Genomic DNA, 68,546 nt, shown 5'->3' with positions numbered 1-68,546 from the left:
ATGAGGCCAAACGAACAAACGAAGACAGGGGCTGCATGCGAGGACAGACGACGGTAGAGGCTTTGCAGCCGGGCATACGAACTGAACACGGGCTTGGCAGCCGGGCAAGCCAATGGCCAGGGCACGGTGTTGTCGCTTTGTCCAAGGCAGTAGGGCCTCCAGAGCTCCGCCACTCCAGCAGTTGTGCCCCCGTGGGGCGTGGGCGAGCATGCAGAAGCAGGCCAGAGCGAAATCAAATCTGAGCGTAAGGTGAGCTAATTAGTTATAAATTCGATCTTTGTTTTGAAAATTATCATTGTAATTTATGAAATTTGGGCTATCAAAAAGGTTTTACACCTTTTGAAATTTTGAATACCCAACTCCCAAATCCTGGGCCCACCCCTCATTCACATAGGCAAATCTTCACTTATTTAACATCAACTAGTAGGACAAAGTACTCCGTTCAAGAAGAATTGTGAGTGTACTCCCAAAAGAATTGGGATGAAACTCCTGTCACATACTCATGTAGGCCTGCTAAGTGGGTTGGGTTCAAATGGATTTTATATGGTGGATTTTGATGTGGAGCGGAATGTGTTTGGATGGGTCAAAATAAGTTGTATTAGGTAATAGGGAGGGATGCAGCTAATTCTATGTAAATATAGGTTGGAGCGGGCTAGGGTGGATTGAAATGGATATTTTGTGCAAAACAATATACTATATATAAATATGAGAATTTTTACAATAATTGAAAAAAATGAGAGTCGTCCATCTGATAGAATCGTAAGGTGGTTAAGATAGAAAGTATCTGAAAGTACCTAGACTGATAGAATCGTAGGGTTGTATTAGCTAATGGGTTGGGGCGGAGCGGGTTATATGTAAATGCGGGTTGAGATGAGTTGGAGTGGGTTGAAATGGATACTTTGTGCAAAACATTATGGACCCTAAAACTAAAAATCACGTATTCACACCATAAAATATTTGAATTTGACTGAAATTTATTGAAGATGACTCAATATAAATAGTAGTTATTCTGCAGTGTGGTTATATCTATATGAGGGCCCTATGAAAAGAGCCGGACCCTAGAAATAAAATTTCATGTTCACACTATAAAATTTTATTGAAATTGACTGAAACTTATTGGAGATGACTCAGTATAACTGGCAGCTACTCTGTGCAAAGCAGTGTAGCTAGAACTGGCCCCATGTCAAGAGTCGTACCTTAGAAATAAAACATCACGTTCACACTATAATATTTTATCGAAGTTGACTAAAATTTGTTGGAGATGACTCCGTATGACTGACAACTACTCTGTACAAAGCAGTGTGGCTAGAACTAAACATGGGCCCACGTCAAGAGCCGAACCCTAGAAATAAAACCACGCGTTCACACTATAAAATTTTATCGAAATTGACTGAGATTTTTTGGACTGGCAGCTACTATGTGTAAAGTAGTGTATAGCTTGAACTTCATATGTACCCCACGTCAAGAGCGGAGCCACTAAACTAGTTGGAGAGAATTTGACGTAGTAGTTCGAAACCGGTTTGTTAAGAAGAGAGCAAGAAGTTTGGGTTGGTTTGGGTGGAATAGTAAGTTGATTGTTGGTTTGGTTTCTAAACTGTATTTAATAATGAAATAGGTTGGTGCAATGGTGTGGTTTTGGTTTGATATCCAAACCATTAGGAGGGTGACCGTGGGCCCGGTGGCCAACCGTACGTACGTACGTATACCAGACCGGCCGTATACGTTCACATGAACGATACGATACTTACTATACCTAACTTATATATAGAACGAATCGAATGGCCGGCCTATCATCAACGGGCCGGGGGCAGTTAATTGGCTCGGGATGATCCGACCGCGCGTGCGCGCTATACGTGACGACGACCAATTAATGCAAGCAGCCGAAATCGAATCCAACTCGAACTCGCGTGTCCGAAGTCGGAAACGAAGCAAGCCAACGGTAACATGCATATCCCACACGAGTAGCTCTATCGTATAAGCAACTAGTCCCCGGCCGTATATATCGATCGAGTTGATTTGCATTGCGCGAGTACTAGTCTAGCAGCGCCGGCGGCGGAGGAGGAGAGACCTAGCTAGAGCTAGCTAGGGTTTCGTGTTTTCGTTTTGTGCAGGTACGTTCTCGATTCGATCGGCTTCCGGCGGCACCACACGCCTACACGTCGTACGTCGTCATGGTGGAGAAAAGCGAGCGGTTGGAGCGGCGAGGCTCTCATCGACGGCGGGCATGCGCGTGCGGCGGCGACGTCTGGCTTCGGCGCCAACGAACGCACTCCGACGGCTACGTGCACGCGGCGAGGCTATCTTCGTTGTTCTATCTTGGTAATTTTCTTTCTAGTTTCTTGGTTCCTCACAACACACTACACGACTAAACTAACAATCTAATTCAATGAATTGATCTAGACCTAGACACACAAGAACTTTGGCACCAGGCATGGCAAGGAGATGCGCCATCAAAGACAGCATCTATTATGATGTTTCTAAAGGGTCTAGGCACCCAGGATAATGAGGGTGTTGATCCCCTTCCTGTGATCCTTTTTCACTCCCCCGAACAACCTTATGCTCAAAGAAAGAGGAAAAATCAGGTTTATACTACTCGGCCAAGTTTCTAAGGCAAGCATCACGCTAGGTTTGGCTCGTAGCTTAACTAGAGCCAATTCATCCACGAAAGCAACCTTCCATCTTGAAAGGGCAAGATGAGCATGATAAAAAATAATGCTGTTGCGGTGACACTAAATGCACCAAGTGGCCACCATCACCACTTCTCTGAAAATTGATCTGCTGAAGTCATGCCAAGCCTGTATGATCATGTCCAATGGCAGCAGAGGTGGGTTCCAGGCTTCCAGAAAATGCCCAACACAGCCCAGCAACTGATACTAAATCACTAAAGAATAGGTGCATCATGTCTTCTTCAACACTCATCGTACATAGGACTAGGGGTGGTAATGAGCCATGGCCCTAGTGACCTTTTCACAGCCCAACATGGCTTTTAAATTTTTTAACTCAAAATTATATATGATTAGAGCCCGACCCTTTTAAGACCCAGCCCTTGAATTCTCTAGGCTAAATTTCAGGGCCCTTTACCACCCCTACATAGGACACATGAGTAATCTTCCATGTGCATGTGCTTTCACCTCAAAAGTTTTCTGGTATTTAGTTAGTCTCTTAACAGTAGCCAAAAGAAAATTTTGTGCTTGCTACAGGCATAGGATCCACATCCACTTAAAAAAGGGAGAGCAGGGTTGATGACCAATCAACTGAAGGTGAGCTTTCTTAGATGTGAAAGTACCTGAACCCCAAGTATAAGTCCAGTCATCATGCATTGCTGGATTTAGGCTCAAGGGACCGAGAAGGAGGTTAAGGGCCACCAACCGATCAGAAGGCGAGAGGGGCAGCCAGAAATTTGTGCTGTTGTTGCCTTGGAGGAAATTCTGCACTGAACAACTCGGCTTCTTAGCATAAAACTATGGTATCTGCTTAAACACTTGAAGCTCCAACTATCAGACCAGAAAACTATGGTATCTGCTTTATGAGCAATACCACTGGCCAACTATCTGCTTTATGAGTGCTGGCAATTATCACTTTAAACTGTTTGTGTTTACTGTGGTCGTGTGGGTATTTTGGACCACACGAAACAAAATAACCATAGAGGGGTGATTCCCTGGCGCCTCAACTGAAATGCTCTTCAAAATCTCTTCTTGCTTGCAGCGATGGGTGTGTTGCTGAAGGAGGTGGATAGGCGACTGCTCGACAAACAGATGGATGGAACAGATGCAATCATGCAATGGATGGAGCCCTTCTTGGAAAAACAAGGACAGAACACCTCAAGATGACTTCATGTATAGTTGGTCCCTTTTTTACAGGCTTCTCCCCGAGCCTTGCGCAATGTACTCAGGTCTTTCTGTTTCGCTTTTGTAAATGCTGTGCTACTGTGGAAGAACTTGTAAAAACCTTATGCTTTGTAATCCTGTGCGATATGGGCTAACTGGAAACCCGAAACCCGAAACTCCAGTGCTACTGTGGGAAACTTGTAAAAACCTTTTATGCTTTCTTAAAAGCTGGGGAAAAACCCTTTATCAAAAAAATGTGTAGTAAATTGCTCTTTGAGCAAAGTGGAGCCTTTCCTACGAGTGTGTTGACGTGACCTTGCATTACAAACTCTGTAAAATAGTGGATCATTTTTCAATTTTTGCGGAACAGTTCCTGTAATGCATTCAAAAAGTGTAGTTATCGTGTTTGACGCAAAAGAGCCCAATAGTATTGTTTCCTTTTGTTCTTACGGGGTTTTGATGTTCACTGTCCACAAACATGTATCCGTGTGTAGCTCTTTCTTTTTTCCGAGCAACCGACGGTGAGGAGCTCCCACCTCAAACTTTATTCATTTTTTCAGTCCATGAAGGTTTTCTTGTGCATGTATTGTGAGTCCTTGCTTTTAATTCTGTATTTGTTATAGGATGAATTAATTATGTGTATTTGTATAATTGTTAAGCCTCGAAGTGTTGGTTGGGGGGGGGGGGGCTTGATTAGGCCACCGTGGGTTTCGTAATTCCAGACTAATAAAAAAACTGAAATTGTAATATTGTTTGATATGACTTGTTAACCTAAGCAAAAAATAATAAAAAATAACGCGGCCTCCCTCGATGCCTCAATTTTACCATTGACATCTTATATACTTGGATTGTTTATCACCATAAAATTGGTATTATATAAATGTACTTTATGAATCCATTGATATCAAATTTGTATCGTACAAATGAAAAATCTAAGTATCGGTTAAGGAGTGCATAAATCAACGGAATTGACCTCAACTTTATATTAATATGTAAGATTGGGCATACAAGATTGTGAATGTAGGTGAAAGAGAGCATTGAAAGTCTTTGTCCGATCCAACGGGGAGCAGAGGCGATGGGTCCAAAGAAGCAGGTCCCATGTAATGGTGTTGACTAGGTGCATTGTACAAGGCCAGTAGAATACTGGCTAAGCGGGCTGGAGGAAAGTTGCCTGGCCGATCTGGCCCAACGGCCACACGTGGTCGTACGTGTTCCCGTGCTCGGCGAGCTCAAGGCCGCCACCAGGCAAGCGGCTCACGTCCACTAGCGTGAAGGAGGTGCCATTCTCCCTGTTGGAGGAGTAGACTTCTCCTCGCGCGATGAAGGACCGGGAGATGCAGAACCTGCCATTGCCAAGGTGCGCCAGGCCGGCAGTTTCGTACGGCACGACGCCCTGCACGTGCTCCTCCGGCGGGATCTCCCACACGCGCCGCACCACCGGCGGCCGGGCCTCGACGTCGAGCGCGCACACCTGGCAGCACCGCTCCGTGTCTGGCTCCAAGTGTCTGGCGCTGGTGATGCCGACGACCACGCCGAGCTCCGGGACGAAGAGCCCCCGCCGGTTCAGCGGCAGCTCCCATGTCCCTTCCATCTGCCACGTCCCGCGCTCCGTGTCCAACGACAAGGTGCCCTCATCCGGCAGCGAGATCCCGGCGCGCGAGCCCATGGCGAAGTAGGCCGAGACGCACAGGCGATGCAAGTTGCTCGGGAGCTCGGCGGGCAGGTCCGGGAACTCGACGGGCGGGTCCGGGAGCGCGTCGGCGCGCCAGCCGCCTCCGCCGGGGGCGCGGCGGAGCGCCTCGAAGCAGCAGCGGCCGGGCCGCACCTCCGTGTCCATCACGAGCACCGTATCGTCGCCCACGGGGAGCATGGCGGGGTTGCGCTTGGAGCGCCGCAGCCGCGGGCCCGGGGAGACGGCGGCGACGGCGCTGTATTTGTGCTCCTCCTCGCTCCAGCGGACAAGTGGCTCCGCGGAGGGGCGGAGCTCCATCATCGCCGACGGCGGGGCAGACGACTCGAGGCGGACTCTGTAGACGAGGCAACCTTGGTTCCAGTCTCGGGTGGAGATAAATAGCGATCGGTCGCCGGCGGCCGGCGCCGCAGCCATGTGCGCAACGCGACGCGTGCGCTTGCAGTTGGAGGGACGGGCTCGCAGCCTCGACGTCTTGCCGTTGATGGGACGGCGGCACTGCCGGGCTTGCAGCTGGAGATCGATGAGTGTCGGTACCCTGCAACAGGGATACCCACTCTTACGGCAGCAAAGCAGGACCCGCGTAGTTATCCGTAGCTGCGCGGGAGAGACGGAGTAGCCAGGCCCCACAGGCCAGGCTTTTCCCTCACCAGGCCAACGGCCCCGGACCGTTCCCCGCCTGAGGATGGGTCCGGTGGCGCCACGTGTCTCCATGGAAGGGAAGCTCCAAGCTGACCGCCGAAGCCTCGGACCCCCAGAGGGGTCCGGGACCTCCTACGCCCGTCCGGACTCCCCTCACCGTGTAGGGGTCCGAAGCCGCCACGTGTCCCGGAGGCGTGGGATCGTGCGCGAGCCTTCCGGAGGAAGACTCGCCCACCTACCGCATTTAATGCGATAGACAAGGCGTGCTCTGTCGCCGTGGTACACAAGACAGCCTTTTGTCAGGCCCCGCTGCGCGCCGCGTATTACCAAGGAGCACAGTGCAGCCGCCTGAGCCGCGCCCGCGCAGAGCCCGCCTGTAGCATTAAACGGATACGACAGCACGGCACTTTTCCATCATGCCGCCTACGCCGCAAGCTACACCGCCCGCTTAAGCAATGTGACGGGCGGTGTCACTAGCTGCGACGGGCCTGACCTGACAAGACGACGCTAGGACATGATGGACGAAGGGCTCCGGGAGCAGGCGAGGGAATCCAAGAGAAAGATCTCCTTTGCCTGCGACGCCATAATGCATGGACAGTGCGTTAGGTTATACTACATCGTTGGACCCACCTGTCGGGGATCCAACGACTGTGTACGCGCCCCCTTGAGATATAAAAGGGAGGCGCTCGCTGTGCACAGGGACATCCATACAGACTCAAGCTCTCGCACCTCCTCACGCTTGTGGGAAGGCAATACAACACACAGTGGATGTAGGGTATTACGCTCCGGCGGCCCGAACCACTCTAAATCCTGCTGTGTTTCTTGTGTTCTGAAGGGAGATCGATCTAAGACGAGCTACCCCCTGAGTACACACCCTCTGGGCTAGGGCGGGTGCCTTCCGCCACCCGGCCGTGGTTTGCAGCACCACGACATTTGGCGCGCCAGGTAGGGGGAGCTAGCTCGTCGCATTTTCATCATCCGCTTTGTCCCCATGGTTCGTGTGGACGACGTGGAGATGACGGAGGGGGTGGCGTCCTCCACGCCACACGCCCCTCGCGTTACTGCTCCAGGGGCAACCGTGCCTGTGGAGCAGCCACCGTTGGCGGCGGCGCGAGCCGCCCGCCGGCAAGAGTCAGGGCGCCCATCAAGGGCCCCCTCACAGACTGCGAGCGGCGGAGCTCTAGCCGCGGCTAGGGAGTTGCTTCGCAACCCTCCGGCTGAGGCAGCCTCGCCAGACGCCCTGAGGCAGTGGCGAGACGACGTCGACCGTCTCCTCCACCTGGCTCAGGCCTCCCCCAGTTCTGCAAAGACTGGGCAACGACCTCCGCCTGGCAACGCGGTGGTACCTTACCACCAGCGTCAGGGCGGTGCGTCGGCATCTGTGCGCTCCCCCACCGTGAGGGGTGCACGAACAGAAGACTTGCGGGCGGAGCTCAACCGCCGGCGCGCGGGGGAGGATGCCCGCATCGCTGTCGAGAGGGCGCGAGAGCGCCGTCTCAACATTGAGGGACGCAACCTCAATGTCGATCTGGACGCGGCGGCACCCAGGCCTCCGGTGAACGCCCGGATTCAGCCAGGGGCACCGGTGGCCGGGGTGGGCTGTGCTGCGCTTGCGGAGCACCTCCGCGCCGTGGCGTGGCCACCCAAGTTCCGCCCCCACTTGCCGGAAAAGTACGACGGTACTACTAACCCGTCGGAATTCCTGCAGGTGTACGTTACTGCCATCACAGCAGCTGGTGGCAACGGCGCCGTCATGGCAAGCTACTTTCATGTAGCCTTGTCCGGGCCAGCCCGGACCTGGCTCATGAACCTCACACCTGGGACGATCCAGTCCTGGGAAGAGCTCTGTGCAAGGTTCACAGCGAACTTCGCCAGCGCCTACCAGCAGCATGGTGTGGAGGCACACCTTCACGCCGTGAGGCAAAAACCCGGGGAAACGCTTCGGGCTTTCATCTCGCGCTTCACTAAGGTACGGGGTACCATTCCTCGTATCTCAGATGCATCTATTATTACTGCTTTCCGTCAGGGGGTGCGTGATGAGAAGATGCTCGAGAAGCTGGCGACGCACGAGGTGGAAAGCGTCACTACGCTTTTCTCCCTGGCAGACAAGTGTGCCAGGGCCGCCGAGGGCCGTGCATGGCACTCAGCCCCCCAAGACGGAGACACCAAGGCTGGTGGCTCCAGCGCTACCGCTCAGGGCGGTGGCAAGAAGAAGAAGAAGAACCGGGGTCGTGGGGAGCCGCATTCTGGCGGACCAGTCGTTGCAGCAGCAGCGCCACCAGCGGCGCCGGCTGCGGCGGCAGCGGCTGGGGGCCAGAATACACACGGCAAACGCCCTCGCCCGCAAGGTGGAAGCGGAGGTTCATGCCCAGTGCATCCCACCGCTCGCCACAGCGCTGCTGACTGCCGCGAGATCCAAAAGCTCGCGAAACGGGTCAGTGGGCGGCGGGAGCAGTCCTCTAAGGATGACTCACCCCCTCCTCGCCAGCGGGCCGGCAAGGAGAAGGCCTCTGACAGCAGGGCCGCAGCCGGGGAGAAGGAGCTGGGGTATCAATCCCCCGCTCGAGAGCTGAAGGGCGTCTATCACAACGACGACTCCGATTCCGACAACGGCGACCGCCGCAAGAAGCTGTACGTGATGTATGGCGGGAGCTGGGAGCTTGTCTCCCGGCGGGACGTGAAGACCCTTCGCCGGGAGGTCCTTTCGGTGAAGCCGGGGGTCCCCAGGGCGGCGCCGCACCAGAGGTGGATGAACACCACCATCTCTTTCGGGCCGTCTGACTGCCCGGAGAATATGGCTGGAGCTGGTGTCCTACCTTTAGTCACTGCTCCTGTCATATCCAACGTGAGGCTCTACCACGTGCTGATTGACGGTGGGGCTGGCCTCAACGTCATCAGTTATGCAGCATTTAAGCAGCTGCAGATCCCAGAGTCCAAGCTGACTCCCTCTCGCCCATTCTCCGGAGTGGGCCCACATCCGGTGTTCCCCCTGGGGAGCATCACATTGCCGGTCACGTTCGGGACCGAGGAAAACTTCCGCACAGAAAGCGTCATGTTTGATGTTGCGGAGGTGAACCTCCCGTTCAACGCTATCATTGGCCGACCGGCACTCTACCGCTTCATGGCCATTGCCCACTATGGGTATTTGGTCTTGAAGATGCCTTCCCCTGCCGGAGTCCTCACCGTGCAGGGCGACCGCACCGCTGCCGTTGCTGCAGTTGAGAGACTGCACACTCTGGCGGCAGAGGCTGCACGCTCCGAGGAGGATCCGTCCACCTCGCAACCCAGGGCGCCTGCAAAGGCTCCCAAGGTCCAACCATCTGATCCGGACCAAGTTCCCGTGAAGTCGGTACAGATTGGGGCAGACGCCACCAGGACCACCCGCATCGCGGGGAACCTGGAGGAGAAATAGGAAGACGCGCTCATCGCTTTCCTCCGGGCAAATGTCGACGTGTTCGCCTGGGAACCGTCGCAGATGCCCGGGATCCCCAGGGAAGTGATCGAGCACAATCTGAGGATCTACCCCGACGCCACGCCGGTGCGCCAAAAACCTCGGAAGCAGTCTGTGGAGCGGCAGAACTTCATCCGCGAAGAAGTCCACAAGCTCCTACACGCTGGCTTCATCGAGGAGGTCCACCATCCCGAGTGGTTGGCCAATCCGGTCGTCGTCCCAAAAGCCAACGGGAAGCTCCGGATGTGCATCGACTACACCAGCCTCAACAAGGCATGTCCAAGAGACCCCTACCCTCTTCCGCGTATCGATCAGATCGTGGACTCCACCTCCGGGTGTGATCTTTTGTCTTTCCTAGATGCATACTCTGGTTTCCACCAGATTCAGATGTCTAGAGAGGATAGGAAGCATACTGCCTTTGTAACAGTAGATGGGCTTTATTGCTACATTGTCATGCCGTATGGTCTAAGGAATGCCTTACCCACGTTTGTGCGAGCCATGAACAAAACCTTCTGTAATCTAATTAGAGATATTGTTGAGGTTTATGTCGATGACATTGTGGTCAAGACTAGGGTAGGATCAACACTAGTGGAGGACCTGTCCCTCGTCTTCGACCGTCTTCGCGCCACCCGCACGAAGCTGAACCCAGAGAAGTGCATCTTCGGCGTCTCAGCAGGGAAGCTGCTGGGTTTCCTGGTCTCGCATCGAGGCATCGAGGCAAACCCAGCCAAGATCAAGGCGATCGAAGCAATGAGGCCTCCTGGCCGCATCAAGGACGTCCAGAAGCTTACTGGATCTCTCGCTGCTCTTAGCCGCTTCATATCGAGGCTGGCTGAGAGGGCCCTTCCCTTCTTCAAGCTGTTGAGGAGGTCCGGTCCATTTTCATGGACCGAAGAGGCTGAACAGGCCTTCCAGGAGCTGAAGCAGCACCTCACCTCGCTGCCAGTATTGGTGGCACCAGAACCCGGTGAGCCGTTGTTTCTGTATCTTGCTGCATCTGCGGAGGCGGTCAGCATGGTCCTGGTCGCCGAAAGGATGGAGCAAACCCGCCAGGGGAGCACTAAGGTCCTCTTGGCCAAGGATGGTGAGCCGGACCCCGGACACGGGGGCCCGTCAGCCTCACCCCAGCTTGAAGGTCCGGGCCCCGCACAGGCAGGCCCGGAGGAGCCTCATCCCATTGGGAGCCCAGAACCACTGGGGGCCCAAGGGACAGATGCGGTGGACAAGGGCGAACCGGACCCAGGAACTAGGATCCGGACCGTCCAAAAGCCAGTCTACTACGTCAGTGAAGTCCTCCACGAGGCAAAGGCCAGGTATCTTGAGACGCATAAGCTTATCTATGCAATACTTATTGCGTCCAGGAAACTGCGCCACTACTTTCAAGCACACCGAGTTGTTGTAGTGACCTCTTACCCATTAAGAGCGATCCTACACAATTCCAACGCCACAGGCAATATCGCCAAGTGGGCAGCAGAGCTGGCAGAGTTCCAACTGGAATTCCAGCCACGCCATGCGGTCAAAAGCCAGATCCTGGCTGATTTCATAGCGGAGTGGACTCCTTCCCCAAGCAACCCTGGAGGTCCGGCCATAAATGTTGGACCCCCGGAGCCGGAAATCAGGACACCAGCCTTCACCGAGCCTCACTGGACACTCTTCTTTGATGGGTCCGCCCGCGAGAAGTGGGCCGGAGCTGGTGTGGTCCTCATCGACCCAAACGAAGATCAGCTGAAGTACATGGTGCACCTTGAGTTCAAGGCCACCAACAACATGGCGGAATACGAGGCTCTGATCTTCGGCCTGACCCAAGCCCTCTCATTGGGGGTCCGGCAGCTTCTGGTGAAGGGGGACTCCCAGCTAATCATTAAGCAGGTCCGAGGGGATTGCAACTGCAATAATCCCCAGCTCGCGGCATACCTCATACACGTGAGGAAGCTCGAGAAGGACTTCGACGCTTTGGAACTACAACACGTTCCCCGCGAGCACAACTCAGCAGCAGATGATCTCTCTGCGAGAGCATCTACCTGGGCTTCTGTGCCTGAGGGTGTCTTTGAAAGACGGCTGCTGAAACCTACCGCCCAGCCTCCCGAGCCGGGTGACGGGAATCAAGCTGGCACCTCGAAGCTAGCGGTCCCGGCAGTATTCCACCTATGGTGCCCAACTAGGGCTGTGTGTTCTGTTGAGGAGCCTGTTGTCCTCACAGAACCACCCCTATCTGCTTTGGGAGCTCCCGATGCATGGATCTCCGAGATCCGGGACTACCTGAAGGATAACATCCTCCCTGATGACGATGTGTCCGCTGAGCGCATAGTCCGATTGGCTAAACGCTACGCGGTGGTAGAAGGGGATCTCTACCGCCGTGGCGCCAACGGAGTCCTCATGCGATGCATTTCCCAGGGAGAGGGCCGCGAACTGCTTGCGGAGATCCATGGAGGCGAGTGCGGAAGTCATTCCTCCTCTCGCACGCTTGTTGGCAAGGCCTTTCGGCACGGCTTCTACTGGCCAACAGCACTCCAGGATGCGGCTGAGCTGGTAAGGTCCTGCAAAGCATGCCAGTTCCATGCAAAGCAAATACACACCCCAGCTCAAGCTCTACAGATGATTCCGCCCTCATGGCCATTTGCTGTGTGGGGTGTGGATATCCTGGGGCCTTTCCCCCGGGCTGTCGGCGGGTACCGGTTCCTCTATGTTGCCATCGACAAGTTCACTAAGTGGCCGGAGGTTACTCCTGTGGTGAATATTACTAAGAAATCAGCAGTCGCATTCCTCAGGTCCATTGTGTGCAGATTTGGCGTCCCAAACCGCATCATCGCGGACAACGGGACCCAATTCAAAAGCAGACTTTTCCAAGAGTACTATGAGGACATTGGCATCCAGCTATGCTTTGCGTCCGTGGCACATCCCCGTAGCAATGGACAGGTTGAGAGAGCGAATGCAGAGATCCTCAGGGGACTCAAGACCCGCACCTACAACTGCTTGAAAAAGCATGGTGCCAAATGGGTTGACGAGCTTCCATGTGTACTATGGGGCAACCGGACCACACCCAGCCGAGCCACCGGGGAGACTCCGTTCTTCCTGGTCTACGGGGCTGAAGCATGCCTTCCCCCAGAAATTCACCTGGGCTCACCACGGGTCCAGGCCTTTGACGAATCCATGCAGGAGCAGCTGCGGTGCGACGACGTGGACTTCGTTGACGAGCGAAGGTGGCGAGCAGCGATCCGAAATGCACGCTACAACCAGGCGCTCCGGCGCTACCGTCAACGGTTCGTGCACAGTAGGGAGCTCCGGGCTGGCGACCTCGTCCTCAGACGGATCCTGAACCGGGCGGGGCTCCACAAACTCTCCCCCAGCTGGGAGGGGCCTTTCAAGGTTACAGAGGTATGCCGGCCCGGATGCGTTCGCCTCGCCACAGAAGACGGAGTACCGCTGCCCAACCCGTGGAACATAGAGCATCTGCGTAAGTTTTACACCTAGGCAGAGCAGGGAGATAACCTTTCCTTTGTAATAAGATAGAGTTAGCGTGCGGCCCGGAGCGGTTGAGGGCCACCCTCGTAAACCCGACCTCTGGCATCCATCGCACTAGCGGCTAACGCGCGGCTCAGAGCGGTAGAGGTCCGACCTCATAAACCCGGCCTCTGACATCCATCGCGCAAGCCATGTACATCGAGATTGCAAAGGAAAGATTTTTTCCTAATTCTGTCTTTGTGTCAAAGTTAAATTACGCATTTCGATTCTCGTAATTTTCGCTTTTTTCTAACCCCCGCGGGACCTCTACTCTTGTTGCTGCAACTAAGATCTGCATTGAGCTGCTGGACTACCGTACAGGTCCGGACCCTCTTGCTGCAGGAGCGGGGTCCGGACCCCTAAGGACCTACTCTGGGGAGCGGGTACTTGTTTCCTGGGGTGGTTCGGAGCCCAGTGTAGCCGCTTAGCTGGTTCCGTACCCAAAAGCCTGCACTCTCCACCACCCTGTAACGAGTACTCTAGTACCTGGAGCCGGGTAATTGGGGGCCCGGACCTCGTCCCAGATCAAGAGCTGGCTTCCTAAGTCCAACACGGCGTGTCCAGCACCATATCTCAAAGGATCGAGCACAGCAAAGTGACCTCACCCACTGCTGCGAAGGGTCTAGGACGAAGAAGCCAGGTCCGGAAAGATCGTACTGTTTCCTGGAGTGGTCCGGAGCCCTGCGTAGCGCCTTAGCCTGGTTCCGACCCTAAGCCTACGCACTCCCCCACTCTGTAACAAGCACAGAGCTACCTGGACCTGCGCATCTAGAGTCCTAGACCTGGTACCAAGCCTGGGATTGGTCAAGAATGAGCCCCGCGGGTCTGCTCTAAGCTATAACTTTGAGGTGGTACACAGGTTCAAACCTGGCCGGTGGTAGACAGTCTCAAACCATTGAGCCTATCTACCAGGGGGGCCGAGTATCTGCTTCAAAGCTTTCATGCAGGATAAGAGCCAATCTCGGTGGTAGACAGACTCACAGCAGCTGAGTCTCTCTCCCAGGGGGCCCAGGCATCCGCTTTGTCCCACACATCATGGATGGATTCTGCATGCGTCAAATAGCTAAGTTGCAGTATCATTGCTACCATATAAGCAAATTTGATTCTTCTCTCTGTACTCCTGTATACTACGCAGGGAACAAGGCGCTTGCTCGCCTTGCAAGCTATGTGACACCTATGCCCAAGGTGGCAGACAGGTCCAGACAACTGAACCTATCCGCCAGGGGGCCAGGGCGCCGGGGTGCCGCATACCGCAAATCAACAACCGCCAAACAGCTAAGTTGAAGTTTCTTCTATTTCAAAAACTTTCAACTAATACAATGTTGTTACATAATGCAAAAGAAAAAAGATACAATCCCCAGCCTAAGGGTCCGCAGGCTCTCGCTTGAAGTAGGCGGCGACGAAGTCAACGACCTCCCGCACGCTGTCCCGAGCGGCGGCCTCCGTCTCTGCTACAGGGCCATCGACCACGGGCGCCAGCGAGATGGCCGGGTCGTGGCTCCGGAGGCAGGTCAGGATGTGCTCCGCCACCATCCGGATCAGCTCGCGGCCCTCGGTTTCAAGCTGTCCAGTAAGGACCGGCCCCAGGCGCTGGAGCCTATCCGAAGCGGAGCTCAACACTGGGAGGGCGTCAGCTATCGAAGCTGGCGGCTCCGCCACCTGGATCGGGCTCATTCCAAATGGCACCAGTGCGAGGCTCGCTTCGGCCGCCCAGTCAGCGATCCGCTGAGCTCCAGCGCGCTGGTCTTCCTGGTGCTTCTGGACCGCCTCCCGGACAGCCTCCTGCACCCGGGTGTCCAAGGCCGCCTTGGCCACCTCCACCTCGCGGGACCTCTCCTCCAGCTCGCGGGATCTCTCCTCGAGTCCGCGGGACCGCTCCTCCAGCTTGGTCTCCTTCTGCTCCGCGTATACCTTCCGCTTCTTGAGCGACTCTCGCTGGCGCTCAAGCTCCTTCTCTATGGCGGTGGCGTGAGCTTCCCGCTTGGCAAGAGACTTCCGGTCCTCTTCCAAGTCCGCCTCGTCGGCAGTCAGCTGGCGGGCCCTCTCCTGCAGTTGTTCATGCCATCCCTGCAGAGTCGCGGAGAAGACGTCGAGCTCCTGCCTCCGGACCTCGAGGACCTCGCTGCGAGTCTCCAGTTCTGACTGCTGGGCTGCGAGGTGAGCCTCGAGGCCGGACCGCTGAGCAGCAAACCCAACAACCTCCAGGGTGAAGTCCTGCTCCCGCTGTGCCAAGGATTTCTCCCGATTCGACACTGCGAGCTCTCGGTCAAACACCTTCTTAAGGCTGGCTCGGTAGGCCTCTTGGTCCGACTTGAGCTTCGACCGAGCTTCCGCAGCGCGGGAGGCTTCCGCCTTCGTGTGCGCCTCCAGGCGGGTGTGCCAGTCGGAGAGGCGCTGACGCTCGCTCTCCAGCGCAGACCACTCCCGCCGGAAGGCCACCTCGGCGGAGGAGGTTGCCTCTTCAATCGAACGCCGAACTCGCAACAGCACCTGAGGAAGCGGAGTCGCATCCTCCTCCGGGGATTGGAGCTGCAGGAGCCGCCTGCCAAACACCACCTCCAACTCTTCCTCCGCAGCAGGACCGGAGCTGGAGGTAGGGGCTTCCGCTGCGGCACCTGTCTCCGGCGCTTCCGCTGCCGCCGAGTCAGGCGCGGCCGGGCCCAGCTCCGGCGCCTCCGCTGCCGCCGAGTCGGGCGCGGCCGGGCCCAGCTCCGGCGCTTCCGCTGCCGCCGAGTCAGGCGCGGCCGGGCCCAGCTCCGGCGCCTCCGCTGCCGCCGAGTCGGGCGCGGCCGGGCCCAGCTCCGGCGCCTCCGCTGCCGCCGAGTCGGGCGCGGCCGGGCCCAGCTCCGGCGCCGCCGCTGCCGCCGAGTTGGGCGCGGCCGGGCCCAGCTCCGGCGCCTCCGCTGCCGCCGAGTCGGGCGCCGTCGGACCCAGCTCCGGCGCCTCCGCTGCCGCCGAGTCGGGCGCCGTCGGACCCAGCTCCGGCGCCTCCCCTGCCGCCGAGTCGGGCACGGCCGGGCCCAGCTCCGGCGCCCCCGCTGCCGCCGAGTCGGGCGCCGTCGGACTCAGCTCCGGCGCCTCCGCTGCGAGTCGGGCGCGGCCGGACCCAGCTCTGGTGCCCCCGCTGCCGTCAAGTCGGGCGCGGCCGAGCCTAACTTCGGTGCTCCCGCTGCCGCTGTGGCAGACGCGGCCGCATCGAGTGCCCCCGCCACCAATACGTCAGGAGCGGCTGCACCCAGCACCGGCGCCACCGCCGCTGCCGCTGCTGCACAGAGCCCTGCAGAGTCTGGAAATGGCATCACAGTCAGCATCGCATCATGTGTCACGGAGTTAGCAACAGGACGCCGTACCTGAGGGTCCCGCACCTACTGCCACCGTCGCTGTCGATGCCGAGGTCGCTGCCGCCCGGGCACCTGCTGATGTGCCAACGGTGGTAGAAGAACCGCTGGGGCGGGAAGCCCTGGTAGCAAAGCAGAAAAGCCGTCAACACAAAAAAAACAGAACACCGGCGCAAGGGAGGAGAGCAAGATGACACTAACCCAGCAGAACCGGGGACCCAGCGTCCCCGGAGCCCGGGCCTCTTCTCTTGCAGCTGCTGCTGTTGCTGTTGCTGTTGTTGCCCCTGCAGCTGCGATACAGGCGTAACCCGGGCCTGCGCCCGTTGCTGCTGTACCTGCGGCTGCGGCATGGGTGCAACCCGGGGTCGCTCCTGTTGCTGCTGCTGCCGTCCGCGTGCCTGCTGCCGCTGCTCCTGCGGCTGCTCCTGCTGCGGCCGCTCTTGCTGCCGGCGCGATGAATTCTTCGGCGGCGATGGTGGTGGTCCAGTTACGCCAGAGGACCCGTGGGGGCCAGCAGCCCGGGAGCTACCCTGGCCTGCGCCCTCGGAAGACCTCTGGCGCTTCGCGGCGGGCTCCGACACCAGGGTCCCGTCGCCCCGGAGTAGCCTCCGCCGGCCTACGTCCCCTGACGACGCACCGGAGCTGCTCTGGGCCCGGCTGGAGCCGGCCGCAGCCGCGGCCTGTTTCCCCTTCGTAGTGGCACCGGACCCCGCAGCGCTTAGCGTAGCCTGATCCCCGGACGAGCCAGGGATCCGGAGCCCACGGTTCGGGTCACCCCCGGTCTGCCGCGGGGCCAGTCCCCCGTCGTCCAGGGTTGGCAGGGTGGCCAGCACCGCCACCCTCGCTGGGTCCTCGCAGAGGGGGACTATGCTCTGCGGGAGGATCAGATTCTCTGCGATGAAGGTGTCTCCCGTCACGTTCCGCACCAGGACCTCCAAGGCCTCCTGGGTCAGGTCGCTTCCCTCCCCGCGGTGGGTCCTGCTGCAATCGTTGAGGCCGGTGAAGCTCCACGCCGGTCGCGGCCGCTGCTTCAGGGGGGCGATCCGGCGCTTCACGAAGTCGCCGAGCACGTGCCACGAGGTGAGGCCGCTCCCTGCCAGTGACCTGATCTTATCCAGCACGGAGTCGAACTCCGGCTGCAGCGATGGCTTGGCCCTCCAGGACGCTTTGTCGGAGGCGGGCCCCGCGGTCGGCAGGACAAGGCGCTCGTTGGCTTCGGTGGTGGCAACCACCCAATCCCTGCGCCACTCCTCCCACCTTCCGCCAGCAAGGCCCGGAATGTAGGGAGTCGGCAGGTCGCTCCTTATCTGGAAGTAGTACCCTCCCACTTCGTCCTTGCTCCTTCCGGACTTCACCAGGATGAAGAAGTAGCGGAAGAGGATGACGCAGGGACGCACTCCTACGAACATCTCGCATAAATGCACAAAGATGGACGCCAGGAGGAGGGAGTGGGGCGTCAGATGCTGAAGCTGGAGGCCGAAGTCTTCCAGCAGCAGCAGCAAGAATGAAGAAATCGGCAGCCCCACGCCGGCGGAGACGTGCGAGGTAAATAGCACGAACTCCCCGGCGCGGAGGTTGCCAAGGGGAACCGAGCCTGCTCGCACCCCCCAGCCGGTCTCCTGAGCGCTCCACCCGAGCAGGCGGCGCACTGTGTTCAGCTCTCCCTCGGTCTGGAAGCGACGGGGATGAACAAGGGATGCCATCTCCTGACGGGCGAGGAAGGAGCCTGTGTAGGGGGGAGAGAAGGTCAAGGAAGGCTCGGAGGCAAAGGGGCGCAAAGGCTGGAGGAAGAAGACGAATGCGGGAAAGCAACCATAGGATACGGTATGCCCCGTTATAAAGCCTGTCTCAACCAGCGCGCCCCGGAACCGTCGCCGGAACTCAAGCGACGCTCGCACCAGGAGTTAGCCGCCCAGTCCATGACGTGAGGGGCCCAGGCCCACCTGTCAGGGAGGGTGGGTAATCAACGGGGGTGCGAAAAGGCGGGATCCGAACCGTCGCCCGCGCGCGTGAAGCAAGGCGGAAGCCGAGCTGACGTGCGCGCATTAATCATAGGCGTGGCCGAGCTTTTCGGGAGCTGCGCCGGTGGTAAATGATCCGTTTACTCCGGCCGCAACAATGCCAAACGTCGCGCGAGTGACTAAGTGAACCGCTTATCGTGGGGCCCTTAGTCAGTAATCCGTTGCGACGTGATGAGGCAGCAACCAACCCAATGGGTAGTCAAAGCCGGTCAAGACCTGCAGAAAGGAGCTTCAAGCTATATAGTACCAAATCGCAGAAGTGGCCCCACCTGTGGGCTCGTACCTCCCCCAAGGTGGGCCCGGGGGCCACTGTCGGTACCCTGCAACAGGGATACCCACTCTTACGGCAGCAAAGCAGGACCCGCGTAGTTATCCGTAGCTGCGCGGGAGAGACGGAGTAGCCAGGCCCCACAGGCCAGGCTTTTCCCTCACCAGGCCAACGGCCCCGGACCGTTCCCCGCCTGAGGATGGGTCCGGTGGCGCCACGTGTCTCCATGGAAGGGAAGCTCCAAGCTGACCGCCGAAGCCTCGGACCCCCAGAGGGGTCCGGGACCTCCTACGCCCGTCCGGACTCCCCTCACCGTGTAGGGGTCCGAAGCCGCCACGTGTCCCGGAGGCGTGGGATCGTGCGCGAGCCTTCCGGAGGAAGACTCGCCCACCTACCGCATTTAATGCGATAGACAAGGCGTGCTCTGTCGCCGTGGTACACAAGACAGCCTTTTGTCAGGCCCCGCTGCGCGCCGCGTATTACCAAGGAGCACAGTGCAGCCGCCTGAGCCGCGCCCGCGCAGAGCCCGCCTGTAGCATTAAACGGATACGACAGCACGGCACTTTTCCATCATGCCGCCTACGCCGCAAGCTACACCGCCCGCTTAAGCAATGTGACGGGCGGTGTCACTAGCTGCGACGGGCCTGACCTGACAAGACGACGCTAGGACATGATGGACGAAGGGCTCCGGGAGCAGGCGAGGGAATCCAAGAGAAAGATCTCCTTTGCCTGCGACGCCATAATGCATGGACAGTGCGTTAGGTTATACTACATCGTTGGACCCACCTGTCGGGGATCCAACGACTGTGTACGCGCCCCCTTGAGATATAAAAGGGAGGCGCTCGCTGTGCACAGGGACATCCATACAGACTCAAGCTCTCGCACCTCCTCACGCTTGTGGGAAGGCAATACAACACACAGTGGATGTAGGGTATTACGCTCCGGCGGCCCGAACCACTCTAAATCCTGCTGTGTTTCTTGTGTTCTGAAGGGAGATCGATCTAAGACGAGCTACCCCCTGAGTACACACCCTCTGGGCTAGGGCGGGTGCCTTCCGCCACCCGGCCGTGGTTTGCAGCACCACGACAATGAGCCTGCACGTCACGTACATGGCGTCACGTCACAACTGATCCTATCCCGGCGCCGGCAGCGGCATCTACGTAATATTTACTTTGGTGTAACCGACTCTGCCTCCGATCCGGAGGAGTCCTATTCGGTTTAGACTAGGGTACGTGATTTCAATCCGTTGGATTTGTTGGATCGCCGCTCGCTCGGCTTGCGATCGATCTCTTGTTCGCTATCAGAAATCAACGCCGGGAACGTCGCGATCAAACTGTTCGCCTGGTTCCTGCGCTTTCGTCGTCCTCGCACCCGGCGGGTTCCATCTACCCGCCGTGTTGTACCCGCATCGCCGCGTCGCTGATGGTGCGGCGCTTCTTGTACAGCATGTTCAAGTCGGAGGGGTTCATGGTGACGATGTTGTGCCCCGGCATAATCAACGCAGAGATCATCCAATAAATTGCTACATTAAACATGTGCTAATGATAGATTAATTAATTTTAATAAATTTGTTTCGGATTTTATAATTAATTTTGTGATTATTTTATGTTTAATACTTCAAATTTGAAAAAAGATTATATTTCAAAAACTTTACCCTCGGACAGGGGCGAAGCTAGACGATCGAGCCACCGGGGTCGGCTGTACTAGCTCGACGGGGTAAAATACAGGGCAAATAGTATTTTACACTATATTTTGCAAATTTCGTCGGGGTCGCCGGACCCCAACAGACCAAGGCAGCTCCGCCCCTGCCCTCAGAAACTAAACAAGACCTGGGTCAAACAAAAGCCCTAGCGAGCTGAGCTCGCACACGACGACGACCTGCACCAAGTCAAGTCGTCGCTCCTCGAGCAGAGGAGCGATCCATCCACGATCGGTTGCACGCAGTTGCCAGTGGATTAATTGAACTGTCCGGAGTAACTCACGATTGCAGGCAGCTGCAGGGGAGACTAGTACGTGATAGCTGTGCGATTGCAGTTGTTATGAAGTTTTTTTTTTTTGAAACGAAAGTTGTTATGAAGTTATGATTGCAGTAAATATGCAGCTTTGGTTTTTGCTGATATCACCTCGAATACGTCACCAGCAGCACAGACAACATTGATTATTTCACCCGCGTACGTACACTGGTTGCTCGATCGATCTCGCGCCAATCGATCGATCCACACAAGCAAAGCAAGCATGGCGCCTCCGGCTCCGGCGGCGGCCGCCGGCCAGATGGCCCTCAAGGCCAAGCGCTTCGTCCTGGGGGCTCTCGCGGCGACGCTCGCCGTGGCGGTCGTCGTCACCGTATCCTCCGTCGTCCTGCGCCCGGCGCGCCTCCAGCTCCGCGTCACGCGCGCGCGCTACAGCCGCGGCAAGTCGTCGTCGTCGTCCCAGGACGGCGGCGGCGTCGTGGAGCTCCTCCTCACCCTCGCCGCCAACAACACCAGCGAGCGCGCGGCGGTCAGGTACGAGAGCATGTTCGTCGACCTCACCAACAGCACGGCGGTCGTCCGAGCCGAGTCCATGGCCTTCGTCACGGCCAACCTGACGACGACCCTGCCGCTGTGCCAGCGCCGCCGCAGCGTCGCCGACTTCTCCGCGACGCTGCTGCTGGTGCCGGGGATCTGGACGGACTCCTCCGGCGACCTGACGACCAACAGGTTCGCCGTGGTCGTCACCGCCACGGCGCGGTTCAAGGTTGGCATCGCACGGACGCGGCTGTTCGACATCAAGCTGGCCTGCCGGCCCGTCCGCTTCGTCCTCGTCGACGAAGCTGCTGCTAAACAGAGTGGTGGTGCCCCCGATGGCCCCCCGCCGCCGGTCGATTGCGTGCCTATTTAATATAATCGGCATGCTACGCCGATGATCGCGGCAAGATTAGAGACAATAATTCGGGCCGCCACGCGTGTGTGTGTGTGTTTACTGTTTTGAACATTGATGAATTCTTCTTTTCTGTACGTTGAACTTCGTAGCCAGTGTGGCTTGGATTTGGCAACGCAGGGTGAAGATGTGGGATTAAGAGCAACTCCAGCTCAGGCTTTTATTTGGGTCTCTACTCTAAATTTTGAGAATTTAAGGAGAAAATAAATTTCAGCAGACGGAGGTCCTATTTACAATTTACAAGTAGCAGGCCCCTAGAAAAAGGAGTCTCGCTCTGGCTCCCCGCCCCGCCCCGACGCCTCCCCGCCCCGACGGCGCGCCGGCCGCCACCCCGCCGCCCTCGCCCCATCACCTCCCCGGCCCGCCCCGCCGGTGCGCCGGCCGCTACCACCCCGTCGCCCTCGGCTCATCCCGTCGCCTTGGCCACCGTCTGCGCGTGGCCCTCCCGGATGTCCAGCTCCACCCCGTCGCCGACCCGTAGATCTTGCGCCACCGCTCGAACCCCGTCGAGTTGAAGTAGGCGCGGACGGCCTCCTTGTCGCCGCCGCCCGCGGCCTCGGCCTGCGCGCGCCGCCTGCACTCGGGGTCGGAGAGCGACACCGCCGCAGCCAGCCGCAGCCGCCGGTCAGCCTCGGCCATCCTCGGAGCTCGGTCAGCAGCCGACACAAGCAGCAGCATGTGCTTCTTTGCTTCTGGGTGCTGCTGTGCTCTGCAATCAGACTTCACATCATGTTCTCACTGTATCAGCTTCGACAAGAGTACAAGCAAGTGCTTCGACAAGAATACATGTATCAAAGGAGCACGAGCTGCAGCTGGGAGAGGCATTGGGAGAGGCATCATGAATTCATCAGGTCAAGTATTAAACATGTCCCAGGGGTTTGTAATCAAGTGGCACACGGTTTAGCTGTGCTAGGATCTTCAGTGATGTTGGTTCAGACATTGTAATGATGGGCGCCCCAGACTGTATCAGAGGAAATATATTCAGCTTAGCAGATGTTATATACTTCTCGATCCAGCATTTAGAAGAACCTGACAATATAATACTCAATCAAAATAACAGAAGAGTAAATAACTTATTTCAGAAGAAATATCAAGTGTATTTCTGGGTCAGATAGTCTTGCACCAAGCTTCCATTCCTGCATTACTGGATCCTTGGGAACTGATGTGATGAGTCAAAACAGCAGAGGATCCTTCCCAATGCAGGCAATGGCTGCTCCTTTTCTCAACATACCTGCACGATGGCAAGTTAGTTCCTAAGGAAACCGTGATCTGCACTCCCTAGTACATTAAAAATCAGATGATCCAGTTGGTGTGTTCTTATCAGCAAATGGTGATCTGAAAACAGTTTCTGATCTGGAACAGGAGATGTCCAGCAAAACTGACAATCTCATAGCTAATTTGGCACAACAGATTACTGCTAAAAGCAAGTATCTGCATTTTTCAGAAACTGAATTTTTCAGACAATCTCATAGCTAATTTTTGCTCCCACATTTGCCAACCTATTAGCCACTCAAAAACTGAATTTGATATTGTCAGCATTTTTCAGTCCAACTGAAATGATATGATATCTCTGAAACTTACAAACTTATAAACTTGACAATGTGCTAATATCTCTGAAATGATATGATAACTGTCTCTTGTCTTTTTAATTCAGGGAAACAGGAGATGTTGCAGATCAAATGATAGTACCCAAACAGGAGATGTTGCTAATATCAATTGAAATGATATTGATCGAATTCACAAGGAACAACTGTAATCAAATGATGAATCAGTGTAGCTGACAACTCACACACCTAGCACCCAACACATTAAGTTATAAATTACATGGGAACTACAAGCACTATAACTTGCCCATAGAAACTACCTAGCACTATATCTTGCCCATAGATGCTCTACTAGATCATCACGAAGTCGCTCATGTGACGACCTGTCCTCAATTTCTTCGTGTATCTTGAGGAAGTCATTTAGAAGAAGAGGATCACGATGCTCAAAGTCCTTGGGCTTCAACACACGGATACCGTTCGGCTCTTGATGGTAGTTAAAATCGTCGGGCTCCTCACACTCATCGTCTGACCTGTCAGCATATCTAAATTCCTAGCATCAGGGAATAAAAAGGTACCAGGGAATCAACGCTTTAACCATTCTAATTATCTGCTGAACCAGCAAATCCTAAAGCAGCTACATATTTTTTGTTCTTTTTGCTAGTAGTAAATCAGCTCATCACAAAATACTCCACTAATCATGAATGATTGATGCTGAAATGTACAATGGATGATTGGAAGAGATCACGAACCTCCTCAAAGCCGCATCAAGGTCCTGCTCTTTCTTGTAGTTGAATGCTTCGTGGAAGCCAAACTTGGTTTTCAGAAGGTTAACCTGAAGAAGACCAGATAATCATTCAGTTGATGACACTGCACTACTATAATGCAACATTCGAGCTGTGATTATTGGCATGAAACAAATTAAACAACCACAGAAAAGAAAAGACATCTGGCTGTATGCAGGTAACTAATGGACTTCACAAAGCTGCACATGAACTAGAGCAAGAGAGCATATCGTAGCAAAGACAAAAGGAAGATAAGATTTCACAAACCTTCTCATCAGAACCAGCACTGCCAACCACATAACAGCCCGTGAGCTTAGCAAGCTGCCCAACAAGCTGCCCAACGGCACCTGATGCAGCCGAGACAAAAACGTAATCGCCTTTCAATGGTGGTAAAAATTGAAGTGAGCCACATGTCGACTCGAGCGAGGGACATAAGCAATCATCAAGATCTGAATCTGACCGGAATGTGAATGCTAACTACTACTGTACTAGTAAAACAGAACGGCTGAGCCAAAATGCTAAAGAACCAGAAGAAGGAAACAGAGCATGATCCATCTTACGCTAGGAGGCTGAGGACGCGCCGGGAGAAGGAGGTTGACGCGCCGCCGGTAGGAAGAGGCGGCCGAGGCAGCTCGGGAGGAGGACATCGAGACGGCGCTGGCACGCCAGCCCGGGGAGGGGCGCGGCGCAGCCGCGGAGGGCGGACTGGCGTGGCGGGCTACGGCGACGGGCAAGCGCGCAGAGGCGGCCTGGCGTGGCGGGCGACGGCGACGGCGACGGGCGAGCGTGCGGAGGCGGCCGTGGCGGGCGACGGCGACGGGCGGGCGCGCGGAGGCGGCTGGGCATGGCGACCGTGGCTGGACCGCTGGAGTAGGGACTAACTTCCAGCCCCGGCTGGAGTTGGGTCTAAATTTGAACCTCTATTTTATGTGGCCTGCCCTGCTAGGGCTGGGCGTTCGGTTTTAACCGAACTAATCGGTTCGGTTTCTCGGTTCTTTTGAAAGTTCGGTTCCTAAAAAACTGAAACCGATCGGTTCTTTTTAGATGTAGGAACCGACGAATTTCGGTTTCGGTTCCTTCGGTTCGGTTCTGGTTTTGACCGAAAGAACCGAGATTTACCGGGGCAAAGTAAAAAGAAGGAAAAATGAAAAAAAGAGAAAAAAATCAGCCGCCACACGCACTCGCCGGTGGAGGTCGCTGTCGATCCGCGCCCTCACGCAGATCGTGGCCGCCGGGAGGAAGGGATGGAGATGGCGGCCGGGCGTGGCGCCGCCGCACCGGGAGGGAGGGAGGAGGGAGATGGCGGCCGCCGGCCGGGCGTGGCGCCGCCGCACCGGGAGGGACTGAGGGAGGGAGGGAGGGAGACGGGGGCGGGGCGCGCCGGGAGGGAGGAAAGGAGCCGGGGGCGCCGCACGCCGGGAGGGAGGAAGAGCCGCGCCGCCATCCGCCCATCTCCCGCTCGCCCCGGCGGCCGCGCCGCTGCCCCGCACGGCCACACCTCCGGTAGCAGTAGAGGTGGAAGATGGAGCGGTGGCGCGCGCCAGGGAGGGGATGAGGGCGCTGTCGGGGGGCAACGGTGGCCGCTCGGCGGCGAGGGCGGGGGCGGCGGCGGATGGAGGTTGATGGCGGGGGCGGCGGTGCCTGGGAGTGAGGTGGGGGGGCAGGGAGTGGTCGTGCGGGGGTGGCCGGGGTGGGTCGTGGGTTCAACCCTAGGGTTGGTGTGGGCGACTGGGCTGGGCCTTGCTCTATTGAGCTTAATGGGCTGAAAATTTCGGTTCTCTCTCGATTAACCGGGAACCGAACCGAATTAACTGAGCAATTTCGGTTCCTATGTAGGAACCGAACAGGAACCGAATTTCTCGGTTTCGGTTCGGTTCGGTTCCAATTCTCGGTTTTTTCGGTTCAGTCCTCGGTTCTCGGTTTTTCGTGCCCAGGGCTATGGCCTGCAAATGCAATTTTAAGAGCCTAAATTTTGAAGATCTTGACCGGAGATGCTCTAAGGCCATTCTGGGCGGAAGTTTCATAAACACGATTAACTAGAATGATACATTATATGTTTGAAACTAGGATGAACCTCCCTCCTCAATGCATAGTTTCAACTACTTTTTGTTTTCTAGGTCGAATATAATGCAAGACACAAGTTATCTATTTAATAAACTATCACATCATCAAAATGCGGACATGACAGTCTATTTAATAATATCTATGAAACTTTCGATGAGAATGAACATGATACTGTCGAATCATTAATTACTACTAGGTACTACCCCGTATTTCACTTATGCAACAATACAAAAATATACTCATACAAAATATTCTTAAATGATACTTAGCTGATGATGCATTAGTATTCTTCAAAGCGACAACAGAGCAGGCGTCCAGGGTAAAAAAGTTGCTGCATCGTTTCGAAGCATGTACAGGACAGAAGCGCTTCTAACAAGAGAAAATTTAAATGAGGAGTGCAGAGAACAAATCAGATTAATTCTGGAAGTGGAGAAGGTGGATTTTGAGCCAAAATATTTGGGGCTACCAACGCTTGATGGCCAGCAAAAAAGAAAGAGGTTCCAGCCACTCCGTGAACGGTTCGGAAAACGAATTTCAGCATGGTCCGAAAAATTATTGTCTGCAGCAGGTAAAGAAGTACTTATTAAATCAATTGCCCAAGCAATTCCTACCTACATCATGAGTGTGTTCCAAATGACCAAAGCCTTCTGTGAGGATTTAGCTCGAGGGGTACGCAATTACTGGTGGGGGGATGGTGATGGAGTGAGGAAGACACATTGGATCGCCTGGGACAAATTCACAAGAAGTAAATCAAAAGGTGGGTTGGGATTCAGAGACTTTCAGATCTTCAACTGGAATTCCCTGATAGCCTGTGTGCCCGAGTCATGAAGGCAGTCTACTATCCAAATGGTGACCTTTGTGATACTGCTTTCCCTGCTCATACCTCTCCGGTCTGGCGATCCATCATGTTTGGACTAGAGCTGTTGAAAAAGGGGGTCATCTGGCGCCTTGGCAATAGAACAAACATTAAGATATAGAGACACAACTGGATCCCGAGAGGGATAAATTTGAAACCCTCTGGGAAGCGTAGCTCTTGCAGACTAAAATGGGTGTCACAACTCATTGTCAATAATACCAAGGAATGGGATTCCGAAATACTAAACAGATATTTCTTTGGTCATGATGTGGAAGAAATAAAAAAGATTAAGATACCTTGGAACGCCATGGACGACAAACTTGCGTGGCACTATGAGAAAACAGGATGCTTTACAGTTAGGAGTGCCTATCGTTTGGGGTTGCAAATTCGTGACCTGGAACATGGTATGCAGGGCTCCAGCAGCAGGCCCGATGGTGCAAGGATGATTTGGAAGAAGTTCTGGGCTTTGCTGATACCGCAGAAGGTGAAGATTTTTGCCTGGCGACTTATTCATAAAGGACTGGCCACAAGGGATAATAAACATACTCGTCGACTGGAAGAGCAAAATATTTGTGAGGTGTGCGGTATGGAGGTGGAGGATGAACATCATGCAATGATTCGCTGTAATCTTGCAACCTCCCTTAGGACTGAAATGCGCAAGTTTTGGCTTCTGCCAGGCGAGGAAGCACTGTTAAATACGGGCCCTGAATGGCTGCTGGAGCTGATTGACAATCTTGATGGCCAGTCGGCTGGGCGTCTTCTACTACTCCTGTGGAGATCATGGTTTAACCGCAATGAAGTAACACATGGAAAAAAATGTCTCCTTGCTTGGATCAGTAAAATTCCTCACATACTACAGCAACGAATTGTTTGCTATCCAACAACAGGGAGTAACTGATGTGAAGGGGAAGAAGCCTGTACACCCTATGCTGATCAGTAGGAGGGATGGGCCAAGAAGGAAGGAGAAGCATTCTTGGGAACCTCCCAAGCCGGGCTGGTTAAAAGTCAATGTCGATGGTTCTTACACAGAGGCAACTGGCACCGCCGGATTGGGGGTTGTAATCCGGGATCATCAAGGAGATGTAAAATTGTCTGCTTGGAGAGTGATCTCTAGAGCAATCGATGCAGAGGAAGTAGAAGCCATGGTGTGTAGGGAAAGGCTTGAATTTGGCAGCTGAATGGTTCCGGATGCCAATAGTTCTTGAGTCGGATTGTGTAATGGTCATTCGTTATCTTAAGAAGTGGACTTTGAAACCAGCATGCTTCTCTACTATCCAAGAGGCTGTCAGAACAGCAGAAAACTTCCCTGACCTCGAGTTGTGTCATGTAAAGAGAGAGAGAAATGGTGTAGCAAATGAGCTTGCGCATCTAGCAAAGCAGTTACACCATAGTGCTGTGTGGCGCTATCGCTTTTCTAGGTGTATTGAGCAGATCATTGCTCATGATTGTAACTCGAACTCGTTTCTGAGTAATTAATATAGATCTCTCTTTACTCGAAAAAAAAGGCAGCCTGACGTGGGACGTTTATCGAGGTGTTGCCGTATGGGTTTATTAATTAATAGGACGACTAGAATATTAGTGTGCCAATGGGCCAAATTTGTGCAGTGGACCTACGGCGTATGCTTGAAATCGGCCTAATAGAAGCAGGGAGGCAGCCCAACAACAATACTGCAACCACCGAAAAAAAAAAGTTACAATACTGCAAGCCTGCAACTACTAGGTTCTGTCGCTGGATTAAGAGCCAATGCAAATGCTAGGAGGAGCTGATAGAGCCGGAGTGCCCGATCTTTCGGTGAGTAGGGATAAATTCGACTTGGCGGAAGATGACCCTCACGATCCGACTACGACGAGCGAACCCGAAGCGCCAATGCAATCGCTGAACCAACTCCCTGTGGTTACCGACCTTGTTGATGCAAGATCAGCCTGATCACGAAGATCGTTTCCTGTCCGCAATCGAAGAACGAACAAGAAAAGGATGCGAGCAATCTGATTATCTCTCGAAGGTGGAGTTCTGAATACACGAGGACAGCGCTGTTTTGCGCGTGTTCCTGAGTAGCTAAAGCTAGATGTAAACAAAACTCAAGTCTGAATTGAAAAGAAACTTCTCTATAAATAGAGGGAGAGGGGGGGCGCAGCCCCTAGGGAAGGGCGGCCAGGAGATGGGGCGCCGCCCCTGGTGTCCAGGGCAAAGGGGGAGGGCGCAGCCCTAGGCGCCCACACAAGGGCCTCTGTTGGGCCAGCTTCTATTCTTCTGGGCCTTCATTCTTCAGTAGCATGACGAAGTTCAATTCTCTTGCACGGGCCCGAGTGATTGGCCCAGAAGGTGGCGCCTGGGGTGGAGGTACATCTGGAGACGCTAGAGAAGGTGCTGCTGGTGTAGACGTACTCGTGGTGTCCTCATCATCCTCCCCTTCTTGAACTGAAGTCGTCCTCGACGGCAACTCCTCATCCTCGCCCGCATATGGTTTCAAATCTGCAACATTAAAACTAGTGGAAACACCAAACTCCGCAGGCAGGTCAAGAACATAAGCATTATCATTAATCTTGGTTAGCACCTTAAAAGGACCAGCAGCACGAGGCATCAATTTAGAACGACGCAAAGTAGGAAAACGATCCTTTCGCAAATGCAACCAAACCATATCACCTGGTTCAAAAGTAACATGTTTTCTTCCTTTACTACCAGCAACCTGATACTTAGCATTAGTAGCAGCAATGTTTTGTTGTGTTTGTTCATGGAGGTTAAGCATGTGTTCCACATGTGCAACAGCATCTATATGTGGGGCGCCCTCAGCATCAAGCGAAAACAAATCAATAGGCGCCCGAGGAATGTAACCATAAACAATCTGAAAAGGGCACATCTTTGTAGAAGAATGTGTGGCACGATTGTACGCAAATTCAATATGAGGCAAACAATCTTCCCAACGTTTCAAATTTTTGTCTAAAACAGCCCTAAGCATGGTTGACAAAGTTCTATTAACCACCTCAGTTTGTCCATCAGTCTGAGGGTGACAAGTTGTGCTAAACAGCAATTTAGTTCCCAATTTATTCCAAAGCGATCTCCAAAAATGACTGAGAAACTTAGCATCACGATCAGAGACTATTGTATTCGGAATACCATGCAAACGAATAATCTCTCGAAAGAACAATTCAGCAACACTGTTAGCATCATCAGTTTTATGACATGGTATAAAATGAGCCATTTTGGAGAATCTATCAACAACCACGAAAATGCTATCCCTCCCCTTCTTAGTTCTAGGCAATCCCAAAACAAAGTCCATAGAAATATCAAGCCAAGGGGAAGTAGGGACAGGCAAAGGCATATACAAACCATGGTTGTTCAGTCGTGACTTAGCTTTCTGACAAGTAGTGCAGCGGGCAACAAGGCGCTCGACATCACGGCGCATCCGGGGCCAAAAGAAGTGGGCGGCCAGCACCTCATGCGTCTTGTAGACGCCAAAGTGTCCCATGAGACCGCCTCCGTGTGCTTCCTGCAACAACAAAAGACGAACCGAGCTTGCTGGAACACACAGCTTGTTAGCGCGAAACAGGAACCCATCCTGCATGTGAAATTTGCCCCATGGTTTGCCATTCATACAATGAGCTAAGACATCTTTAAAATCAGAATCATCGACATATTGATCTTTCACAGTTTGCAAGCCAAAGATTTTAAAATCTAACTGGGATAGCATGGTATATCGACGAGACAAAGCATCAGCAATGACATTTTCCTTCCCATTCTTGTGTTTAATAATGTAAGGGAAAGACTCAATGAATTCTACCCAATTAGCATGACGACGATTCAGATTTGTTTGGGTACGAATATGTTTCAAAGCCTCATGATCAGAATGAATTATAAACTCGCGATGCCAAAGATAGTGCTGCCATGTTTGCAAAGTGCGAACTAAATTATAAAGCTCCTTATCATAAGTAGAATATCTCAGGTTAGCACCGCTTAATTTCTCACTAAAATAAGCTACCGGTTTTCCTTCTTGTAACAAAACAGCACCTAGCCCAATACCGCTAGCATCACATTCAAGCTCAAACACTTTATTAAAATCAGGCAATTGCAAGAGAGGAGCATGTGTTAACTTATCTTTCAAAGTGTTGAACGCTACCTCCTGCGAGTCGCCCCAAGCAAATGGCGCACCTTTCTTTGTAAGCTCGTGCAAAGGGGCTGCAATGGAACTAAAGTCACGGACGAACCTACGGTAAAAACCGGCAAGTCCAAGAAAGCTCCGAATTTGTGTGACCGTCGTCGGTGTAGGCCATTCCCGAATGGCATCGATCTTGCTGCTGTCCACCTCAATGCCCTGTGGAGTAACAACATAGCCAAGAAACGAGACACGTTGTGTGCAAAAGATGCATTTTTCTATGTTTCCAAACAAGTGAGCAGTACGCAACGCATCAAAAACAGCACGCAAATGTTCTAAATGTTCTTGCATAGACTTGCTGTAAATCAGGATATCATCAAAATAGACAACAACGAACAATCCTATGAAAGGCCTTAGAACTTCATTCATTAAGCGCATAAAGGTACTGGGAGCATTAGTCAATCCAAACGGCATAACCAACCATTCATATAACCCAAATTTCGTTTTAAAAGCCGTTTTCCATTCATCACCCAGTTTCATTCTAATCTGGTGGTAACCACTACGCAAATCAATCTTAGTGAAAATAATGGCACCACTAAGCTCATCTAGCATATCATCAAGGCGTGGTATAGGATATCGATAACGAATGGTAATGTTATTAATAGCACGACAGTCTACACACATACGCCATGATCCATCTTTCTTTGGAACAAGTAACACAGGAACTGAGCAAGGGCTAAGAGACTCACGGATGTAACCCTTGTCGAGCAACGCCTGTACCTGGCGCTGGATCTCCTTCGTCTCATCTGGATTTGTACGGTACGGTGCGCGGTTCGGAAGCTGTGCGCCTGGAATGAGATCAATCTGGTGCTCAATACCACGGAGTGGTGGAAGACCCGATGGCAAGTCCTTGGGAAAGACATCAGCGTACTCCTGCAAAAGGTTAGCAACCACAGGGGGAATATCCAAAGACGGTGCATCATCGAGTGAGACGAGCACACTATAGCATACAAGTGCATAGCAGGGCAAATGAGCATCGCAGAGATCATCAAAATCAGCACGTGTAGCAAGTAAAACAGGAGCATTCAACTTGATTTCAGAATTAGAGGGCGATGGTGATGGTTCAAGTTGTTTAGCATTCCTAGCAGCTCGAGCAAGATCATCTTGAACAATTTGTTCAGGTGTCATTGGATGTATAATTATTTTCTGACCCTTAAACATGAAAGAATAATGATTCGAACGACCATGATGCAAGCTATCAGTATCGTATTGCCAAGGTCTACCAAGTAACAAAGAGCATGCTTCCATGGGAATAACATCACAATCGACAAAATCAGAATAAGCACCCATGGAGAAAGGAACACGCACCGACCGTGTTACTCTAAGTTTTCCACCATCATTAAGCCACTGAATGTGATATGGATTCGGATGCTTACGAGTGGGTAATGACAACTTCTCGACCAGCACGGTACTCGCCAAGTTGTTGCAGCTGCCGCTGTCGATGATGATGCGAATCGACTGCTCCTGCACAACGCCCTTTGTATGGAACAGAGTGTGTCGCTGATTTTTCTCGGGCTGGGCGACCTGTGTACTAAGAACACGCTGCACAACAAGATTTTCATACCTATCCGCATCGCCCGGGGTGACATGTACCTCCTCATTAGCTGCATGGTCAGTGGCAAGCATAGCATGTCGAGGTTCTTCGGAATCAATTTTAGAAGAGTACTCACCATTGTCACGGATAAGCAAGGTACGCTTGTTTGGGCAGTCCCGAATCATGTGCCCAAATCCTTTGCAACGATGGCACTGAATATCCCGTGTACGTCCTGTGGAAGGAACAGCACCTGTGGGAGGGGGTGCTGCAGGTTTGGCCGACCCCTCGCGTGGTGTACTGCTGGTCGTGGATGACGCAGGTAGAGCAGGCGCTGAGCTGGTTGCCGGCCTTCTTCCTGCAAAAGAGTTAGGATATGTCTTCGAACGGCGTCCCTGCACTTCACGTTCAGCTTTGCAAGCATATGCAAACAATGTGGTCATATCAGAATATTCTTTATAATCAAGGATGTTCTGAATTTCGCGGTTCAAACCACCGCGAAAACGAGCCATAGCAGCGTCATCTGTCTCAAACAAACCACAACGAATCATACCTTTTTGTAACTCCTGATAATAGTCCTCAACAGACTGTTGACCTTGTCGAAAGCACTGCATTTTTTCAAGCAAATCTCGTGCATAATATGAAGGGACAAATCTGTGTCGCATGGCAACTTTTAATTGAGTCCAAGTGGTGGGAGTGGAATGTTTTTGTTTATATTCACGCCACCAAATTAAAGCAAAATCAGTAAATTCACTAATAGCAGCTTTAACTTGAGAATTAACAGGAATATCATGGCATGAAAATTTCTGGTCGACCTCTAGTTCCCAATCAAGATATGCAGCAGGATCATATTTGCCATTAAAAGACGGAATTTTAAATTTAATCTTAGCAAATGAGTCATTAGGTTGATGACGTACCACACGGCGGGCACGACCGGTGCGAGTACCCTCTTCCTGTTCTGTGTCACCGCCATAATCTTTCTGTAACTCTGTGATCGATGTGGACAATGTGTCGAGCCGTGCCACGATGGTGTCGAGCGTGGTCTTAGCGGCCATCTGAGCGAGGTCGAGCTGATCGAACCTCTCGGTCGATGACGTGATCGTCGAGTCAAGCCGTTCATGCATCGTCTTCATGTCCGCGGCCAGTCCATCAACTCGTGTCCGCATGTCCTGCAGCTTTTCATCCGTCATGCCTTCGTCTCCTGCCATAGTTAGCGCAAACACAAAAACAAAGCCTACGACAACAAGGGTGTAACGGTTCACAAGGCGCTCACAGTAGTGCTGTTATCAAATTCTTATCCGTTCTTACCAAGCACACAGGGGTGATCTGCAACCAATAGGTAGAACCGGCGAAAGATTGGAGGAGCGATTGCCTGGAGAAACAAAGTCTGCTCGTCGTAGAACTATGTGGGGTTCTGGGTAGGCTGCACTCAATTCAAGGGTTAGCACAATCAAACAATAATGCAAGGTTGAATTATAGTGCCAAACACGTAATCAAAGCTGCTGGAAACAAGGTGCAAAAGTTGAGCAAGGATATGGGGGAAAGGAAAAACACACAAGTGAAGAACAAGGAGCAGCAGGGGCGCACACCTAGGCGTCCTGCGTGATGCGCCCAAATGAGGTAACCTTCTTTCTGTTTCCCTGGTTTTTTTTGTTTTTTTGTTTTTTTTCGTTTCTGTTTTTTTTTTGAGAAACTCACAAACTGATTATATGAGCAAAGGAATACAAATGAGCAAGTTACCACACACACTTTTCAGGAAAAGTAGGGGTATTCCGGTAACAAGAAGATCCGGATGTCCCTTTGTATGGTAGGACTGCCGAGGCAACCAAGACTTTCTCAAATGAAGCCGATCAGGATTAGGCAAACCTTTTAAACTTGCTAAAAGGAATACACAACTGGTGCACAGGGAGGCGTGATCCGAAACAAAAAAAGGAAAAGGTGGGGGCGTCGGCGCGACCAGAAATCACGCACGCGGTTGTGTTTCTCTCTTTCCTTTTTTTTTGACTTGCCAAACACACAAGGCAGGAAAGGGCGATCAGGGGCAGAGAGATGGTGGCGGCGCTAGGGTTAGACGAAAAGAAAACAAGGATAGAACACAAAGTAACCAGCAACAATTGAACGCGTAAGCACACAAATTCAACAATGCAAATTATTGAAAGAAAGTGCAAGGCTCAAAAGGTGCTGGGACAAGGATCTAACCTGATAATAATTTTTTTTGGTTTTGTGGACTGTAGGAAAGGGAAGAACACTAGATAACTCACCGATCAACCTGGAAACCTGATACCACTTGATAGAGCCGGAGTGCCCGATCTTTCGGTGAGTAGGGATAAATTCGACTTGGCGGAAGATGACCCTCACGATCCGACTACGACGAGCGAACCCGAAGCGCCAATGCAATCGCTGAACCAACTCCCTGTGGTTACCGACCTTGTTGATGCAAGATCAGCCTGATCACGAAGATCGTTTCCTGTCCGCAATCGAAGAACGAACAAGAAAAGGATGCGAGCAATCTGATTATCTCTCGAAGGTGGAGTTCTGAATACACGAGGACAGCGCTGTTTTGCGCGTGTTCCTGAGTAGCTAAAGCTAGATGTAAACAAAACTCAAGTCTGAATTGAAAAGAAACTTCTCTATAAATAGAGGGAGAGGGGGGCGCAGCCCCTAGGGAAGGGCGGCCAGGAGATGGGGCGCCGCCCCTGGTGTCCAGGGCAAAGGGGGAGGGCGCAGCCCTAGGCGCCCACACAAAGGCCTCTGTTGGGCCAGCTTCTATTCTTCTGGGCCTTCATTCTTCAGTAGCATGACGAAGTTCAATTCTCTTGCACGGGCCCGAGTGATTGGCCCAGAAGGTGGCGCCTGGGGTGGAGGTACATCTGGAGACGCTAGAGAAGGTGCTGCTGGTGTAGACGTACTCGTGGTGTCCTCATCAGGAGCGCCTTGGATGCTTCACAAATCTTCTTCCCCGCTCGGTGTGTGTGCCAACGGAAATCGTATTGGATGTTGGATCCAATGCCTTTGCTGCTGATCCGATCATCCGACTCGTCTAGCTTCGGTGGTCTGCCGTGTGGCTTCACTGCTGCACGTGCTGGGACCAATGCAATAAGATAATATGCTATGCGTGCATGCTCACTTATTTTCTCCCAGGCCCAGCACAGCGCACGCAATTACGTACGCCGTCCTTCACAAGCTATAGCCTTGTACCCGATACTTCATTGTGCTTCACAAGCTATAGCCTTGTACCCGATACTTCATTGTCTTCTCTTTCTTCCTCATCTTCCTTCCCTTTCTCTTCTTCTTTCTCCTCCTTTCTTCCTCCTCCCTTTCAACTATGGCTTAAAATTGTAGGGGGGCTTGGGGGCTCCCATGGACTTCATGGAGTTAGGGGGGCTGGAGCCCCCTCAGCCCCCCCTTGGATCCGCCACTGCTTCCATCCACCCATCGACAAGTACTACTTCTCAGTTCCAAATTATAGATGGTTTTGTCATTTCTAGATGCATTATATTGTTTTTCTACATACCTAGATACACACTATATAATTTAGATACATAGATACACAGTAAAAACTATCCACCTAAAAATACGAGAAGGACCTATAATTTGAACCGGCAGGAAAAGTTGATAAAAGTTAAAATTAAAGCAGGCAGCGTTAACTATTGCATCTGATGATGGCTGAAGAAGCAAAGGGTAGGGGGTAAATAGTGGTAAATTTGTGATAGCCTCTCAATTCAATTTGTAACAAAAGTTTTTCACTCCGCGGCTTCAAACACTCCAAAACACTCGTTGGACCACTTACTCGAGAGCCAGCCTCTTCCTGGATTATATTAAGAATATGGATTAGCAGGTCCTATATTGCAATCTTAATTACTATAATACTAACCATGTGTTTAAGCGTGTACCCAGTACCCCCCACACAGTCAACACTGCCTGATGTTGGATATATATACACCTTTGAAGAACTATTAGTGTGTGTAGCCATCTTACTATTACTAATTGGAAGCTTTCTTTAAAAGCCTCCACGTGAAGTTACCTAGGATCCTATAGGTGACACTCTAAATAAATAGAGAAATTCTCGAAATTCTCATAAAAATTAGAAACATTCGGCCATCAATTTGAGAACTAATTATAATAGTCATTGCATCTGTTATCTTTTTCAATAAATTACCCACTTATGTTATTATGAAAATATACTAAAATAACCCCCTAAATATGTATCTAAATTACTCACCTCTACCATTATAAAAAAGATGAAGTAACCTCTTAATCTTCGTATAAATTACCCACATATGCCATTATAAAAAAATACAAATAACCCCCTAAATTTGCATATAAATAATCCAATGTTGTCATTATTAAAATTTAAAGTAACCCCCAAATATGAAACTAAATTATATAATTAAAGCAAAATATTAAAGTGCACCAATATAAAATTTTAAATTAGTATTATTGTTATTATTAATATATTATTTATGTTATTGTTTATATCAAAATACTACCCACGATATGTGTCGAGAATACCCATTAACAAATAAAATGTTCAATTAAATATATATCAAACACACATGCAGGTGTCATGCAAAATGAAATCTATTGCAACTAGATAATGATAAATATATTTTTTAGAGTATGTGTCAGAATATTTAATAGATAAAAAATAGCATGACATGGATAATTATAATTATTAGTTATAAACCTTATTTTTTATATTGATTCTAATAAGCCTTTGTCGACAGAAAGGTACGAGCACTGGCTTGCTATAGGCCCCCGGCGGCAGCGGGTGCGACAATTCTGGCGTTGTTTCTCCTCCACGACTCCGCGGCTGCGCCCTCCTTGCTCTTCTCTTCTTCTCTCTTCCTTCCTCTTCTTTTACTTCTATGTTAGTGGCGGTGAAACGGGGAAACTCTAAAGGGGGTGCTAGGGTTACAGCGGCGGCTAGGGGTTTCATAGGCGGCCTCTAGGGTTTGGCGAGGCTAGGGTATATGAACTGCGGTGATCCTCGGTGTCCACGCTATGGACGCGTGGTGGGAATCTAAGGGCACGCGCAGCTAGTGTTCTGGGGCTCACGCTTAGCACGTGCGTTTGTCCCCGTGCAAGCGGTGTTAGGTCGTGTGGATCAATTACAGTGGAGAAAAGCTAGCTAAGCTTTATGTAGAAAATATAGTAAAGTTGCATGGTGTGCCTAGCAGAATTGTTTCAGATAGAGGGACCCAATTCACCTCTAGGTTTCAGAAAAGTTTGCATAAAGCCATGGGCACCAAATTGGATTTCAGCTCCGCCTATCACCCACAAACCGATGGCCAAACGGAAAGGGTAAATCAGATTATGGAGGATATGTTGAGAGCATGTGTCCTTACCTACGGCAAGGACTGTGAGCAGAGTTTGCCCTATGCGGAATTTTCATACAACAACGGTTATCAAGCAAGCTTGGGCATGTCGCCATTCGAAGCTCTTTATGGGAGGAAATGCAGAACTCCTCTGATATGGTCAGAAGTTGGAGAACGTGCCCTAGTTGGATCTGCACTCATAAAGGAAGTAGAGGAAAGAGTGGCCGAAATTAGAGAAACGCTGAAGGCCGCCTAGTCTCGACAGAACAACTATGCAGACAAGAAGAGACGAGAAATAAGCTTCAACCCAGGAGAGTTTGTCTATCTCAAAGTTTCACCTATTCGAGGAACTCGAAGATTTCAAGTACACGGAAAGTTAGCCCCTCAGTACATTGGACCGTACCAAGTGCTAAAGAAAGTCGAAAAAGTAGCCTACAGACTCCAACTACCAGAAGGAATGTCAGACATACACCCGGTGTTCCATGTCTCATAATTAAGAAGTTGTTTGAGGGTACCCGAGATAGAACACGTGTCAGTGGAGGTAATAGATTTGCAGCCAGACCTGCGATACCAGCAAGTACCGGTCAAAATTCTGGACACTGTCACAAAAAGAACAAGGAACTCAGAAGTACGGATTTGCAGAGTGCAATAGAACAGACACGGAGTAGAAGAAGTTACGTGGGAACGCGAAGATGCTCTGAAAAAGGAGTTTCCCCATCTCTTTAGGAACCAGCCGAATCTCGATGACGAGATTCCTTTTAAGTGGGGCAGGTTTGTAACAACCCGAAAATTCACATTCACAAATTACTCGAGTTCAAAAACTATTTTCAAAACTTATTGCAAAATTAATCTCTTGAGCTCAATTCCCTTATTCCCTGATCTCCATCATGTTCCTAATCACCTCTCTCTCTTGCCCTCTCTCTCTATCTTGCACATGCACGCACAAAGCAAGCCAACTAGCTAATCTCTTCTTTTACACCTATACTCTCATGCACCTTGTGCACCTACAAGCACCACACGAACACTCCATACAAGCTCGCATGCCAGACCCTTGCCGTGCTCATCTCGCCATGCTCAAGCATCTCACTGATGTGTCCACACCCCTGCAGCTCGCCAGGCCCGGCCCCCCGCCGCCCTCGCTCAGCTCGACCCCACGCATGCACACATCAGCAGCACAACCATAGCACGCGCGACACAAGCCGAGCAAAAGCCAGGATTCGCTCGCGAGCTTCGCGGGCAATGCAGCACGCCGCACCGCGCCACCCGCGTAGTGCCAAGCCGCTGCCGCCGAGCCACCATAGCGTCCCAACACCACGCCGAGTTGCACGCCGGGCCAAAGCCGTGCCGTCCGCCGCGACCGCCGCCGTGCGCCACAGCGCCTCAGCCTCGCCTCCCACGCGCAAGGCCGCACGAGCACGCCAGGGTGCCTGCCCGATCCGTCCCTTCACCGCCTGCCGCCTCTGCCGCGCCATTACTCCGCCTGCGCGCCGTCGTCGCGCTGTCGTCTCAGCACCACCGCGCCGCAAGAGACACTCGGTAGCTGCCATCCGGCCACATCACCTCCATTGAAGGCGGCCGGTGGAGCATTGGCACATCTCGCGGTTGCTCACCTATAAAAGGAACCCCAAGCTACGCTCCTCGCCACCACCGAGCTCGCCGGGCCATCCCGCTCTGCCGCTCATCTTCTTCCTCGCTCCAATTTCGTCATTGCTCTGTTCTTCGCCGAGAACAGAGCCATCCCGTCGATCTCCTCCATCATGCCGCGTTGTTCTGATTGCCTCGATGGTGAGCACCCACACACCCTCCTCTACCTCTCCCAAGCTCCGTCTATCCCTATCGTTGCCCGAGCAGACCTCCCCACGAGCTCGCAGGCCGCCATCCATGGCCACCCGTGCCCCCTCCTTTTTCCGCAGCAAACCCCGTCGAGAAGCCCAATATCGAATCCCTTCGCCCTCCTCTCTCTTACTGTATCCTCGGATTCGAGAACGGTGGCCGGAGCTGTTGCCGGCTTAAGCTCGAGCAGCTCGGCCATGGCGTCCTCGTGGGGAAGAACACGACCTGCTGTTGTGCCTCCTCAGTTCATTCTCCTAAGCACGAATGGGCTTGGTTCTTTATGGACCAAAGGCACTGTTGCTGGGCTGTTCAGCCCCCGCGCCGACAAATTGAGCTGGGCCACGTCGTGCTGCTGATTATGGGACGTCACACACTTAAGCAATACCCTTTTCTATTTTTGGAATTATTTAAACACCCAATCTTACAACTACAATATCTCACCCATCCAAACTCTGATTCCATTGATTCTTTTTCCTAAATTCTTATAAAATCATACACTATCTATTCCTCCTATTTTCATCTTCTCTTAAGCTCATTTTATTTTATGTTTGTGCTTGCTTGTGTTTGTTTGTCATGCGTGCCGTCGTCGCCATAGCCGACGGAGTGACCGAGGAGGAGAACGCCGAGGAGTTTGGAGATCAGTACCGCAAGCCAGAGCCAGAAGACCCGTACCGTGAGCAGGAACTTCCGGAAGGCTTTGAAGGCGGCAAGTTCAATCTCATCCTTTGATGCATATTTATCCCAATTTTATAAACACAACCTATTGGCATGTTTTATAAAATGCATTGTTTTATTGCAAGACATTGTTGGATAGCCACCATTTGATTGTTATGACTATTCCTTGATGACCTAGGTTAATGTCTATTTATGATCTGCTCTGATGGACGTTAACTATTGCTAGAAACGCTTAGGGTCTTGTTTCTCATTTTATGACTTTACAAATATAATCATCAAGCGTTTTTCAAATAAAGAAAAGCGTGAGTCTTGAGAAAGGGTAAAGGGAAGTGTTGGAGAGTAAAGAAATGAGTAATTAGACGAAATGGATGAATGGCATATCTGTGTGACTTGCCATATGGTAGGCTCGTACCTGTTGTGGTTGAGCAAGGTGGGAAGATATCTATTTTGTCACAATTAAGGACCGAGTTGATGTGTCATCTTGCCTAACCCACTTATCGTACAACCACTCGACCGTCGTGTGGGCAATGGCTTAGCATAAACCCCACTAGTTGTTTTGCTAGCCAATAGGAGAGCTGGTGAGCAACGGGAGATCATGAAAAGGGAATACGATCTGTGTGAGCTAGGTTCTGGTTATGACATCAACCCCATGATTGCTTCCGTGTTGGCTAGTTAGATTCAGCTAAGGTGGGTAATGGCTTTGATAGGATCCGCAGCGACACTAAGGTGTTTGTGAGGTGGTACCCTACTTGTGGGTAAAGTGTACAACCTCTGCAGAGTGTAAAATATATTCGAATAGCCGTGTCCACGGTATTGGACGAGTTACAGCATGGTCACTTCACTAGGCATTTGGGATGGTTGGTTTTGTGGTGTGAGTTGTTTTGGAAGCATCCGGCAGTTGTGCCATGGGCTACTATGGACGGAGAGTCCGGTAGCATTAAAACTTGGGTCCTTTATGTAGGATCAACTCCACTTAGTATTCGATTACTAAAGAAATATTTTGAGAAAACCCTTTTATAAAATAAACCCCTTGCATGTGTAAGCTTTTCAGCGAATAAACCGTGGGCTTATCATTGATATATCCTGTGCATATTCTCGTTGTAACCCCTCCGTGGGTGTGGTTGGACTTGTTGAGTACGTATGTACTCACTCTTGCTTAGTTTTTACAGAGGAAGACCCAGACTTCGTGCCCGAAGACGTTGAGTAGGTGATCGTCCTGCACCCAATCTTGCTTGTGGTTCAGGGTCTCCACAGGAAGCTTCTAATGGCGCAAGACTCTGATGTTATCTTAGATTTCGCTGACATTTTAGTTTGGCTTGTAGTACTTATGTTGTCTCTCGTGTTAGTGGTGCTTCAGTGCCCACTACCTCGATGGTTTGTACGGTAATGAACCATCTGATGTAATAAATGTGTTATCAGCCTCCTGGGACTGATATTTGTATCACATTTAAGTCACCTCTTATGAGAGGACGCTTCACGGTGCCGATGATGTCATCCTCAATTATGGTGGCTATATCCTTCATGTTGGAGTTGACCTTTGCCTCCTTGTCCGTCGACCTCACCGGGACAAGGTCTTGAAAAGCGCCGATGCTGATCGTGGGCAATCTCGTGTGCTCGTCAACTGCGAACATATCAGGCGTGATGTTGGCGAAGCAGAAACCAGCCCCGGCCAGGTCGTAGTCGATCTGCATATAAAAGATCCGGCCCAGCCGTTGATGATGCACCGTACCGGCTGAAAAAAGAGCGAGCGAGCCGGGTTGGCATGCACACCTTGATGAGCTGCTAGATGAAAGCCTGAGCAGGGTTCTTAAGCATGTGGACGTGCTGGGGCGGTGGAGGAGGCGCTCCTGCTTGCGCTGGCGGCGGTGCTGTCACTCCCGGGCCCGGGGGAACTATTACTAATAGGAAGCTCTCCTTTGAAGCTTTTATGTGAAGCCACCTAAAATCCTAGGTGACACTCTAAATAAATAGAAAAATTCTTAAAATTTTCATAAAAATCAGAAACATCCGATCGTCAATCTGACAACTCTAATCATAATAGTCATTGGATCTATTTTTTCCAATAAATTACCCACATATGCTATTAAGAAAATAGACTAAAGTAACCCCCTAAACATGTATCTAAATTACCCAACTCTACCATTATAAAAAATTCTAAAGTAACCTATTAATCTTCGTGTAAATTACCCACATATGCCATTATAAAAATATTGAAGTGCACCAATATAAAATTCTAAATTACTATTCTCTCATTATTAATATATTATTTATATTATTGTTTATATCAAAATACTACCCACGATATGTATCACCATGTATTCATGTACGATTGGTTCGATTAAATATATCAAACCCACATGCAGTTGTGATGCTAAATAAAATCTGTTGCAACTGGATAATGATAAATATGTGTTTTAGAGTATGTGTTAGAATATTTAATAGATGAAAGATGGCGTGAGATAGATAATTATAATGATTTGTTGTAAACCTTATTTGTATATTGATTCTAATAAGCCTTCGTCGATGGAAGGGTATGGGTGCCGGCTTGGTATAGGTTGCGGCGGCGGCGACGGTGGGTGTGGTGGCAATAGCTCGGAGTGGCACCCCTCCTTCTCTTCTGGCGTGACCGTGGCAATTTTGGCATTGTTTCTCCTCCTCGACTCTACGGTGGTGCCCTCCTTGCTCTTCTCTTCTTCTCCCTTCCTTCCTCTGCTCCTGGCTACTTCTCCTCTTCTTCTACTTCTCTATCCGTGGTGGCGAAACGGGGGAAACCCTAAAGGGGGGCTAGGGTTACAGCGGACATGACGGCAGAGGCTAGGGGTTTTATAGGTGGCCTCTAGGGTTTCGTGAGGTTGGGGTACGGGAATAGTGGCGATTCTCGGAGCCCGCGTCATGGACGCGTGGTGGGGATCCAATGGCATGCGTGGCTAGTGTTCTGGGGCTTGCGCGTGGGTGAGCACGCATCGCGGGCGTTCGTGCCCGACAGCGGAAGGCGTGGGGGTAGGCCTAGCGCCAGTGGGGGCAGGCATAGGTGGTGAAGCCGTTGCACTACCTTGTCGCAGAGCGGGAGTGGCGAGGTGCAGGGCATGGGCGAGAGGTTGGGGGAAAGGGAACATAGGAAAGGGGGAGGTGCGGATGACGGGCGGGGTCGTCTTGTCAGCGGGTCATGGTGAAGGGGAGCGGCAGGCGGTGAAATAGGGACTTGGGCTAGCAAGCACGTGGGCCACATGCGGGCGGTGCTGGGTGGCATGGGTAGCAGGATGAAATGGCCTTCGAGTGGGTTTTGGGCTGGGCTGGTTATGAGTTAGAGTTTGGGCTGGGTAGGTTTAGAGGTCAGTTAGCTTTTGATTTCAAATTTGATTGGCTCAAATCAAATTTGAAATCAACACAATTTCACACAAAAATCTTTCAAAGAAATTTAAACAAGGTAGATTTAAACAAATCCAAATATTCCAAGTAATTGACCCTAATATTAACATGGTCCTTATATTTATTTTGATTTTTAATTTAGTAGGAATTTGAGAGAGAAAGATATGTCAACCTTTCGTTATTCTAGCTATTAGCACTTGCACACAAAAAGTTTTTAAAAATCCACATTTTTTACATATAACATTCCATACAAAAATACAAGATGTTACAATAGTGGCACACGACGATCAACCATTGGATACTTCTTCAGCTTAGGATCAGGAGCTATATCATAGTGCAGCAAGAGACAACCAACTATGGCATTATCTATTACTAAAGCAGAGTATTGTTCAGCAATAATGGCAGCACAAGAAAGCACCTGGCTCAAGCAGTTAATTGAGGACCTACACCAGCCAGCAGGATACCAAGTAAGGATTTTCTGTGATAATCTATCTTCTATTCGTTTGACGGAAAATCTAATATTCCATGCAAGGACCAAGCACATATAAGTTCACTATTACTATATACGAGAAAAATGTATTTAGGGAGAGATTGAGATGGTGCGGTGGTGCCTATCATGACAGAAGAACAGATTGCTAATATCCTCACCAAGGGCCTTCACAAGGCAAAGTTTGAGAAGTTTCGAAAGGCACTTGACATGGTCTGCAAGACAACTCAAGAGGGAAGTTTGCCTTGAGGGGGGTGTTGAGAAGTAGTGCAAGGAAAACTTCTAGAGTATTCTTCACAATGCAATAATGAGATATTTTCTATGGAGATGTTTAGAATTAGTAATAAACAAATTTAGAAAATGTTACAATGTTTAGGAATTCTCTAGAAGGGGACACTTGTCTAAATATCATGTACCCCCTTGATTTATAAATATAGACCCACCTCCCTTGCCATGGCATCCATTCATGACCATAGTATAGATGATGAGAGGTGGTACTGCTAGGAGAGAAGGGTGAGTGCTAGGCTAGCCACTAAAGAAGAGGGTGTTGTATGATCTTGTTTAGTATTGTGTTGCAATAAAGTCTTGTTCTTGTAAGTGCCAGTCTCTCGGTTAAGCCATATAGTTTATAAGTACTTAGTGTATAAGTTGTGATCCATGGAAGGTTGGCTCTGCCATCTGGGATCACAAAGGGTCTGTGCTTCACCGAAGGTTGGCTCTGTCGCCCAAAAGCTAGTATTTCATCTATTGGTAGGCTCTGCCACTCGGAAGGCTCTATGGTCAAAAGGATCCAATACACTAAGTAATTAGAAATTAAAGAGGCCGACCGATTGTAGAGTGAGTTGGTGTGCCATAGGTGTAGATCCTTAGCTTAGTGGGTATTAGGTCCACCTCAATTTCCAATGATGGTCGGTGTTTGATATGGGTCGACACCATCCAATACTAATCATTTACCATTTTCGGTCTCCTGCTAGAGAAAAGATAGGCAAACAAGAGAGATAAACATTATCACAAGATTTTGCCACATTTCTTTTTTGCACAGTTCGTCAAGGATGTGCTTTATGGACCCATAATTCATTAGGTTTTAATATATCTTATGCCATATACATATGTTTTCAGTTACCTTGCTCTTAAAATATGTTTCTTGGTATTGCTCGGAGGTCCAAGTTCTTGCAGAACAATATTGCTGCAGTTAGCAAATGGCTCAGGTGACTCTTCTCAAATTGGACCCATTTCATCATATCATACCAAACCAATTTCACCTCCCACAAATTCATGTGTGATATGGTATGTTTCTTTGTGATGTCTTGTTTTATTTACTTTTCATGATGTTCGTATCTCCTTTTTTTTACTTACGATTTTTGCTAAATATTGCTAGTTGATGCAGGGGTTTTCACTAGAATATCCTTTTCGCGAGGAATTATTTAAACCTCTCAGAGATTATGCAGACAAGAATCCGCTCCTGCTTCCAATACCTAAAGGGAGATTGACAAATGTTGACCCCTCAATGGAGTTGCAGATCAATGACTGATGGCGTCAATTGTTATGGTGAGACTTCATTCATTCCATGATATGCAGGCAACATGGTCAAACTATTACTGATGCCTATGCATATGAAAATATTGGAGTTATCAAAGATTTGAACATTCTAGCTTTCAAGAGATTTGCTCGTGATCAGGGTGCTGAGGCGCTGCACAGACTAACCACCATGAGTATGGTAATTTTGTTGAGAAGTTCAATTTTCACCCTCGAACTATCGCAAAAGTCTGATTTTCAACCTTCAACTATAAAACCGGACAGCATAGGCCATCCAACTGTCAAAACCGGACAAATTTGGCCCTTGGGATGGTTTTGCATTTTCTAAAAAAATAAATAAATCTAATTGGATCTAAAAAATCAAAACTAATTCACTTTAAATCAGAAAATATGAAACTAGGACCAAATTTTTTCTAAAAATATAACCTATCTATTATTGCTCCATTTGAATCTTAGTTATTAAAAATAATAGGCATAACTGCAAGCAACCAAATATTATGAACATAAAAAATTAGATATGAATAGCTCACAAGTCATGTGACAATAGATAGGTTACATTTTTAGAAAAAAAATTTATACCCATTTCATAATTTTTTGACTTAAAATGAATTACTTATAAAATTTTTAGTATAAAATTGAATATTTTTAATTCTCACAAAATGGAAAACCATCTTCAAAACCACCCCAGGGGCCAAATTTGCCCGGTTTTGATAGTTGGATGGTCTATGTTGTCCGGTTTCGTAGTTGAAGGTTGAAAATCGGACTTTTACTATAGTTGAAGGGTGTAAACCGGACTTTTCCCTTCTACAAATTGCATGGTCCTTCAGCACTCCAGCACGTACCGGACTGAAAAAAATTTAAAGTCATTGAGCATGCCAGATGAACAGTTGTTGCACTTCTCTATTTTTTCTATTCATTGACCTCCATCGACTGTTGAGGAACGAGTTTCCAAACCGTGTCTGCAAAGCTACAACAACAAACATACTTCAGGCAACGGGTTATACTTACACTGACGCACTTGTGGTGAGGGAATGTAAATATTTTGCTTGCCCATCTACTGGGACATGATCCTGCAATGAGGAGAGCCAAGGTGAGATATACTCCGCTAGGCAGTGCAGTAGTTGATATGCATTGCATTGCCGCATCCCATGCTATCGAGACTCAGCTGCACATGAAGGTCCGGAAGTGTTGAAACGAACATAGCACCTTTTATGCCATTTCGAGTGATTTTGGTGATCAAATGGCAACGCAATCAATGGGACTAATATGATTGTTAAGATGACCATTCCCAAACGTTTAGGTTCAAGTGATGACAAAGACAAGAGAAGATAGGCGTAGCTTGGCCCGAAGAACCGATGACTAAGCATCGGTGCATCCGATGCTTGTCGGAAGAACCGATGCTATGATGTTTGGTGCAGGAAGGAGTCGAAGCCAAGTCAGCCTATAGGCACCGGTTGAACCGACGGTCCAAGAAAAGGCATCGGTGCATTGGGCGTACTGTGTACCAGAGACGATGTCAAGTGCCCAGGAGAAGTTTCTTCAGCACCGGTTCAACCGACGGTGCATCGGAGTATTGCGTTAGTGCATTGACGTCAGTAGAAGAGAAGAAGGCTGTGAGTGACCGGTTTAACCGACGGGCAAGCATCGGTTCAACCGGTGGTCACTGTAGCAGCAGTCAGAAGTTCAACGGCTACTTCGTGTCTTAGAGTGACCGGATGAACCGACGCTACCCCTACCAGAGGCATCGGTTCTTCCGGTGATACGCAGATTTTCTGCTGACCGTTGGAGCAACGGCTACAAGACTTGGTGGCCTATATATACGCCTCACCCCGGCCATTTGAAAATTGCTGGAGTTGCTAAACATCTCACACACACCCAAGAACATCTCCAAGCCATACAAGAGCATCAAGATCATATCCTTAGCTTTTAGCACTAGCTTGTAAAGTGTGAGTGCTAGAATAGCTCTTAGTGAGTGAGATTGCAAGGCCTTGAGCCTTTGTGCTGTGATTCTCTAGTGAACCAAACAAGAGTCTGGTGCGCCGGCACCTTGGAGCGTGAAGCTCGCCGGCAACGTCATCGACCCTCCGACTTGGTGTGGAGCGGCGACGACACTTTGTGCGGGGGACATGGAGACCCTCATCATTTGTGGAGAAACTCCTTAGTGGAACCCGGGGCCAAGGTGACCGTGATTGTGTTCACGGAAAAGACTTGGTGGCCGAGTAGCAATACTCTTAGTGAGTGCTACAACAACGTGGATGTATGTGTGACTTTGTGGCTAACCGAACCACGGGATAAACACCCGCGTCAAGAGTTTGCTATCTCCTATCCCGCTCATTAAGCTTCCGCATTTCATACTAGCAATTTGTGTGCCTTTACTTTCATAGAATAGTTTCTTGATAGGAAAGGCTATAGGTTGCAAAACTCTTTTAGGATAGTGGTTTCACACTAGAACAACCTAGTTGCACTTCTAGATAGCATGTTTCAGTTTAAGTTTTATGCATACTAGTTGGAGGCATAGGTCAAAGTTTTTATTAGTGCCTAATTCACCCCCTCCTTCTCTTAGACTAGAGCACCCGATCACTTTCAAGTGTTCTCCGCAGGTACACCCAAATCTGTTGCAGACATATGATCCTCGGGAAGTGTTTTTATTCATGTCCATATTTTTCGAAAAACTATTCATGTCCATATTGACACTTGAAACTCTATGTCCATTAATTTTTGTCTTTGTGCTAACATAGTCCATATTTATATTATTTTTTTATAATAATAACAACTTCACTCTATATAGTGACGCTATATGCCAACAACTTAGTCCCTAGCTTGATACATATAATTAAAACACTTTTAAACGCCCTGCATATTCTACAACATATATACACATGTCTGCAACAAGTTGCTGCCGAACTCAATCAAACAAGCATGCATGCTTGCATACATAATAATTAACAAACACTACACACACTGCAGGCAAAATTAAAGCAAAATAAACCACTACATCATGGTTATCTCCACGGCGTCGACCGGGGGCGCCCGCATGGAATCACCCATCAGGTCCTCCAAAGTCCTCATCGATCTGTTGGCCTCGCGAGACACGCCGATGTGCGTGGCCAGCGCCCAGAGCACGGTGATGAACTCGCCTCCCTGCACCAGGACGTCCCCGTGCCCCTTGACGCGCTCCTCCTCGCCCGACGGCGCCACGAAGACGATGAGCTCCGTCCACACCTCCGCCACCGCCTTCCACACCGCTTCCGGGCCATGATTTTGAGCTACTTCCACTAGCAAACCCCCTAGCCTCGCGCCATTCCTCACAACCCCGCCGTTCATCTGACGATGCTGGCCTTCATCATCAGCAGCAGCAGCAGCTGCTGCTCCCATGATCTTGCTCACCCGTGCATGCTGGGAGAACAGGTAGTACTCCCACCACCAGAAGATGCTGCTGAGCTCCGCCTTCATGCCGTCGACGACGCGCTCCGCCTTCTCCGGGTTGTCCGGCAGCAGCTCCGGGTGGAAGACCACCAAGTAGGCACAGTACTTGGACAGCCTGATCGCTGATGCTCTGCTCGCCGCTGCTTCCTGCTGCGTGTTGCTACACCTCACTTCCAAGATGCTGGTGGCGATGTGCCATGTGAGGAACACCTCTGAAACGCTGTCGCTCTGGCACGCCCATGAGAGCTTGTCGAAGAGGTAGTTGCTCTGCAGGGCGGACTTGCCATTTGTAAGAGGAGTGGAGTAGGCGGTGCCGGTGCGATGATGGTCATGGTGATCCACAAGGTATTGTATGATGGATTGCTTCAGATTGTTCGGCACCAATTCTTTCCCCAACAGCAAGGAGAGCGTGGAGTAGAATGGCAATCCGAGTGGCCACCGGATGTTCAGAACGGAGAACTGCCGGAAGCTGAGGCTGCCATGGTTCAGCTTGCTCCGTAGCCAGACGATCCGGTGCATGGCGTAGCGAATGGAGGGGCTGTCACGCCACTGGGGTTTGGCCATGTAGCTGCAGACCAGCGAGACCATGAACCAGTTGGAGAGGATGAAGACGAAGAACTCCCAGATCTCCTCGTAGAAGTAGATGATGAACAGGAGGATTGTGATGGAGATGTCCACTACGGAAAAGAAGGCTTCCGGCGAGTTTCTGGATTTGATGATGAGGCATAGAGCTACATTGCCGATGCCGGAGTGCAGAGTGTAGTTGTCCGCGCCGATGCTCATGAATGCATAGATGGCGTCTCCGTTGCCGCAGAGAATGATGGCCATGATGCACAAGCCGGCTACCACTATGAGGACAAGGAAGTAGTTCACCAGGAGGAAGAAGGGGCTTGCGAGGACGACGGGGACGACGGAGTGGTAGTACTCGCTGAGGAAGACGACCTCGTCGTTGATCACCTGGAACAGTTCCTCTGCGGCGGCGCCGGCAATCCCACTCCCGGCACCATTGCTGCCGCGCAGCAGGCCTTTCAGGATGAGGTCCCGGCAGTCCTGCGCCTCCTCGTCGGTCACCGCCGGTAGGTGCTCGAACTTCCGGCGCAGCAGCTTGAAGAGAGCGAACGAGAGGCAGAGTCTCTTGAGGCGCTGGACTTGGTCAGGGGTGGTGAACAGCACGCTGCTGTTCTCATCGAGCTTCCAAACTTTGCCAACAGTAACGATGCCTCTGTCAGCATCGAGTGTGGTCATGTCCAGCTTGTAGCCGTCTGCAGTGGGTTCCTGCACCATCTTCTCTTCTCCCATCACAATGTACCTGCAGCTCTTCAACAGCTCGTGCCCATCATGGTGCTCGACATGATCGTGAGCGCTATGGACGGCAGCATGATGCTGCAGCTGCTCTTGCTTGAGGATCTTGGCCATGTAGGAGTTGATGAGGCGGGCGTTCTTGCCATGGGCGTACGAGCACTTGCCGATCTCGGTGAAGGCGATCCTCTGCACCACCCTGGTGGCGCAGATGATCCAGAGGATGCTGAAGGCCGCCTTCCGGCCGGCGGTCTTGATGTTGAAGAAGACGAAGCTCCCCAGCAGCGCGACGCGGCCGGCGCGCTGGATGGAGCCCGAGTAGCCGCGCATGCGGATCTCGTCCACCTTCTTGCGGAGGAGCTCCACGAGGAGCATCCACGCCAGGATCGTCAGGGCGCCCAGCGAGAGCTCGCCGGCGGCGGCGGCTCGAGCGCCCGGGGAGCCGGCGGCGGCGTTCTTGGCCTCGGAGAAGAGGTAGGACATGACGGGGAGCAGGAGCGAGAGCGCCGAGGAGAGGAAGAGGCGGACCTTGGGGTCGAGGGTGGCGCTGACGTCGGAGATGCCGCTGAAGAGGTTGAGGTTGAAGAAGAGGCCGGCGAGGACGAACATGATGACGGAGGCGGACACCATGCTGGCCTCGTTGCTCTTCTCGGTGTAGGACGACGTCAGGTTCTGGATGTAGTTGTCAATGGCGGGCGGGCACAGGCGGATTGCTGTCTGGTTATCAACGCCGAGGTAACCCATCGATCTCCTCCTGCACTAAGCTTGCTGCTGCTGCTGCCTCAGATGTCAGATCACACACACACAAGCTTGAGATTTCTCAGGAACACTCCTACTACTATAGGAAGCTTACTAATTTGGTTGGGAGCTTGGAGCCTTGCACGCCGCATATAAAGTAGTACTAGTAGGCTTGCAATCATATAGCAGGCGGCGACTCAGCGAGGTCGCCGTCGTCCGTCAATGGCAAGCAAGGTCACACATATTTTATTTTTCTTTTATTTAGAGGTCAATAAATTCACACTTTACAGTTTACACATCAATGGCTCTTTCACTAGCTTGCTCCATAAAAATAAAAAAATGCCATTTTCTAAAAATATTTTGTTTCCCTTCTGAAATCCTTCCCTGTTTTTATAGAAAGAGGATAAAGCCGTTTACAAATAAACTACAATTTTCTAAAAAAAATTCTAACTAGCCCTAATTTCATTACTCGTGTAACAAAATTACAATTTTTGTTCTCAGAACATGGTCCCCAGGAACTTAGTCGCACGTCTAGATTTTCTAAAATTGTTACTATAAAAAGAGATTTTCTAAAATTGTTAAACAAGGTTCACTTACATAATACCATTTTTGTGCATTATTGTCTTGTAATAAGCCGATTCATGACATGCAAATGTTGGGTTATTTTGGTCATAAACGACCTAATAATCTCCCCAATAAGTATGAGGTAGCTTCATTCATGGACAACCAAACCAAACAGGTCTTACAAACAGTTTAAACAGAGATCGAGTTGCATTGCACAGTTTACTGATCGGATCGAAACTGCCCAATATGCCTAGCTGCTAGCGGCGGCGTGCGTAGTGGCTAGCAGTGCGGCGGTCTCCGTCAGTCAGCACGCTTGGCGGCGGAACCCGATGTTCCCGCCGCCGACGTCGTGGAGCACCTCGATGGTCCGCTGCTGCGTGTTCCCGAGGATCGTCGGCGCGCTGTCGTCGTCGTTGGCCGTGAAGGCGAGGCAGTCGCCGAACAGGATCCCCGACCGGTCCAGCTCCACGACGGCGTTCCGGTCGAACACCAGCGCGATCCTCGGCAGCCGGACGTAGCGGACGCCGGCGAAGTCGTAGCAGGTGTCCAGCTCCGCCTCCGGCCGCGGCGGCGCCCGGCGGTACGCGGCCATCCTGTCCCTGAACGCCGCGCGCAGCGCCCCGTACACCGTCAGCGGCAGGCGGGTGATGGCGGTGCGCGAGTCCAGCACCGCGCCGGCGGCGAACGCCTCGGGGGCCACGTTGAGCGGCTGCCCGCCGACGGTGACGGCCGCCAGTAGCGCGCGGTACTGCGCGGGGGCCCGCGGGTCCCGGAGCATCGGCGTCATGGCGAACCTGTAGGCCGCGCCGCCGGGCACGCCGATCTGGAAGAAGCCCTTGTCGCTCTCGCTCTGCGGGAGGCAGTAGGAGAAGGCGTTGCCGTAGGTGGACGAGGTCTGGGCCATCAGCGACTGCGCGCCGCGCCCGAGCGCCAAGAACCCGTTGGTCGGGCTCGGCCCGCCGCCGCCGCCGCCGTTCTGGTTGCAGCCGAACCTGAAGTCGGTGACGGTGTGGCCGGAGCTGATGGTGAGGAGGTCGGAGCTGTAGGTCCCCGACGAGGAGGAGCCGTCGGGGTAGGCGACGCGGTACTGGCACTGGTTGCCGGCGCAGCCGTTGGCGTAGGGGCCGAGCTGCTTGCAGGCGGAGGAGTTGCAGGGGAAGGCGGCGTAGCTGCTCGACCGGGCGGGGTCGTAGTAGGGGCACTCCGCGAGGGCGCAGGGCACGCAGTCCACCCACGGCACGTCGCTCGTCGTGTCCAGCACCACCGTCTGGGACACCGCCGGCGGGCCGCCGGAGGTCCCGTCGTCGCCGGTCGCCGCCGGACCGATGAAACCGGTTCGGACCTGGGAGCTCGTGGATTGTGTGCCCATCGCGATTGTAATGGCGGCCTGGTGATGGACCTGGGTCTCCTCGACAGCCACCGGTTCCTTGTAGGAGCCCTTGCTCTCGCGGAAATGGCCGGACACCTTGCCATGGATGTGGCGGGCGCGGAGGCGGTCCTGCCGGAGCAGGTCGGCCAACGACGGCGGCGCCGCCAAGGTACCCCTATACGACGGCGAGCACGGGCCAAGAGGGTGATACAACGGCACCCAGCTGCCGTTGTGGGGCGGCGTCACTGTTATTATATTGTGCGTCAGACATTGTTCACGCAGTGCAGCCATTCACAGTTGACATAGAAAACAAAATTTAGTTTAATTTTGTAGGCAAATGAAAATTGGTTAGCAAATTAAGATGAAAAATTATTTTTTAGGCAACTGGAACCATGTGCAAATTAAGACGAACGATACCCCTATGTCCGGAGCAGGCGGCATGTGGCTTGAGCGAGCTCAGGTCCAGGACTGTGAACTCGTCGTGTTCGTCAGCAGCTGCAAGGGCAGTTGGTGAAGAACCACCGAGCAAGAGGACTAGTAGCAGTGGCAAAACAACAACCATGGCTGGCTGTGTGTATCTCGCTCTGCTTGCACCTATTTTTACTGGATAGGAATAGGATAGCTACTTCCCCATGGGTCATGCTGGTTCCCTATATATAGGCCATGACCCATGAGCACACTGCACACAGGCAGTGCGTAGCCAAGTGAGTGTGCTCTTCTTAGTGGGCAGATATAGCCTCAAAGTTGTGAAATCTTCTCTGTATTTTTATTTTGTAAATTTAGTGCATAAGTAGTATTCTGAAATATCAACAGCATAAAAACTTTCAATACAGTGACAGGCACTACCAGCAGGTAGGGGTGTTCTGAATCCTATTTTCCTCTTTAAAGAAAATCATTTTCTCTGAATTCGGATCCTATGAGACATCATTTCCTATATTTAGTTAGGGTCTAGAATGTGAGGATATGAATATACTGCAATTGTGAATTGATCTGTTGAGCCTGAGTTTTTAATTGTCTTGCAGTTTTTACATGGGAGGTAGGAATACCAAATTTTAACATGGGAGCTTTTTCTACCGTTCTTGGAGTGGTATTACTAAATTTTAATATGGGAGGTAGGAGTACCAAATTTTGATTCCTTAGGTTTAAAAAATCATAACTAGGTAGGTACAAGATTTCAAGTTACAATCTCGGTGCCTTTTATACAGTATAATTGTATAAAATCATCCTATTTTGGACTTTCAACAACAAATCTAAGTGACTTCTGAGCTTGTGCGCTTAATTGAGCTTATATATAGGCATGATTATATGAAATACAAACAGCTAGCTTGTGTAGAACATAGACCAAACAAGCCTTACAACTTTTTTTTAGAAAATGGAACTGTTTCCTGTCTCTGCGATCGCACACAACCAAGTTCTTACAGCAACGATCAGTACTAACTTATTCTGAATTAACGCCGAATGCTAAAATCTCTAGCACACAGATAGTTCCATTTGGGTGCTAATTGGAGCAGCGGCCGGTCGTCGCTCCCGTCGATCAGCATGCGCCGCGGCGGAACCCCACGGCCCCGCCGGCGACGTCGTAGAGCACCTCCATCGTCTGCTGCTGCACGTTGCCGAGGATCCCCGGCATGCGGTCGTCGCTGTTGGGCGCGAAGGCGAGGCAGTTGTGGAAGAGGACCCCCGACCTGTCCAGCTCCAGGACGTTGCCCCGCTCCAGCACCAGCTCCACCCTCGGCGGCGCCACGAAGAAAGCGCCGCCGAAGTCGTAGCAGGTGTCGAGGCCCGCCTTGGGCGGCGCCGCCGTGTACGCGGCCATCCAGCCCCTGAACGCCTCGCTCAGCGCTCCGTACGCCGTCGGCGGCAGGCGGGTCACGGCCGTGCGGGAGTCCAGCACGGCGCCGGCGGCGAACACGGAGGGGGACACGTTGAGCAGCTGCCCGTTGACGGCGATGCCCTGCAGGCACACGCGGTAGAACGTGCGCACCCGCTGGTACCGGAGCATCGGCGTCGCCACGTACGCGGAGCTCGGCGGCGCGCCGCCGAGCACGAAGAACCCCGGCTGCCGCCTCTCCGTCGCCGCCGGGATGCAGTACGAGAAGGCGTTTCCGTAGTTGGCCGCGGCCTGGGACACCAGCGACTCCGGCCCGCCGCCGAGCGCCATGACCCCGGCGGTCGTGTTGTCGGAGTTGGACGAGGAGCTGCCGCCCTGGTCGTCGGACTCGCCGTGGCTGCACCCGAATTTGAAGGTGATGCCGCTGTCGGGGCCGACGGCGAGGAAGTCGGCGCCGTACGTCCCCGACGAGGACGAGCGGTTGGAGTTGGGGAACGGGACGCGGTACTGGCACTGGCCGTTGGCGCAGCCGCCGGCGTAGAGGCGGCCGAGCTGCTCGCAGGCCGGGGAGCCGCACGGCACGGCGGCGTACGTGCCCGACCGGGCCGGGTCGTAGGTGGAGTCTGCCTGCCGGTGGCACGGCGGCGCGGGGCACGGCGCGCACTGCACCCACGGCACGTCGCTCGCCGTGTCGAGCACCACCGTCTGCACCACTCCCGGCGAACTCTGCTGCTGGTCCCAGAGAATTGTAGTGGAAACTAGAACTGAGATTTTGGAGAGACTAAAATCTAAATTCATAGCATCTATGAAAGTGAACTACAAAAAAAAATTCAATTCCTACCTCGGAGCTCTTGTATTCGGAGCCTAATCTGACTCGAATCACCGGCTGGTCGTGGAGGTAGGCTACCCCGAAGCGCACCGGCTCCTTAACGGAGCCCATGGGCACGCCAACGCCGCCTTCAGATTCCGACAGCCTCCAATGGATGTGGTCGACGCGGAGCTGGTCCTGGCGGAGAAGGTCGGCCAGCGACGGCGCCGTCGCCTTCGCCGCCGCACCAGTAAACGACGGCGGCGAGCGCAGGCCGGGATGGCGATACAACGGCGCCCAGGTGCGGCTGCCGCGTGGCATCACTGTCATTGTTTCAGACATTGTCAACGGGGATGCGTCAAACATTGCTTACGCGGACACACCGTCAGGCAGTGCGCTAGAACTTTGTTAAGCACGCAATAATTCAGAACTCCATTTGGAGAAACACAGAAGATTTTTTTTTTTTTGCAGACGATTGCAAATTAGCAAACAGACAAAATCTGTTCATGTCTTGCAACCATGCGCGCTATGTTCAGAGATGTCGCACCCTGTCCGGAGTAGGCGGCATGTGGTTTCAGCGAGCTCATCACGTCGCCATTAGCTGCACGGGTAGTTGGCGAAGAACCGAGCAACGACAGGAGTAAAAGGGGCAGAACAACAGCCACGGGTGTTGTGTGCAGCAGGGCTGTTTTACTCGATCCTGATTGTTGCAAGCTCTCACAGTTCCAGGTTACGTATATATAGGCCACGGGGACAACAGGCGATGCATATGGGCAAGTGATCGACTTGCATGTGGCCTAACCTTATAATTACTTTTGTAGATGGGCTCAAAATTTTGCAAGACTGCTCATTTTTTTTCTTGTAAAGTTCGGGCAAAACTTACTTGTCATCGGAATGGTTAAAACCTCCTCCCCGAGCTCCTCTCTCTGCGTTCGACGGAAAAAAAACTGTCGGTAGTCCAACTCATACGACCAGAACAGTAAAAACGCTATACTATTTTGCATATAGATCCCCGTTGAAAATTTTATTTCAACACGAAGAAGAGAAAATTGTGTCGTTTTTACAAACAAAAAAAACCGCCCGCATGACATTTTTCTTTTTTAATAGTTGACAAAATGCCAACAAGACCGTTGACAACAAACATCAAGAGTACTACTACTTGTCAAGCAAAGCAAGCTCAAAGTATACTAGCAGCATAGATAGAACAAGGTAGATACAAAGTCTGAAATTCTTCTGAATCAACATGTATTAATCATCCCTGGCCTAATTTAATCCCCTTCCCTGCTTGCAAATCACGTCCTGCCTGTACTTGATAGCCTCGTCGTCCGAGTTGCCGCCGACGAGGAGCTGCTCGCAGTAGTAGGATGCCTGGCGACTCTTGTTGAGCTCGGACGTGACCTCGGTGACGAGGTTGCCGTCCAGCCGCAGCGTCATGTCGCTGACGCGGCTGCCATTGTACAGCACGTCGAAGTAGGGTGGCCCCAGACTTGCCTTCTTCAGTTTCAGGGCCAGAAAGGAGTCCACCGTCTCCTGCTGGAGCACGGCTATGTCTTTGGGGTTGAAGTAGACGACGGAATCGAAGTCCGGCGTCAACGACGCCGACGCCGGCGTGCTCTTGTCGAAGAGGTACGCGGTGATGTCGAGGTAGTACATGCGGACCCGGCCGCTGGGGTTGTGCGCCCGGAGGTTGAGCTCGACGGCGAGGAGCTCCTCCGGCGGCGGCTTGAACCGCCCCGCGGAGATGGCGCCTCCGGGGACCGAGAGCTGCAGGGAATCGGGGCGAAGAACCACCTTGATGGCGTTGACGATGACGACCATGATGAGCACGGTCACCGCGGCGGCCACCGCGTAGCGAGCCGCGTCCAGCCAACGGAACGAGGATTTCTCGCCGCCGCCGCCCTGCGTCATCGCTGCTCCGATGATCCACCGATTTCTTCGCCGGAGCGTAGTAAGCTTAATTATTAGCTTCTCGATAGATTAATTGAAGAAGAGCGCGCGCCTACCTATTCATACAAAGGTTGTTCAGGCCTCCTCCTGGATATATAGAGCGATCTCTCTCTGGCCGTGCAGTACATCTCGTATAATCCACGTACGGCATGCAAAGTGTTTCATTAGCATAGATTTTTTCAAAAAAAAAACTTCAAGGAGAGCATGGAGCGAGGAAGCAAATAATTAAAATCATTATCGATCACATATATAGCTAGACTGAAGGAAAGCAAGGCAAGCCACTTTGTATCAGTCTCTGGATGACTGTTTATATTGGTTTTCTTTTGTTTTATAATTGTCACAAACCTGCATAACTTGAGTGCAATTTCACTTGGTACTCACTATTCATTGTTAACTATTTTTGAAAAGAAAACAGTTAGTTTATGAACCGATTGACATATCAGATGTGACAGATGGCGGCACCAATATTAATCCAACCCGATCCAATCAGGCCTGCCGGGCGGGTGACTGGATTTTTAGTTGACGATAAATTGCATTGAAGTGACCAACCCTGTCCAAGCTGGGACTCAAAGGCCGTGTTTAGTTCCAGCGCAAAAAATTTTGTATTGGAATCTTATTAATTTGAAGTACTAAATGAAGTCTATTTATAAATTTTTTTTTACAGATGGATTGTAAATCGCGAGACGAATCTAATGATACTAATTAATTCATGATTTACAGGCAGCAGTCGCAATGTGTTTTTGATTTCGTCTAGATTTAAATCTTCATGTAGGTGTCGGAAAAAAATTTGAAATTTTGATTTTTGAAACTAAAGCATGAAACTGCAAGTAGTGCTGTCATTCTGATGGAGTAAAGTAAATTCATGAGGGCACGTACGGTTGCATGCATTATTTTTAGAGGACGAAGACCTTTTTTTTTTGGAGAGAAAAGAGGACGAAGACCTCCAGCTGGATGGACATGCATGCATGCATGTGCAATTGCTCCGGCAGTACGTGGCTCTGCCGCAACTTAAATGGGCTAAGACTGGGGTCTGGGCTAGCAAGGTCTAGAAGACAGACGGTCTGGGCTGAGGAGGGTACGGTGTGCGTGCATGCATGCATGGCCCATGGGGTTGGGGTCTTGGGGATGATGGATGGGAGGGGACCGATCATCCAATGCAATTCATTTCAGCTCAGGCTTTTGCATGCCATGCACTGCACATGTGAAAGCAGGCAAGGCGTCGTCGCGATGATGATGGACGACGGATGATGGGTCGTCGTCGTCCCTCCCCTCGTGTCTCCGGCCAATTGAAGCGAGCGATAAATCACACTTGGGACATTCAATTCATTATTGCGTAGTTACGTCGATGCATGCTACTCAGCTAGGGCTATTTGCTTCGACTGGGAAATACTGAAGGCGGCGACTCAGCTAGGGCTGTGTTTAGATGGAGGGAAAAAGATATGCGAAAAGTCACATCGGGCACTGCAGCATACTGTAGTATTTTTTATTTTTTTTTGTAAATATTGTCCTATCATGACCTAAGTAGGCTCAAAAAATTCGTCTTGCAACGTACATCAAAACTATGCAATTAGTTTTTTATTTACCTACATTTAGTATTTCATGCATGGGTTATTTGTTATATTTAATGTTTCGATGTGATTTTATGTGATGGAAAGTCGTGATGTTGGGGGGTTTTGTGGGATCTAAACACACCCTAGTCCATGTTTTATTAGTTCATGAATTTTTTTTATAAAAAGACGAATATATGCATAGAGTACCAAATGAAATTTATTTGCGAGATTTTTTCACAGATGGGTATAACTTTTCGAGACGAATCTAATAAGCCAAGTTCCATACTACAGTCAAATATCTTATTAGCTACAATACATGCTACAGTACCATAATTGTGGATGTTGTTTTATAATTAGACTTCATTTAATACCTCTAATTAATAGTGAAAGGAGAAAAAAAATTCATAAAAACTTTTTCACCCCTAACCTGGCCCTAGCGAGGCTGCGGTCGTCGCCGGCTCGAGAGCTGGCAGCCGGTCCCTGGTGACCTATTATTATTGCATTCTTGATGGGTTTTAATTTGAACCGGCAGCCACAGCTTAAATGAGCTGAGTTGTCCAACTCCTACTACTTGGGCAGTTGGGCTTTGGCAGATGGATTCAAGTCCATCATGTACGTACTCACGTCGTCGATCCATGTGATCCATCCAACTGCGCGCGTCCACGACCACGAGAGGGGGCCAGCTCGCCTGCTAGCTCTTCCGCATTCGATTGGCATGCAGCCATGGATCCGACGATCGGCTGCAGTTGCCAGTGGTATTGGACTATTGGAGTAACTCGCCCTGGTCTCCATCTAGCAGGCAGGCAGCAGGAGCTAGGACCAATACTGCGCCGTGCCTGTGCCCTGTGCTAGCTATCTAGGCCATGTTTGGATAAAACCATCAAAACTTTTGCACAAAAAGACGAATGCATGCATGAAGTACTAAACGAAGTTTATTTGCAAAACCCTTTTAGGAATGAGTGTAATTTTTCGAGACGAATCTAATGAGCCAAGTTTCATCATTATTGGCTACAGTGATGCTACAGTAATCGCGCTCAATCATCCTCTAATCATGCGGTCAAAGACCTCATTATCTAGAGCAACTGCTACAGTACCACAGTTGTGGAGGTAATTTTATAATTATACTTTATTTAATACCACTAATTAGTAGTCAAAGCATCGTTTCTCTCTCATCGAAACTTTTCCACCCTTCATCCAAACACGGCCTAGCTCCTCGTCAATTCTTTCGCCGTCGCGTCGTCCTTCGTCTACGGCGCCGGCAGCGGTCCAACAGTCAGCTCGTTTTAATTTGGACCAACGCCTGTGTCCATCCGGAGTGCATGCCTGCCTGCATGCAGCTACCTTTCATCTCGGATGCGTCACCTACTGCTACGACACTTGATGAATTGTGCATGTACTACTAGACCAATAGTAATTCCTCCCCAATATTTGAGTGATTTTAGTTTTCGTCCAAGAAAGTATATAATGTCATTTTAATTGATTTTGGTTTTGGAGAGCTACAAGCAGGGACGTGATCAAGTTTTAATTACAAGGGTCGTACTCGTACGCGCGCATGGATCCAGATTGATCGATGAGACAATGAGGCTTCGACCATATCTCTTCCGATCCTGCCCGCGCGATCTGCAGTCACAACAGCGCTGCCACGCCAAACCACCCACACGAGCGCGCATGGCGCCTCCGGCGGCCCTGCAGAACGCCAAGCGCTACACCCTGGCGGCCCTCGCGGCGACGCTCGCCGTGGCGGCCGTCGTCACCGTCGCTTCCGTCGTGCTGCGCCCGGCGCGCGTCACCTTCTCCGTCGCCCGCACGGGCTTCCGCCGCACGCCCGGCGGCGGCCTGCTCCTCAACCTCACCCTCGCCGCCGACAACCGCAGCCGGCACGCGGCGGTGGCGTACAGGAGCATGTTCGTCGACGTGGGCAACAGCACGACGGCGCCGCCGCGGGGCAGCTGGGTCCGGGCCACGGTGGCCGCGCCCATGCCGCTGCGGCAGCCGGGCCGCAGCGCCGTGGCCGTCGCCGCGACGGTGGACCTGGTGGGCGCGGCCCTCGCCGCGGCCTTCACGGGCAACATGACCGCCAGCCTCGCCGTGATGCTCACCGCGCAGGCGAAGTTCAGGGTCGGCGTCGCGTGGACGAGGCTCTACGACATCAAGGTCTCCTGCGGGCCAGTCAGCTTCTTCCCCGCGCCCCCCGGCGCCGGCGCCGGCGGCGCGGCGAGACTGCCGGTCTACTGCGTCTAGGTAGCTGGCGTGCGCGGCGGCGCATCCCTTCCAGGATCAATTCCAATTCCGGTGTACGATTTGGCTGCGGTTTTCCTCGTTTCAAAAGATTTGAGGTCTTCTCTGTTAAATTTCTGCCAGTTTGTACAACTAATTATGATCCGATGTGCAATGGAAGAGTTACTTAATGATTGTGCTCGTTTTATTTGTGAATGCAAAATAAATAATTATGATCCGGCATTTGGTCGTTGTTGGGCCTGCAAAGTTAGCATGATCCCCAAGCGGCCCAGCTCCTTCATTCAGCTGTGCTCCCACCTCCACCTTTGTGGCCCACGACACGAGCCCGTTGCTCACTTGCGGCCCATATCTGCTGGCGTCATTTGCGGGCCATATGTGTCAGCAGAAAAAAACTTTCTCCACAGCAGTCGGCACTATTGCAGACAATTTATTTTGAACTCGCAGCCTTGGAGAAGATATTGCCAATATGCATATGTTTGCAAAGCACGAGTGTGCAAGTTTTTTCCCCTTAAAAATAAAGAGGTGCCATCAGTGTCAGAACTAGGATTAAAATATACCTATGGCGGAGACATTAAATCTGCCTATGGCGGAGGCGCGAAGCGACGGAGGAAGAGGAACCGCGGAGGCAGCCGAGGGCGACGGCGCCTTCGTACATTAATTTTTAACGATTCAGCTACAGGAAAATGGGCTGGTCAATAGCTAACGGCCCAAAAATTTAAAGTCTAAAAGCATCTCTAGTAGATTACTTATCACTCATACCCTATATATTTTCTCTTTCTATCACCAATAATACTTTTCATTTTTGTTAGCCTGTGTTGTAGCGGATTACTCAAAAGATAGGGTGGAGTGAGGAATCCCCTTGTATTTAAACAAGAGGGAGGTGTGTTTTGGGGATAAAAAAATTAGGTATTAGAGATGAAATTGGTAATCTGTTGGAGCGCCTCCCATTACCAAATCAATAGATTTTTTTGTATTGGAGAGAGGGATGAGTAATCAGCTAGAGGTGGTCTAAATATTTTATCTTCTTCTTCCTCTAATTTCCAGATAAACAGACCTCTATTTTCATAGTGGCTAACCCTCGCAGGAACTGTCGCTGGGAAATTCGCCAGACACCAGCCATACCTGGTGGCTCCGCCACTGGGTGCCACCGAGTTAAATTATCGATTCAAATCCAGTATTCATCTCGACATGACAAATACTATTATTTGTTTCAGTGGTAGCTCATCACGTGCCCGTCAAGTATGTGGTGATGTCTGCAATAGTAATTTTATCAATCTCGAGGTATGTCGACTTGATCTCTTGAAGGTGCTCATATATATGTCAGATTTGTTTGTGTTTATTCATAGTGATGATGAGTATATTTGTGTGTACGGGAGTGTCTAATTTTTTTTTTGGGTGTATACGCTTTTGTATCTCCTCTAACCGAATGTCTGGTGTGGTGACTTCATTAATCTCAAGAATTTGCCAGGTCAGTCTTCAAAGATGCTTAAAGGAATAGAGTTTGTATACATGTATTCATAAATGGTGAATGTACATGCATGTAAATATCTGAGTTGTAATGTACCATCTCAAAAGAAAAAAAAACACGAAGGAACCTGGTGATAATAAAAGAGCTACACGTACTTGTTAACATGGTTGATTTGGTTCATGCCAGCCTGGCTCCATAGTCTTTGTTTTTTCGTTTCTTTTCATGGATTTCATTTGACAAAGGGAAAAGTCCCGGGACAGAGATCCCTAGGCTACACGTACCAATATTTTTCATGGTACGCCTCTTCCATTTGTCTCTCGCGAGGTGATGGAACCATCGTCAACTCAATCTCTCGAAGATGCTCCTACATGCAGAATTGCATATATTTATTCATTCATAGTGATTACGAGTACATTAGGTGAGCATATACGCTTCCGTTTCTGTAACTCCTCTAACTGAATGTCTTATCAGTCTAGTACGAGGGAACCTATTCATCGCGCGCGCGAGTGCGAGCGATGCCGTCGCAGAAGGAGGATGAGGGAGAAGAAACGCCACCACTATTCATCTTCCTCAAGGAGACGAGCACGCCGGTGAGGGGTGGGAGGTGGGGGAGCGGCCACCGGCGAGGTCGCCGGCGGCCGGGGTGGTGGAGGGTGGGGGCGAACCTTTAAGGTTTCGGGTTGCCGGGGCTTCCAATGACCGGCGGCCGTAGAAGAGGGGGCCGGGGGCGGCGGAGGACCGGCGGCGGCGATGGTTCAGCCGGCGGAATGTGAGACGGCGCGGGAGCGCCGCCGGCCGGGCAGGGCAGGAGCCCCGGTGGGCGGTGGTGGCGGCGGGGGCGAGAAGGTGGCGGCGGCGCGACGGCGAGCTTGGTTAGGGTTGGCGGCGGCGGAGGGCGGTGGCGGAGGCGCCGAGGCGGCGCCGGAGCCGAGGGAGGTGGGGGTTGGCGGGGGAGCGACGCCGGAGAAGCTTCTGCGATGCAATTGTCGCAAATCACAGTTAGCGCCAAATAGACGCCCCCGTCTAGTACTGTTCCAACCATGCAGGAACCTGGTGATAATAAAAGAGCTACTTGTCAACATGATTGGTTTGATTCGTGCCTGCCTGGCTCTGTGGTCTTTGTTTGTTCGTTTCTTTTCGCAGACTTCCTTTGACAAAGGAAAGTGCGCATCTACACGATGCTACAGCATTTTTCTTTTCTTTTGCTTTGCAGAGAAGCACACTGCTCTGCGCAGGCTGTCATGGTACGCCTTTTACCATTTGTCTCTTTCTCTCGAAATGATGCAACCATTACATCCCACTTTTTATTCAGAGTAGATTAATGTAGGTGCACGCACTAAACAACATGCATCACAATCGATTGCAGAGCCGTAGATAAAGCCAGTCTCAGTTCGAGTTTCATAACATTAAATATCATCAATTTTGCTGACGTGGCAAGGAGAGAGAAGAATGTAGTTTCATTGGATGTGGGAAGAATTTCATCACCATGAAACTCATCTGGCATGGTTACCTAGTTTTCAGTTTAGTATCTGTGTCCATGAAACTTCCACTGAGACTGACCTAAGCGCACCACACCTATGACAGAGTTAATTAAGAGTAGCCGTTTCTTGTTGCGAATTAACTACTCACCTCATCAGAAAATATATGGACGACCATCGATCTCCCCTAATAATTTTACTACCTTCTTTCCAAAATATAGGAGACAACTTTTGAATTAGAATTAGATATTTTAATCTTTACCTAATAATATCTCTTAAAGTAATTATTTTTAATTGAAAATGTTATATATTATGATAGTTTATTTCATTATGAATAAAATAGTATCATTTCTAGTGGCGGATCTAGGATTTTGTCACCGGGTATTCCGCAACAATTTTTCATGTACAGTTCAATATATATTAATTTGTTTGTAATTATCAATTTTTTCTAGAATTCGGTTCAAAAGAATAAAAATAAGAAACCATGTTCTAAATTCAACCAATAAGTGCGAAAGTTGCATAAACTAATTACAAATAGATCAAACATATTAAGTTCAAAGTACGCAAAAGAGAAGTGCACACCTATAACTGTTTAAAAATGATGAGTCTTCTTCTTATTGTTCGATCTACGCTTTCTAAAGAACATGGAAGTCTTGATTATCCCTACAAAAATTATTTGTAGGAAAGATCCGATTTTTTCCGAAGGTGGGTCCAATGTAACCCGTCCCTACAAACAGTATTTGTAGATGTGAGAAGTAGGGGCAGGTACGCCACCCACCTCTAGAAATGTTTCTTTTTACCCTTCCCTAAAAACTGTTTTCATAGTAATATATATCGTCTTCATCCCAAATTAATTTTTTTTAAAAAAATGCAATGTCTCCGTTCCTCTCCATGATTCAACAATTGTAAAAAATAAATACGCCAAGAGCATTAGCAATAACTACTGTATAATACTCAACAAGTTACATGTACACGGGACAATGGAAAAAGCAATTAGACATTTTACAAAGTAGAGAGCAAATACCAATTTTGGATGCCTGGACAATGCCTTTGCCTCTCCTGCACGGCTGCACTTGACCGGGCAGTCGGCAATAGGCAAGAGTGACCGCGGCAGGCTGTAGGCCACAAGCAGCAATTTTTAACATGCATGTTTTTCTTTTTTATAATATATGTATTATGCGTTGGGCTGTGTTGGCATTACCCTGTGACTCCGCCCCTGATCATTTCATTTTGTCAATGTTTATAATTTTTAACCATCTATAATCAAAATTTAAAATATTTGATTTGAAAAAAAATCTTAAAATAGCTGGAGTATATTATAATGTGGAACAAGGGATAACAAACACAAAAATTCAGAAATGCATTCAGTCGCTCACTCGCTTGTTGGTAAAACGTACATGACAGCTCCAATTATATTGAAGCTGTTGAAACCAGGGCCGGCTGGCCAAAGAACAGAACAACAAAAGATCAGGTCGATGAAGTCCACGAAACAACAAGAGAAGATAATGCCGCGCCGCCAGATCCTATCGGGTCCGTACCATACTAAACAGGCAACAAGCAGTCTGTCGTTCAAGAAGCCGGCGGCGGCGCCGACAGCACGGAGCCAAAAAGGTAGGGTGGCTCTTCTCCGGCCCAGCAACGGACTGCATCGGCGGTGGTGCTGGGCTCGTCCAGGCCGACGGTCACCACCGAGCACCAGTGGTTCACGTTCTTGGGGTTGGTCGTCCTCTTCACCACGGTCGTCACCAAGGCGACGGACACGTTCACCTGCACCGTCGCCGGGAAGCTAGTCCGGCCGGCGTACGTGCTCGCGAGGTAGGCCAGCACGCGCGCGTCGGTGACCCGCACCCACCTCCGCACCGCGTGCGAGCTCCGCCGCCTCACGAGGAACCCTCGCGGCAGCGGGAAGCGAACGACCTCCATGGCTCCCGTGGTGTTCCGGGCGAGGTCCGGCATGTCGACGACGCGGAGGGTGATGCCGGTGCAGTTGATGTCAGCGCGGCCGCTGGGGTTGTAGGCGCTCAGGGTGACGGCGAATTCCACGGACGCCGCCGCCTCGTACGTCACGATCGTGCTGGGGAGGCCGCTCTCGCCGGCGCAGCTGATGTCCGAGCTACCAGCTGCATCGTCGTTGTCAACCGGCTTGATCTCGTCGCACGGCCGGTGGTGGTGGCGGCGGCGGCGGCGGAACTGGAAAGTGGTAAATGGTCTTAAAATTTAACTCTGATAATCTTAAGAACCTGATACTTATAGGATCGAGCTTTATTTTTTACAATTTTGAGCTAAATTTATATAAGAGTCGAGTTGGATTATGAAGAGACTACTGGGATCATGATACGTTACCACCCTACCTGATAGCGAGGGGCCGATGAGAATGGGATCTCGCTCTGCCTCCACAGAGTGGACGCCTCGATGTGGCCGTGGAGGATGGAGAGCTCGATGTCCTCGGGGCGGTGGACGATGACGGTGATCACCATCACGGCGACGGCGACGGTGAGCACGACCACCACGGCGGTCACCATGTAGCGTACCCTGTCGAGGCACGGGAATCTTGTGCGCTTCTCGTCGCCGCCGTCGATTCCCATGTTTGGTTTCCACACTACGGCGCCGCCGACTAGAGATTGAAGAGCCCTGCTGACTGCTGAGGTTGGTTGCCTGTTTCTATATCTATAGACTGTCGGCTGACATCATGCGAGTCTCTTTCTTTTCTCAAGGTTCAGAGATACGTTTTTGTTTGTAACTGAGAAAAAAAAGATCAGGGCCGATTGAGAGCGCCTTGGAGAAGCAAAGTAAAAGAGAAAAGGGTTTTGTTCCCTGCTACCAATAAGCGCTAGCTTTTTCCAAAGAACGATGAGATGTGCCTGTGCGCGCGAGCTACAACACTACACCATTGCTTGCATTGCAGGTCGTCCATTAGCTCTCTTCTCTACCACTGTGCTATTGCCTGAGTATACGCATGCTCGATCACTCGCGCACTACTGTTCGTTCATTCCTGCAAGAACTAACACAGCAAGCAACCAAAGCACGATCGATTTACATTGCACATTTGCATCCATCCATACGTATATAGATCATGGCGATTGCTACTCCCCGTCCCTGGAGCAGGTGGAATGTGCAGCAGCGCGTCTTCGCCCTGCTGCTCGGAGCGCTGGCCGCCATGGCCGTCGCCGCCGGCATCTCCGTCAGCCTCGCCCCGGCCCGCATCTCCTTCTCCGTCGCGAACGCCACGACGTCGAGGGTCCCGGTGCAGGGCAGCCCCGGCCTGCTCAACGGCTTCTACAACCTCACCCTCGTCGCCAACAACACCAGCCGGCGCACCCAGGTGCGGTTCGCCGCCGTCAGCGCCCAGATCTGGTACAGCGCCACGGGCTACGTCCTGGCCGGGGAGGTCGACGCCGCCGCCGCGCTGCCGGGGTGGCGGAGCCCGCGGGACGTCGCCGGCGTCGCCTTCTGGGCCAAGTACGGGCAGTACGACCACAAGGCCGGCACGGCGAGAAATGGCAAGGCCGGCAAGGAGCTCAAGGCGGAGAAGGCCACCAAGCAAGACTGCCGGCTGGTGGTCGAGGCCAAGGTGAGGTTCAAGTACGGGCTGGCTGTCACCATGCCCTACACCATCAGGGTGAGCTGCTTCCACGTCAACTTCTCAAGCAGCTCTAATGTCTCCGTCCAATGTAGCTAGTAGTCATTAATTGATCTCTCTCTCTCTCTCTCTCTCTCTCTCTCTCTCTCTCTCTCTCTCTCTCTCTCTCTCTCTCTCTCTCAATAATGCTGCTTGAGGCTACCAATAAAAGCACATCTTAGCTGAATGCTGCAGAAGGCTACCAATAATGTTTAATTTGGAGGCTACGTCGATGGACATCTATCTTTGCCGAGCATGGGTGAAGGTTTAGTAACAGATTATATATCTGTGAAAGGTTGTCACTAGTCATGTATTGAAAATTATAGGATGTTCTCTGTCATTGTGTGCTTCTTATTGTTTTTCAAGTTGTTAATGGATGGCTTTGTGCATTCTTGGTTGCTACGGCGG

General features: G+C 51.3%; 7 protein-coding genes and 2 long non-coding RNA genes across 10 annotated transcripts; 3 read left to right on the top strand and 6 right to left on the bottom strand.

The window, feature by feature from the left end:
• The first annotated feature begins 20,796 nt into the window (after positions 1-20,796).
• LOC120704981 lies at positions 20,797-21,820 on the top strand. Its single transcript, XM_039989531.1, has one exon. It carries the CDS (start codon positions 20,974-20,976, stop codon positions 21,616-21,618), a length of 645 nt encoding a protein of 214 aa, XP_039845465.1. The 5' UTR covers positions 20,797-20,973; the 3' UTR covers positions 21,619-21,820.
• A 1,445-nt stretch (positions 21,821-23,265) lies between these two features.
• LOC120702428 lies at positions 23,266-24,870 on the bottom strand. The gene is made up of 3 exons (XR_005686409.1): positions 24,251-24,870; positions 23,951-24,033; positions 23,266-23,743 (listed from the first exon to the last, which is right to left on the bottom strand). It is a non-coding gene; the product is annotated as an uncharacterized LOC120702428 (long non-coding RNA).
• Positions 24,871-39,449: 14,579 nt separating this feature from the next.
• On the top strand, positions 39,450-41,832 carry LOC120704980. The gene is made up of 2 exons (XR_005687743.1): positions 39,450-39,688; positions 40,332-41,832. It is a non-coding gene; the product is annotated as an uncharacterized LOC120704980 (long non-coding RNA).
• A 6,791-nt stretch (positions 41,833-48,623) lies between these two features.
• LOC120702425 lies at positions 48,624-51,446 on the bottom strand. The gene has a single exon (XM_039986222.1). The coding sequence runs from the start codon at positions 51,270-51,272 to the stop codon at positions 48,795-48,797; it is 2,478 nt and encodes an 825-aa protein (XP_039842156.1). The 5' UTR covers positions 51,273-51,446; the 3' UTR covers positions 48,624-48,794.
• A 475-nt stretch (positions 51,447-51,921) lies between these two features.
• Positions 51,922-53,892, bottom strand: LOC120702426 (aspartyl protease AED1-like). Its single transcript, XM_039986223.1, has 2 exons — positions 53,617-53,892; positions 51,922-53,444 (listed from the first exon to the last, which is right to left on the bottom strand). Exons 1-2 carry the CDS (start codon positions 53,759-53,761, stop codon positions 52,135-52,137), a joined length of 1,455 nt encoding a protein of 484 aa, XP_039842157.1. The 5' UTR covers positions 53,762-53,892; the 3' UTR covers positions 51,922-52,134.
• A 577-nt stretch (positions 53,893-54,469) lies between these two features.
• Positions 54,470-56,580, bottom strand: LOC120702427 (aspartyl protease family protein At5g10770-like). Of its 2 annotated transcripts, none has more exons than XM_039986225.1 (3): positions 56,386-56,580; positions 55,872-56,161; positions 54,470-55,759 (listed from the first exon to the last, which is right to left on the bottom strand). In XM_039986225.1, exons 1-3 carry the CDS (start codon positions 56,423-56,425, stop codon positions 54,734-54,736), a joined length of 1,356 nt encoding a protein of 451 aa, XP_039842159.1. In that variant the 5' UTR covers positions 56,426-56,580; the 3' UTR covers positions 54,470-54,733. The 2 variants fall into 2 exon arrangements, with proteins under 2 accessions (XP_039842159.1, XP_039842158.1); XM_039986224.1 differs by having other exon boundaries at positions 54,470-55,762; positions 56,386-56,575.
• A 324-nt stretch (positions 56,581-56,904) lies between these two features.
• On the bottom strand, positions 56,905-58,147 carry LOC120702424. The gene has a single exon (XM_039986220.1). It carries the CDS (start codon positions 57,744-57,746, stop codon positions 57,102-57,104), a length of 645 nt encoding a protein of 214 aa, XP_039842154.1. The 5' UTR covers positions 57,747-58,147; the 3' UTR covers positions 56,905-57,101.
• Positions 58,148-60,551: 2,404 nt separating this feature from the next.
• On the top strand, positions 60,552-61,743 carry LOC120704979. Its single transcript, XM_039989530.1, has 2 exons — positions 60,552-60,745; positions 60,830-61,743. Exons 1-2 carry the CDS (start codon positions 60,689-60,691, stop codon positions 61,574-61,576), a joined length of 804 nt encoding a protein of 267 aa, XP_039845464.1. The 5' UTR covers positions 60,552-60,688; the 3' UTR covers positions 61,577-61,743.
• A 4,112-nt stretch (positions 61,744-65,855) lies between these two features.
• On the bottom strand, positions 65,856-67,297 carry LOC120702423. Its single transcript, XM_039986219.1, has 2 exons — positions 66,871-67,297; positions 65,856-66,709 (listed from the first exon to the last, which is right to left on the bottom strand). Exons 1-2 carry the CDS (start codon positions 67,102-67,104, stop codon positions 66,089-66,091), a joined length of 855 nt encoding a protein of 284 aa, XP_039842153.1. The 5' UTR covers positions 67,105-67,297; the 3' UTR covers positions 65,856-66,088.
• Positions 67,298-68,546: the final 1,249 nt, after the last annotated feature.

This window comes from Panicum virgatum, chromosome 4K, assembly GCF_016808335.1.
Source record: "Panicum virgatum strain AP13 chromosome 4K, P.virgatum_v5, whole genome shotgun sequence".
NCBI lineage: Eukaryota > Viridiplantae > Streptophyta > Magnoliopsida > Poales > Poaceae > Panicum > Panicum virgatum.
The sequence above is the reverse complement of the archived record's forward strand: the minus strand, read 5'-3'. Positions and strand labels throughout refer to the sequence as shown.

What these genes read in the sequence shown, in the direction of transcription:
- LOC120702423 (XM_039986219.1), bottom strand. Translation starts at nt 67,104, where the DNA reads ATGGGAATCGACGGCGGCGACGAGAAGCGCACAAGATTCCCGTGCCTC. An exon ending in CATCGGCCCCTCGCTATCAG is followed by an intron (nt 66,710 to 66,870) that starts GTAGGGTGGTAA and finishes ACCACTTTCCAG; the next exon opens with TTCCGCCGCCGCCGCCGCCA.
- LOC120704981 (XM_039989531.1), top strand. Translation starts at nt 20,974, where the DNA reads ATGGCGCCTCCGGCTCCGGCGGCGGCCGCCGGCCAGATGGCCCTCAAG.
- LOC120702427 (XM_039986224.1), bottom strand. Translation starts at nt 56,425, where the DNA reads ATGAGCTCGCTGAAACCACATGCCGCCTACTCCGGACAGG. An exon ending in TGCCGCCTACTCCGGACAGG is followed by an intron (nt 56,162 to 56,385) that starts GTGCGACATCTC and finishes AAACAATGACAG; the next exon opens with TGATGCCACGCGGCAGCCGC. An exon ending in CCGAATACAAGAGCTCCGAG is followed by an intron (nt 55,763 to 55,871) that starts GTAGGAATTGAA and finishes CTCTGGGACCAG; the next exon opens with CAGCAGAGTTCGCCGGGAGT.
- LOC120702426 (XM_039986223.1), bottom strand. Translation starts at nt 53,761, where the DNA reads ATGGTTGTTGTTTTGCCACTGCTACTAGTCCTCTTGCTCGGTGGTTCT. An exon ending in CGCCTGCTCCGGACATAGGG is followed by an intron (nt 53,445 to 53,616) that starts GTATCGTTCGTC and finishes ATATAATAACAG; the next exon opens with TGACGCCGCCCCACAACGGC.
- LOC120704979 (XM_039989530.1), top strand. Translation starts at nt 60,689, where the DNA reads ATGCGTCACCTACTGCTACGACACTTGATGAATTGTGCATGTACTACT. An exon ending in CATGTACTACTAGACCAATA is followed by an intron (nt 60,746 to 60,829) that starts GTAATTCCTCCC and finishes TTGGTTTTGGAG; the next exon opens with AGCTACAAGCAGGGACGTGA.
- LOC120702424 (XM_039986220.1), bottom strand. Translation starts at nt 57,746, where the DNA reads ATGACGCAGGGCGGCGGCGGCGAGAAATCCTCGTTCCGTTGGCTGGAC.
- LOC120702425 (XM_039986222.1), bottom strand. Translation starts at nt 51,272, where the DNA reads ATGGGTTACCTCGGCGTTGATAACCAGACAGCAATCCGCCTGTGCCCG.